Source organism: Cebus imitator, unplaced genomic scaffold, assembly GCF_001604975.1.
Source record: "Cebus imitator isolate Cc_AM_T3 unplaced genomic scaffold, Cebus_imitator-1.0 Scaffold47, whole genome shotgun sequence".
NCBI lineage: Eukaryota > Metazoa > Chordata > Mammalia > Primates > Cebidae > Cebus > Cebus imitator.
The window spans coordinates 1,140,294-1,198,043 of NW_016107362.1; the positions used below are offsets into that span (position 1 = coordinate 1,140,294).

The window sequence follows — 57,750 nt, forward strand, 5'->3', positions numbered from 1 at the left end:
TTTAATGGAGTCTCACTCTGTCATCCAGGCTGAAGCGCAGTGGCGCGATCTCCACTCATTGCAACCTCCATCTCCTGGGTTCAAGCGATTCTCCTGCCTCAGCTTCCCTAGTAGCTGGGATTACAGGTGTGTGCTACCATGCCCAGCTAATTTTTGTATTTTTAGTAGACATGGGGTTTCACCATGTTGGCCAGGCTGGTCTTGAACTCCTAACCTTAGGTAATCCACCCACCTCGGCCTCCCAAAGTGCTGGGATTACAGGTGTGAGCCACTGGCCCGGGTTTTCAGTCTATTTTTCTCTCTGTTGTTCAGACTGGGTAATTTGCACTGATTTATCTTCATATTACTAACTCTTTTCTCTGTAACCTCCATTCTGTTATTGAGCCTATCCAGTGGGTTTTTAAATTTTGAATACTGTATTTTTTGCTTCTAAAATCTCCTTTTGATTCTTTCTTGTGCCTTGTATTTCTTGCTCAGATTTTCTAGTTTTCCACTTGTTCCAGGAGTGTTCAAAATTGCTTTTAGGAAAATTTTTATGATAGTAACTTTAAAACTCTTTTCAGATAATTCCAATGTTTCTGTCCTTTGAGTGACGGTGTCTGTTGATTTCTCATGCAAGGTGAGATTTTCCTGGTTCTTGCTATGCTGAGTAATCTCTGTGTGTGCTGTTATGAGACTCTGGTTTCTTTTTAAATCTTCTATTTTAGCTGGTCATCTACCCATTTAGATTTAGAGCACACATCCTGGCCCACTTTTGTGGGTTGTGGTTTGAATGTTAACTTAATTTTTGAAACTTTGTAGTACTATTCTGGTCAGCCACACTGTGCACAGAGGCCAATTTGAAAGGTGGTGATATTCCATGCTGTAGTTAATTCTCAAAGCTGCTTCTGTGGTGATTCCAGTTAGTCCGATGCTTGGGCTACTCAGAGATGAGCCAGGGACTTCAAACGTGGGTTTTAAATATCTCTTTCTTCTGCTCCTTGATCTCTATAATTCTCTCCCCGACTCTATAATTGAAAGCCAATGCTGTGGCTTATGTGCAGTAATCCCAGCACTTTGGGAGACCAAGGCAGGCGGATTGCTTGAGCCCAGGAGTTCGAGACCAGCCTGGGCAACATAGCAAGACCTTTCATCTCTAATTAAAAACATTTTTTAAAAACAGTGTTGTACTCCAGGTAAACACCATAAGAAGTGCAGCACCCCCCTCACCATTGCCCAAAATATCAGGAAGAGAATGTTTCTGGAGGCTGGAGTCCTTTAATATAACTGTTATAGTCAGCCAAGTGCAGCAGCTCATGCCCGGAATTCCGGCACTTTGGGAGGTAATTAGCAGAAGGACTAGTGTGGAATGAATGCATTTATTAATATTATGGCTGGAACTCTTTTCCAGATACCCATTTTCTTAGGGCTTTAATTAATCCTATTATGGCTTTAAACATACTTATACTGTTCTGACAATTCTACCATATACATTTCTTATGTTTTGCTCTTTGCAGCATCTGTGCTTTTGCTTATAATGTATGTTTCTTTATGAGTTTTGTTAGCTTGGTTTGTGAACTTAAATCAAAGTAGGGCTTTCTCTGTGAAAACCGTGTCATGGGTTAAGTGTGTTCTTCTAGAAGTGTTTTGTGTTTGCTTATGTTCAGAGATTTATGTAGAAGGTCTCAGTTTCAACTCTCCATCTCATTCAAAGCCAGGATTTGTCATCTGTCCCTCTATGACTGCTAAACTCAATCCCCTGCACAGAGCAAGTACAGAAACCTAGGTATAAATCTAATTAAATATGTCCATAACCTGTACAAAAAACCTATAAAACACTGATGAAAGAAATCAAAGAAGACGTAATAAATGGAGTAATAGATCATGTTCTTACATTGAAAAATTCATTTGCTCTATAAATTCAATGTAATCCCAAGCAAATTCCCAGCAGGATTTTGTTTTGAGGGACTGATAAACTGGTTCTAAAATTTAAGTCGAAGCCCAAAGGAACTAGAACAACCAAATAATTTTTTAAAAGAATAGCTATAATTTTTAAAAAGAATAAAAATCTTAGCAAATTCAAACTAACTAGTTTGAAGTCTTGTAAAGCTACTGTAATCAAAACAGTGTGAAAAGATAGACATATAGACTAATAGAACGCAACAGAGAGCCCAGTAACTGGCCCGTATATGTATGGTTAATTTTTTTTTTTTTTTTTTTTGAGACAGTGTTTCGCTCTTGTTACCCAAGCTGGAGTGCAATGGCGCGATCTCGGCTCACCACAACCTCCGCCTCCTGGGTTGAAGCAATTCTCCTGCCTCAGCTTCTCGAGTAGCTGGGACTACAGGTGTGTGCCACCATGCCCAGCTAATTTTTTTTGTATTTTTAGTAGAGACGGGGTTTCACCATGTTGACCAGGATGGTCTTGATCTCGACCTCGTGATCCACCCATCTCGGCCTCCCAAAGTGCTGGGATTATAGGCGTGAGCCACCGTGCTGATAAACGCGTACAAGCAATTTAATGGAGAAGGAATAGTCTTTTCAATAAGTGGTGCTGGGACAACTGGAAATACATATGAACCTTAACTTGTAAGTTATGTCTATGTGCAAAGATTAAGCCCAAATAGATTGTAGTTGTACATGCAAAGCCTAAAACCATAAAGAATCTTAGGAGAAAATAGGAAAAAATGTTTGAGGCCTTGGGTTAGGCAAAGATTTCTTAGATGGAACATAAAAATTATGATTCATAAAAGAAAAAATTGATAAATTAAACTTCATCAAAATTAATCTCTTCTGTTTAAAAAGCATTGTTAAGAAAATGAAGTCCCAGCACTGAGGGAGGCTGTGGTGGGTAGATCACCTGAGGCCAGGAGTTCGAGACCAACCTGAGCAACATGGAGAAACTCCAATAATACTAAAAATACAAAAAATTAGCCGGCTGTGGTGGTGCATGCCTGTAATCCTGACTACTCGGGAGGCTGAGGCAGGAGAATCGCTTGAACTTGGGAGGCGGAGGTTGCGGTGAGCCGAGATTGCATCATTGCACTCCAGGCTGGGCAACGAGAGCGAAACTCTGTCTCAAAAAAAAAAAAAAGAAAATGAAAAGACAAACCACAGGCTGGGAGAATATATTAGCAAAACATTTTGCACATCTGGAATGTACAGAGACTTCTGAGAATGCAATAATAAGAAAACAAATAACTCAATACAAAATGTACAAAAGATTTGAAGAGATTTTTCACTAATGAAGATATAAGACTGGCAAACAGGCACATGAAAAGATGCTCATTGTAAGTTATGAAGGAAATGCAAATTAAAACCACAGTGAGATGCTGCCCCACCTATTTGGTTGGATAAAACAAAACAAAACAAAACAAAACAAAACAAAACACTTGACAATACCAAGTGTGCGTGAGGTTGTGGGGTACTTGGAACTCTCATATGTTGCCAGTGGACATGCAAAATGGCATAGCCGCTCTAAAAGAGTTGGGCAGTTTGTTAAAGGCCTAAATATTTACTTAGCATATAATCTAGCCCTTAAGTATTTACACAAGAATAAGGAACACGCAACCCAATAATTGAAAAAAAAAGGTTAATAATACCTGTACATGAATATTTATGGTGGCTTTATTCATAATTGCCTCAAACTGAAGATAATCCAGATATCCTTCCACTGGTAAATGTATAAGCAGATTGTGATATATCCTGATTCAACAATGAAAATGAACAAGTTACTGATACATGTAACCACATAGTTGAATCTCAAATACTAATGTAAAATAATACATACCACACTCAAAATGGTGACACACACACACATAAGAGTGAAAGTACAGGGAAATGAAATAGGCCTGGAGGAGGGGGTGAATACAAATGAGCCTGAAGGAATTTTTAAGAAGGGATGGAATTGTTCTGTGTCTTCATTGTGATGATATGACTGAATGTACACTAAAAAGAATGATTTTTATCTAAATGATACAATTCACCTGACATTAAAAAAACAAATTGAGGCCAGGCACAGTGGCTCACACTTGTAATCCCATCACTTTGAGAGGTCAAGGTGGGTGGATTGCTTGAGTCCAGGAGTTCAAGACCAGCCTGAGCAACATGGTGAAACCCCATCTCTACAAAAGATACGAAAATTACCTGGGCACGGTGGTACACGCCTGTAGTCCTTGCTACTCAGGAGGCTAAGGTGGGAGGGTCGCTTGATCCCAGGGAGCAGAGGTTGCAGTGAGCTGAGATGACACCACTGCCCTTCAGCTTGGGCAACAGAGTAAGATGGTATCTCAAAAAAAAGAACACACACACACACACACACACACACACACACACACGTACATATACATATGCAGATATATATACATATATGTATATATGTGTATATATACATACTTATATGTGTGTGTGTGTATATATGTATTTCTATATCTCAAACTTCTTATTTATAGAAACCAGCAAATTTCCCCTTTTCTTTACCCATCGGGGATTTCTGGCTTTGCAAGTACTGAAGAATTAGTAGTATTTTTCTAGTGAAGGGATGGATGAGTGGGGCCTGGGATGGAGGGGGGTGGTATCCCAGCAAATGGCTCAGTATGGTAAAACGTGAGCACACGTGGGTTGAATTTTGAGAGGAAGCACCAAATGGCCTGAGGGCCATCCAGGCCAGAGACCCACATAATAATTAAGACAGCAGGCTCTGGACGTATGTGGCCTGAATTTGAACCTGGTTTTTCTTCTTCTAATCTTTGTGACCTTGGGTAAATTACTTAACCTGCCTGTGCCCCAATTTCCAGCTATAAAAAGAAAATGGTAACAGTTACACACTTTACAGTGTTGAGAATTAAACTAATTAATGCCTGCAAATTGCTTAGAATAGTGCAAAGTATATAGAAAGTGCTCACTTCATGTTAGCTATTACTACCCATTTGCTCATTCAACACGCCTTCCTTGGCACACTTTCCACCATACACCCAGGCATGCTTTGTGCCTGGTCCTGGGCATTGGACACTGGACACCCAGGAGAGAATCATGTGAGAGAGATCTGAGTTCTAGGGAGGGAAGCAGACGGACAAACTGATCATGCAGGGTGATAAGGGCTGAAAATTGAGGAAAATTCAAGGATTATGTGGTTACAGAAAGTAGTAGGAAGACAGTATCTCTGCAGAGAGGGTGAGTGGAGTTCATTCCAGGAAAGCATGAAGAAGAGGTGACTTTTGAATGGGATGTTGACAAATGAGTAAGAGTTTGGTATCTCCCTGAATGCCCTGTGCACCCATCAAACTTACTGAGTATGGGAAGTGTTTGAAGGTTCTTAAAAAAAAAAAAAAGGAAAAGGAAAACAAAAATTAATTGATAAAAGATGAGGCTTCAAAGGGGGTAGGGCTGAAGTAAGAAGAACCAGCTTCAGTGCAGTGAGGACCATGGAAGGATTCTAAGCAGAAGGGTATGACATGGTCAAGTCTTAGTTTGGGAAGGATGGCTTTGGTGGCTGGTGGGGGAGAATGATTGAAGTGAGAGAGTGAAGACACTTCTGTGCTAGCCCCAGTGAGAAACACCGGGGCTCACTGGCAATGAGCACGAGAGAAAAGACCCAATGTGGCCTCAGAAGCGATTAGCTGACTGAGAAGGGGTGAGAGAGAATTTAGGGCCAGAGGTAGGAGCAGAACTCAGAATCACCTATTCCTTAAACTGAGACAGAGCACCAACTTCTCTCATTAGCTTGTTGGGTCCCCAAGAATGGAAATAAAAGAAATTCTTGGCCGGGCATGGTGGCTCACTCCTGTAATCGCAGCACTTTGGGAGGCTGAGGCGGGTCGATCACCCGAGGTTAGGAGTTCAAGACCAGCCTGGCCAGCATGGTGAAACCCCATCTCTACTAAAAGTACAAAAATTAGCCAGGCATGGTGGCTCACACCTGTAAACCCGCTTACACAGGAGACTGAGGCAGGAGAATTGCTTGAACACAGGAGGCAGAGGTTTCAGTGAGCCAAGATTGTGCCACCACACTCCAGCCTGGGTGACAGAGCGAGACTCCACCTTAAAAAAAAGAAAAAAAGGAAAAGAAATTCCTGAGTTCCTTTAAGGGGAATTCCAGGCACCTAGATAGCCCTGAGAAGTAAATGAGCAATTTAATAAGCAAGAAGGTAATAGTGGCTTAAAATAATAGTCAAGGAAGTTAGAGTTACAAGATGTTTGGTTCCCTGTATACACTAAAGATAACATCTTAACTCATGTCCCTCAGTTGCTTTTCAGAAACCCAGAACTCCAGCAAATGGAGAATGTCATCTGCTGTCATGTAGACCTCAGAGAAGGAGGAACTGAGGACTGAGTTCTGACCACAGCTTTTTGTTCTAAAGTTCTTCCTGAGGGGCCTGGAGGAAGCCATGCCCAAGGCTTCTGCTGACCCCAGGTCTTCAGATAAATCTTCCCTTCCTTAACCAATTGCAAATCAGAAAATCTTTGAATCTCCCTATGACCTGTACAGCCCCACTTCAAGATATGCCATCTTTTTAGGCCAAACCAATGTATAAACTCCATGTATACATTTATGATTTTGCATATAACTTCTGCTTTCCTGAAATTTACCTTTGCCTTTAAAAACCCTTGCTTAAAAGTCACTGGGGAGGTTGGGTTTTAAGCATGAGCTGCCCAATTCTCCTTGCTTGGCGCCCTGCAAATAAATGCCCTCCTTTCTCCTGCTGCAAAACCTTGGTGTGGATGTTTGGCCTTACTGCTCTGGGCTAGCGATTCTGGGTTGGTTCAGAAGCAAACTACCATCTAACAGTGTCTTCACAAAGGTGAGCAAGTCCCAGCTCAGCCATGACGATCTCATTCTGGTGGTGAATGTGTGAGTGAGATAGTTTCGTTGAGGGATCACATGAACATAGCTTTGGAGGTGTGTAACTGACAGGCAAGCTGTTGGACATGGCAACAGGAGGTGATTATCCCTTCTGGAGAAGATCAGCAAGACTTGAAAGTCCCCAAAAGCCACGTCTTTTAGTTCTTTAGACACCAAATCCTTAGGATGTTGGAGTTCTTGAATCATGAGAAAAGGAAGAAACGCTGAATGCATGAAGGGTATGCAGTGTGAAATAGCCATGATCCAGGAGCCTGAAGCTCCAGCTTCTGTTTTCTATTCTTAACCCCACCATTCAGGGTGCCTGTAGGGAATGCAAAACCAGGGAAATAATGAGCAGAAGCTCTCAAACCAATAAACATATCTGGACTTGGTGAGAATAAACCTCCCACTTTTCCACAAGTTTAAAAATAATTCTAATTTACAGCATGTGTCATTCTAATTTGGGAGTCACTTTCTCTATGTACTGCACTATTACTAACTACTGTGACTGTGATCAGCTCAGGCAATAGGAAATGGTAACAGGCTCCATTTACATTCTTAAAATGAATGGACACTTGAACAATTCCTTGTTGAGTTTTGTGCATACACACTGGTAACTCAGGTCTAGTAGTTTAACTTTTACATCTGTATGTACATGTATTTCTACCATCTCAATCCATTGTTTTCATAAATGAATTGGGAGGCCATTAGGCTGAGACGGCCCCCATGCCTTGGGTTCCTGTGTAAGCAAATCAAAGCCTAAATCAGAGTGAATGACTGTAGCCTGGGAAAGCAATCTTAACCAATCAGAAACTGCCAACCAACCTCTAACTGCAAACTTTCGACTTCAACCATCAAATAATTTGTTTTGCTTCTGAGAACAGCTTATTCAGTCTCCTTGAATCAGCCCAACTGTTTACAACTGGTCCTGCCAGATTCATGAATTGCTGTCTGCTCAAATAAACTCTTTTAAGATTTTAATGTGCCTGAGTTTATCTTTTAGCACCATTCTTTCCTGAACACAGCTATTTCTTCTCTTTCAGATTAGAATTGATAACTTGGCCCTCAGCAAGACTCCTAATCCTGCTTTCTTAACCTAATAGCATTTAAAATATAGTTATCCCTCGGTATCCATGGGGGACTGATTCCAGGACCCCCAGGGATACCAAAATCCTCAAATGCTAAAATCCCTCACATAAAATGGCATAGTATTTGCACAATTTATGCACATCTTCCTGTATACTTTAAATTCTGTCTGGATTGCTTATACCTAATACAATGTAAATATTATGTAAATAGCTGTTATACTGAGTTCTTTTTATTTGTATTATTATTATAGTTTATTTTTATTTTTATTTTTCCTGAATATTTTCCATTTGCTCTGGGTTGAATCTGTGAATGTGGAACCCATGGATGTGGAATCTACAGAGGGCTGACTGTGATGGGCAATAGTTATATATTGTCTTTTTTTGTTTGGAACATCTTAACTTTATTCAATCATTTCCCCAAAGAATTCAGTTTCTCATAGAATCTACATTTGTCACCATCCTGATCATTCACCTGGGCATAATCCAGCTTGTAATAATTCTTCCTAGAAGGATGGATCTTATTCTGAACTCAACAAGTGTCAAGTCATGCTTGAGAAATATAGTGGAAGAATTGGCCAGGCGCAGTGACTCATGCCTGTAATCTCAGCACTTTGGGAGGCCAAAGCAGGTGGATAATCTGAGGTCAGATGTTTGAGACCAGCCTGGCTAACATGGCGAAACCGTCTCTACCAATAACACAAAGATTAGCTGGGCATGGTGGCGTGTGCCTATAATCCCAGCTACTAAGGGGGCTGAGGCAGGAGGATCTCTTAAACCTGGGAGGTGGAGGTTGCAGTGAGCTGAGATCATGTCACTGCACTCCAGCCTGGGGAACAGAGACTCCATCTCAAAAAAAAAAAAAAAAAGATAAAGAAACAGTGGAAGGACTACAGCCAGTCATCTGGACTAACTCAAGCCGGTATTCCACTAGGTTAACAGCCACATACACTTGCTTTTGAGCTTGCAGTCAACTACATCAATATATAAGCAGTCAAGTTCCCTAGAGAAGGCTGGAGAGTGCCCCAAAGTCTAAACTTTACCTTCTCCCAACCTCCTTCCGCTCTCCAATCTGTGAAGGTAAGTCATGTGGGAAGTGCAAGCCAGACATTATCTTTTGTTTTGCTAAGATGAAGTCCAGGCTGGAGGAAACTGCTGAGATCTAACAATTTAGCCTATTTCAATTACATTGCAGGGATGCAGAGGGAAGAGGAGAGGTGATTACATTTTGCCTTAAAAGAACTCCAAATCCTTGGCTGGGCACGGTGGCTCATGCCTGTAATTGCAGCACTTTGGGAGGCCAAGGCAAGTGAACCACTTGAGGTCAGGAGTTGAAGACCAGCTTGGCCATCTCTACTAAAAATAGAAAAATTAGATGGGTGCAGTGGCACATGCCTGTAGTCCCAGCTACTCGGGAGGCTGTGGCAGGAGAATCACTTGAACCCAAGAGGCAGAGGTTGCAGTGAGATCACAACACTGCATGCCAGCCTGGGCAACACAGCAAGACTATGTAAAAACAAAAACATGCCAATTCTAAATCCCTATCAGAAATGACTTCTTCATGTGATGCTGGAGACTGCGGCATCCATGGACATGGTTACTATAGGCTTGAAAAATATTTTTATCCAGAATTATTTACTTTATTGCATTATTGTCCTGTTCCTAGTTCCCCACTCCCCAGCATTTTTTGATATTTTACTCTAAAAGTTTGAAGTATTATACATATGCATCTTTTAATACAATACACTGCAAGTTCTTTTTGGAAGTAGGCAGGGGGAGTCATAAACAACAAAAAGTATTTCACGAATGAACTAGGTGAGTTTCTAGATTTTTGCTGGATTGTCTGCTGTTTTATAATTTGAACCTGGAAGACTTCATGTTGGCTATTTTCAGAAAACCAGGGACATAGCTTGAGGGCTGAGTTCATTCCTTCAGTGCCTTTTCCAGTTAGATCTATTTTTCTGTACCTTCATCAACAGTAACTGCCCATCACAGTAAGTAAAGTTCTAAGCGAGGGTTCTTAAATTGCTCTGAGTTTTGTTGTAGTGACCACTGCATATGAAGTCATCACATGATCACATTTAATATTCTGATGGTTTTATTAACAAGTATATAATATATATTGCATACTGTTTATAGTATATGAGGACTGTACAGTACAAATTTATGTTCACAGTTTGACATGACAAAATGTCATTACTGAATTCCCATTGGACTACAGAGTAGAAACGGAGAAGGTACATTAAACATTCACATCTTTAGTAAGAAAGATTACCAAAATGTTTCAGTATCTGCAAGTATACTAATGCATGCTAAAAACCTTTACCCATTCAGTCTTATTAGCTTATAAAATATATTACACTTTATTAAAAATTTCTGCATAGTTTATACAAGTATTAAAGTACTGTAAATGTAATAATCCTGCTATATTTGCAGGTATGGTTTAAGAGATGCTAAGCAGAAAGATTATTTTGACCCTCTAACACTAAGTACATAACAGAAAAAAAGTGCTAGTATTTGTAAAACAATATCGTTGTAGCCCTCGTTTAATGCATGTAAAGATGGCTTTGTAAATGTATTTATTGTTCAGGTGAATTTGCGATCATTTAGCAATTGTTAACCTTGACCAAGAAGAGAATAAAGACAGCTCGGAGCAACTTCATGTATGACAGCAATTCCTTCAAGACAACTGTATATTTTCAAGCCAAATTATTTTAAAACCTTGGATCTTTCAGATTGTCTTTAAAACAATCTAATCAGGAATGATGAGCAGATATACAGTATCAGCAAAATAGTCTTTCAAAAATCCATATTAGTGCAATACTGATAGTGCAGATGGGTGTTTAATAGGATATACATATACATATACAGTTCCCCTGTAATTCTGTTCCAAGGCTCTTGAAACTTCTGTGTATTTAGCATCTCCTTACTTGAATGTAGCTATGCTGCTAACACATTCTCCAAACCAAGCAATTTAGAATGTTAATGCCCATTGATGTAGATTCACAAAACTCTAAAATATGATGGATTCTGATTCTTCTGACTTCTCTAGGATGACACTTGGGTAACAACTGAAGAAACTCTCTAACAAACAGAATTTACATAATACCAACTTCATGTTTACAAATCATTTTCATAAATTTAAAATACTGCGATTGAAATCACCATTGATACTAACATGACACATCATTAAAACATGTTCAAGGGCATCTAATCTTGTATTTGAGGTCTTCCACAATAACAGCTAAAAATGACTAAAAGGCTAAATTTCTCAACTATCATAGTAAAATACAAATATATATATATATAAGAAAAGTTTGGTAAGGGCCAATTGGTAATGAAAGCATATTGACCAGCATGGGAATAGAGAATGGCTGCTCTGGGTTGCTTTTGCTCCACAGTTAAAATGGATCTTTGTTAAATGAACTGTTAACACAATCTAAGTAAGCTGGACAGTAACACAGGAGTCTTTGCCAAGTCTTGCTTAAAATCTTTTGAACAAAATTTAAATATGCCACAGCAAACGCATCAATTCCATGAGATGCCCACGAGGCTATTCACTGAACTCGGGCCCAGAGCCAATCTTAGATCAGTTTTATCCTTTCTCGCCCTTTCCCCGCTTCTCTATGGACTGGAACACACATAAACTGGTTACCTCCATCAAAACAAGGTTTTCCTTGCATTCCATCTTGATTCTTGCGTGTTGTGGAAGAACTATCTCAAGAAATGAACACTCTGCCATGAATTATGACCAAGCATTTACAATACAGACAACATCTACTTTTCAAAGAGCCATTTTATCACTCAATTCATGTCATAGTTGCAAAAGAGAAAAACTTTAGCTTAAAAAAAGACCCCAATTTGCAGTGCTTTAAAAAAAAGAAAATCAAACCCAAGTGCCAAGATAACACATTTCTTTGCATTTCTCAACTACGTGTCTTTATAGCTGGTTCACAGGGCAGATGAGTGGGACCTCTGCACAGTCCCTACAACTTTTATTAACATAGTGCCATCAAAGTAAGCTCCCCACACAATTCACAGGCCTCTGGAATCACTCATTCACAGATGTTTTAAAAATGGCGAAACAATGTATTCCTCCCAGTTAAAGTTGTGTTGGATCCTGAGTTGTGGCTGGGATGAATCTTCAGGATTTCATTCTTCTCTCTTCTCCTCCATTCTTGATGAAGGGGAATTTGGTTATATGCACCCACATTTAATGACTGTTGCTCACTTTCTTCAAATTCATGACCAATGACATTTCTATGTATGAATTATTTTTATTTTAGACTATATGTTCAAAAGCCTGCTTTTGAATAACTTCCCCCAATACATGGTGCTATTTATCTTCAACATAAACACGAGCCATTATTTTCAGTTTCTTCCGACACTGAAATAGTGATAGAAAATCGCCAGCTCTAACAGTAAACTTCTGGGAATTTTTGAGCTACATATATGAATCCCTGATCTGTGGTTTTCTATATTTTTTCATAAATTCCCAAAATAAAGGTATGTGTGCTTCACAACTAGTTATATTTACAAATAGTGTCACTCAGGTCTTAATTAAATCAATATTAAAGCATTAGCAGATGCTTTATGGTATGCGTCATGAATACAAATGACAGTCAATTTGGCACCTTACAGCTCACACAGAAGAGTTTCTGTATAAAAGCTATGTGATTAATTTGATAAGGGAATACAAGTACCACTCAACATTTCCCTGTTTACATAAAAAGGCTCTAAGTAGATTGGGTAAAAGAAGAACCATCCATACTCTTACCCAAAAGATGTCTTACCATTACTGGGCAAATATTCCACGGAGTCCCTACTATCGATGTTTGATGATCTCATGTTAAGGGCATTGTAGGAATGGAGACAGTTGCATGGATAACCCCATTGGTGTATGGCTTTGCAGCAGGGTTCTGCAAAGCTGAGTATGCAGAGCCTGAAGCTCTGGGAATGCTGCGCACAGCTAACCAAATGTTGAAAACACACTGACAACCCCCAGCCCAGGAGGAATTGCCTCTTCTGCTCCCCCTGCTCAGTGGCCCTCTCCTCCGACTCCATGCTATGAAAGCACAGCACCCTTCCCTTGAACTCTACACATCATCCGCCCACATCAAAAGCCTGGGCTCATCTCCCATTGGTGGCAAAGATCTCCATATGAGCCGCAGTCACAAAAGAGGGCAAAGAACTCGATTCAGCTGAAGTCTAAGATGCAGGTTGACAAGATTTGTGAAGGATGACGGAAGAGGCGACTGCGCTAGCCTGAAATATTGCTGTACTTCTTCTAGCTAACCGGTGCAAGGGGCCACCCTTCTTTTCACTGTCAAGCATAAAATATTAGCACAGGGAAGAGGTAAGAATGTCTCTGGCAAGGACTAGCAGTCTGGATACTGTATTTCTAATACATTTACTCTGACATTCTTTTGAGGAATACATGGAGAACTGACAATTGGTTATGTTAGTTTACATGTTCCCTTGTTCTTATTACATTAAACGTATCTATAAGAAGGGTTTGCTTAGCATCCCCAGAAAAAAAAAAAAAAAAAGTGTTCACATTCTTTAGGTCTGACCCGTGGTAAGGAGAGGGAGGATTAGAGAACATCTACTACTGACCATATGGAAGTTTTGGATGATATAAATCCAGAGATTCAGACCAGCTGAATCAAATTAAAATGTACATGTAAAAAATGTGTTAGATAATGGGAGGCAGGAGAGAGAGAGCCAGGTGAGTGGGGAGTCACACTGAGGCAGGACAGGGGCATTCAGACTAGCATGTGGCGTTTCCTATGAAGGGCAAGATGGTCAGAACGGGAGAAGCTGCGGTCACAGTCCGGGCACTGGAAAGGTTTGATTCCAGTGTGTTTTCGGAAATGTCTTGTTAGTTCATCAGACCGAGCAAACTTCCATGTGCATCCTTCCCATGTACATTTGTATGGTTTTTCTCCTGCAAAAGGCAAAATAAAAGAGCTAAATTTTTTGGTAAAGGCAGTAAAGATCTTTGAGCTCATGCTTGATGAATATATTTCCAAGATATGTTCATACATTTGTTCTTCAATAACACAGTGCATTATAAACTACTGCAGGTGAAGCAAGAAAAAAAAAAGGAACTAATATCTTATGTTTCATTGGCTCACTACCGAAAAAACGGGAGGAGAATTTTAAGAGTTCTTAAAACAGAGTCACTGAAATCCATTCGGAGGGACCGCCACATAGTGAATCAACACATGGTGATCTGTATTTGCACATCTTCAAATCTTTTTTTTTTTTTTTTTTTTTTGAGACGGAGTTTCACTCATGTTACCCAGGCTGGAGTGCAATGGCCCGATCTCGGCTCACCGCAACCTCCGCCTCCTGGGTTCAGGCAATTCTCCTGCCTCAGCCTCCTGAGTAGCTGGGATTACAGGCACGCACCACCATGCCCAGCTAATTTTTTGTATTTTTAGTAGAGACGGGGTTTCACCATGTTGACCAGGATGGTCTCGATCTCTTGACCTTGTGATCCACCCGTCTCGGCCTCCCAAAGTGCTGGGATTACAGGCTTGAGCCACACATCTTCAAATCTTAAACCTGCTCGGGAGCTTAGTTATATGCAGTGTTATTCATTTAATGAGATCTCCAAATTGAAAGTTTGTGGGATTTTCTTATACTTCTCAATAGTTTTCTAAAATTATGAAGTCTCTAACAATTGAAGTATCTGTTAGGGATTAACATCTTATGATCTTGTTTAGTCAATAGCAATTATGCATAAGTATAATGCTTTAATTCAGGGGTACTAAAATATACGAATTCCTCCCCATCTGTCTTGAGCCAGGTTTTTACAACCCCCTCCTGTAGGGTACGGATAATTTACAGATGAGGAACAGAAGCTCCCTGTGAGAAAATAATAGGGAGAACCAGGATGCGGGGAGACCTTCACAAATAAAAAGGCTGTTCTGGCAATCTTACACTTTAAATTAGTAATAAGGGTCATGGGTATGACAAATTAACTCCCACTTAACACCCCTTGTTCTCTAGAAGCCTTGAGGGATTACCACTCCTTGGGCATTTCAAGGAGATATTTAGGATTTCTGTTATCTGCTTCCTGGTACAGAATATACACACAAAGAAGCATTTTTTCCTACATCGAAACTGTCACCCAAATATTCAATGTCTTTTTAATTTTAGGCTGGAATCTGGTAACATCTACCTCTCCGGCCCCACTCATGCCCCAACGATGCCCTCAGTAATCATCGACTGGCCTCTCTGTTTGGGCGTTCCTCTAGACACAAGGCTATCACCCTCAGCTCTCTCTGTGGCTGTTAGCTTTCTCTGCCTCCTCCCAGGATTCACTTTAAAACTTCACTTCTGTTTTGCCAGACACTTTCCTTCCCTTTTCTCTTCCAAACCCCAGACTCTTCCTTGTTAAATTTTCTTAGTAGAAGTGATTTGCAAGACTCAGAAGAGCAACCCACACTGTTAAGGAAAATGCACACAGATGTAAACTGCTGTCAAATTAGAATTTCACCTCAAAGAGTCTGAGGTGAGATGAGTCTTACTGTATATACATCACCACCATGAATAGTCAATCAGGCTGTTCAAACAGTTCATTTTAAATTTTTTAAGAGACAAGGCCTCTCTATGTTGCCCAGGCTGGACTTGAACTCCTGGGCTCAAACAATCCTCTTGCCTCAACCTCCCAGGTAGCCAGGACCACAGGTGCACGCTGCTGCACCTGGCTGTTAAAACATTTTTGTATTACTTCCTTAAGATGTTTGACAACCAAAATGTTCAGCACGGAGACCAATTTCATATTTTTCTCAGCTATATAATAACTTTATTATGATCTGGCTGCTCATGCTTATATTCAGTATTAGGCAAGATGGAAGAAATCCTAGAACCAACATGATAGGCAATAGCGGAAGAATTCCTCAATTTTAGATGATACATATTATCCAAATTTCTTCACTTTTCTTTCCTTCAAAGGCAGTCTTCTATCTGAATTGTGTTAAACGGTTGCATTCTTATTATTAGTTTCACTCTGTCGCCAGCCTGGAGTGCGGTGGCACAATGTCAGGTCACTGCAAGCTTCACATCCCGGGTTCAAGCAATTCTGCCTCAGTCTCCCAAGTAGCTGGGACTAAAGGCACCCACCACCACGCCCAGCTAATTTTTATATTTTTAGTTGAGACAGGTTTTCACCATGTTGGCCAGGATGGTCTCGATCTCTTGACTTCATGATCTGCCCACCTGAGTCTCCTAAAGTGCTGGGATTATAGGTGTGAGCCACTGTACCTGGCCCAGTTGCATTAATTTGTGCTGCACAAAGACTGTTCTTCACTCTCAAAAATTTACAGCATATACATGTGAAATAGCTCATATGAAGTCCACATGGTCGTCTGTTAAAGCACTTCCTCTGTTCCAGCAGCGAAGGCTCCAACTCTTTCTCCCTCCTTTGCTAGAGAGCACAGAACTGCAAGTGATTGTGAGCAGCCTTCTTACGGGGATGACTTTGAATCTATTCTAACTTATTACAAAGGGAAATCATTAGCAACTTCTCCATTCTGCACAACTCGTCTGGAGACAACACATCTGGAGACAACTATGATAACTTTCAAGATGCCTGAAAAAACTTTCATCAGAACAACCTTTGTATTCTATTCTAATACATCTTAAGAAGAAAGATAAAGTGACTCTGGTGTTTCTAATACCTGTGTGTGTTCTTCTGTGTGCTTTCAAGTGGGAGCTTTTAGTGTACACTTTGTTGCATCCATCATAATCACATCTGTGTATCCTCCGCTTCCTTTGAGTATCTGGGGATTCCACAGGTAAAGGTCTCTTCCCAGGCTGCACAATGACCGAAGGGTGATTTCTGTGAAAGCCAAGGTTAAAGGCAAAATGTTGAGAGCAGGCTCTTTCTTTTTCATCAGTCTACTAAAAGCATTAACAACACTGGGCAGAAACAAACAAAAAATCCCAACAAAATAAACAAAAAGAAATTAGCTGATCAACCCAAGAAGCACTGCTATATTCATTCAACAAACATTGAGTGGGCACCTACCATGAGCCAGGCACTGTGCTTGGCACCGGGGCACAAAGATGAATAAAAACAGGGTTCCTGCCCTCGAGGAGCTCACACTCTAGGGGGAGACAGACATGGAGATAAGTAATGACAGTCAGAAGGGTTAGGTGCTACTCTAGAGGCAGGCGCCAAGTGCTGGGAGGCTCCTTCCCTCAGTCAACATTTGCCTATTTATAGAATCTTGTGGTTCCAGGCAATGCTGAACACTGTATTTTTCCACAGGCTGCTCTGATTTTCATTATTGTTCACTGGGGAAAAATGGAAAAGATCAAACTCCTAAGTCTCAGGAAACCACATGGTAGAGTATATCTACGTTTTTATCCTTTATGTAATTGGCATTTAATTGGAGTCCCTTAGAGACTGCCAATTCACATGCAATTTTCAAATGCTGGCTCTTCCAAAGGAAAAAAAAAAAGTTGGCATTGCTGTCTTCACAAACTCAAACCTCCACTGTCACTGTGATTCCTGTATGAGGGTGAACTTCAATGCGGCGTGGTCACCCATGACGCTGGCTCACGTGGTGCCAGCTCCCTCATGGGACTGCCATTCTGCCTGCCTGATTTCTCTCACTCCTGAGTTTGCACCTTCCCTGGGTGGATTCCACACCAAACCCTGTTAAAAATCTTATAATCTAAGCTTTCTCTTTTTCCACAAGATAGTGGAGAAAAAAGGGAGCTGAAGGAACTGAGAAAAATCTGTCAAGTTTTCTCAGGCTTCCCCCGCTGATTAATGTAAGTAATTAAAATGTTCTAATCTGCTCATTCACTTTCCTAGTGACTAATTACTTGATACATCACAAGTGTATGTCATTGGCCTCTAACTGTCATGAAAGACTTCTTTCTCTTTCATGTTGAATCTAAAGCTCCTAAAATGTTCCAGATAATGCAGGAATATTTGGCATTAGTGTGTTTGGGGAGAAAAAACATGGGTAAAAAGGAAAAAATAATATGAGAGTAAACACTCTAACTCGTGAGCTTAAAAAAAAAAGGATAAAAAAATTTATCCATAAAAATCAAAAGGGAGTCTCTTGATATAAAACTAGTCTTGGTAAATATTTGAATACACATCCCTTGTCAATAACTTTTTCAAGTATGCTAAGAAGTGACTACAAAAGAATAAAAGGTGTGTTTCTTATGTGATCTTACTTCTCACACTTTATTATGAGCAAAGGGAACTGTCAATTTTGACTCTCACCTTCCTACTCTAATATCTGGAAGCGGGGTAGTGATGGATAAAATAGGCCAAGTTTACATACAAGGAAAAGTGAACATAAAATAGTGAAGAGGGGGAAAAGAACAAGGACTTCAATTATATGTGTATGTGCAAACAAACAGCAGAGCACAGCAAAGTGAGAGGTTTACAGACACAGTTTTTATAAGGCTGAATTATTCTTTAAAATCCTTCAATAAAAAGAAAATAGTTCAGTTTATTTTTAACTTTCGGCTTTAATGCCATCTAATGAAAATGTTTCTTCTCCATTAAAAGAACTTCAGGAAACAAAATGCCAGGGCAGAAATTTCATGATTAACTTGCATGTCTTTGGGATACTGGGAGACTATCTTTCTCAGATAACTTTAGAAATCTCTCCCAATTATTAGATTTTATGGGTTGGGAATCTAATCGTTTCTGTGCAGTAATTCTGACTGCCCTTTCCAGCTGTTTATTTTATATGTAAAGGTGCATCCAAAGGCTGTGAGCTCCAATTTACAAATCCCAGCCCTGTCACTGACAAGTCTCTGTGATCCTGGGCCAAGATCTCACCCTCTCTGTGTCATGGTTTCCTTTCTGTAAACTGGGGATGATGATAATGTTATCTCAGAAGATTCTATCTCAGAACAATGTCTGTTCCCAAGATAAAGCTACTAAATGGTAGCCATGAATATTGAGGTTCAAAATATTCTATTTGTAACTTTGTACCCTATGGTTATTTATTTTCATTAGTTTTTTGAGGATGTCCCCAAACCAGAACACCTCTGCTTGAGCTGTGTCCCTCAAACACTCTGAGCACAGTTAGCTGCTGCATCTCTTAAGAGACTAGTGTTGGTTCAGGCCAAGGCTAGATTAAGAGTGTTGGGATCTCGCACTTTTTGGTCTCCATTCCCATTTTCAAAGAGTAATGGTTTGGGATTATTACAACCAAGAAGTTAGAGAGCTAATACATCTATCTGTCCACTGTTTTGAGCTGACACAGCCTATCTTTAAGGTTGCTACAATTCACATACACAACTCAATAGGGAAATCTGATTCTTATGCTTTTTGTTCTAAATACAGTTTTGTATATTTGGAACAAATAAATCTTTTTGTAAATCTGTAACAAAAGGAATTTGATGTACCTTTGAGTGCCTTTTTAAAGAAACCTAAAGCTGTAACACCACAATCAAGCAAATGGATTTCAAAGCTGTACTTTGAAGCCTGCCTCTGGAAAGGGTTTCCTAAGGCAAATATTACTGGGGCTGCAGTGGTACTAAGTGCCTAGTTTCAAGTGATTCTTTCCTGGCTAGCTGGTTTCCTACGTGGGCTGCTACTGGGCACACTCCAAGACATTACTTAATCACATCTGTGGGAACATTACTTATAAAGAGTACATGTCCCAGCTGTGGCTAATCTGTTGAATTCTTCTGAGATGCAAAATGCATTCTTAGGACAGCGTTAAAATAAGCATATTACTCATTAATCACTAAAAGCCACTGGGCTTGAGATCATCAAAAGAATATTACTTAAAATAAGAAAAAAGTATTTTCTTTTGAGCAGCATTCAAAGCACAAAATATTGCCTTCAAATCTTCTGTAATGTTTTACATTGCAATTTGCAACATGCCAGACTTTGGAATAACACTTTTCCAGTCAACAGATCCCTCCCTATGGAGGCACTTGGCTTTATTTAGTTTTACAGCATCTTTTTCATCACCCATGCACGAACAACTATAAGTGCATGCCCTCTTTTTAGTTATCTTGCTAGAGACATCCCTCAACATAAAGAGGTAATTCCACCTATAAGATGTGTCCATTTTGCTTAGTCATGTTTTCCTTTCACTTGAGTGCATGGGCAGATGCCATGGGTTGGATATGATAAGATGCCAGGAAAAGCCCTGATTTGGAAGCAGGAGATCAAGCCCAGGTTCCCTCAGTTGTTAGCAGTGTGATTACAGGCAAGTTATCTAATGTCTTAGGCAATCAGTTTGCTTTTTGCTCTGACTCCCACAGGCTTGTTGTGGAGGAATGACATAATTGCTGTGAAAACACCTGGGAAGGATTTTTGAGGGAAGAGGGCACTATGTGATTGAGAGAAATAACAGCATACAATTCTATCAGAGACTCTCTCTCCCTACCTGCTCATGCAGCTGGCTGAGAGTCATTCTCTTCTTCATCTATCAGGGAGCACACGACAATCCAAACCAAAAAGGACTATCATTGGATGCAGTGGACAATTAATCCATAAGCTACTATGAAGGTACCTACCCAAGCTGAATATGGATACAAAACTAGGATATATTTAAGAATTTGCATTCCGCTGCAGAGTTAATTGTGAGAGGGACCAGGGCGGAGGAGCTGGAGAAGATAAAAGAGAAAGGTGGGTAGAACATTTATTCAAGTTGGAGGAAAATGATGCAGGAAGACGATGGAAGGGGACCTGGTGGAGTTAACAGTTGCCTTTGTACTAGGAAGCTGGCTGCTGAATCCAATGTTGAACCACCCGTAACACAAGACAATTACAACAACTACAATCAATAATGAAAATAGAAATGAGGGCAGCAAGATTAAGTGAGTAGTCCAAGATCATACATATGGTAAAGAGCGGAGGTGGGATCCTTGTTGGACCCGAACACCATCTTTTTAGCAACTATAAACCCCGCTCTTAGTGTAATCACTGGTAGAGGCCAAGGTTATCTACAGCAGGATCTTACAAATGAGGTTACTGAAACTGTGTGTGGCACTACCACCTTATACCACATTAGACCTATAAGAAACCACCATTCAGGTGGTTGGATGCTGACCAGTACTGCACAGTCTTCCTACTGGATGGCAGTTCTACAGGATACTATACACTCTGTAGGCAGACATGATTAAAAAGACCAGAGAATAGTTCTTTCAATGCTGGACTTTCCTGAGCTACACAGACGACTTTCAGTTGCCACCACTATTTCCAGGACTTGTTCTGGAGCATCTCTTTTGGGCTTGTGGTTGGCCTGCAGATGGTGATTACAGACATTCCCCATAATAGAAACAATATACTAGGTTAGAAGTGACAGCTGGGAGGACTATGTGTGTCCACATGAAAACTTTATATGACCCAGAGAACACCAAATTCCATCTACACAAGGACTGTCATCATGGAAGAACTATGCATACATAGCCTGGAAGAATGGAAAGAAAACAAAAACAATTCGTGTGGTAAGGTGCAAAATCACAGATGACTGATTCAATGAAAACTTGATGTAACTTTTGTCATAATGTTGTCAGTGTTAACAGAGAGCATACTATTTCTGGAGAGATTTTCCCATCTTGGCCAGTGATACCCGGCCAGTGGCGGCCACAGACAATAAGCCATTCCTGGTCATTCACACCACATCAGGTATGTGAAATCTTGTGCTTCCATTCCAGGTTCCAAGATGCATGCTACTATGCAAATGCCGGGTAGACCTAAATATACTTACTCTTGCAACAATGCTTGCGGGGGGGACACTGAGTTCATTAAGGGGGGTGACATTTCTTCAGGATAATAATCTGTCCTCTGTGGTTCGATCCCAGGTTCTATTTTAATTTTTTTCTGTGATATAGGCTTCTCATATGATTCAATTACAGGTACTAAAAAATAAAAATAGAAAAGTCACTCCACTTACCATTTACCAATTTCAGTTTATAAAGGCTTACTGCATAGCTCCTATCTCCTATACAGATATGAGAAATTTATTTGCCTTTGGCAGAATTATAGCAGGAACAAATCTGTGGGAGATTCTTGCTTCTCTTGATCATCATTTTGCCAGTAAGCAGCAAGTACAGGGACCTGGATTCTAAGACACCAGCCCTGAAATGATTCATTCTTACAATTCTGGATTATTTTCTTTTAATCCCATAGTCCTGTCTATGACCAGTTAGTAAACAAAGAGGCTTTTGATTGGCATTAGTTTTCACCATGACCAAAAAGTATTTATTAAATGCCTTTTGTACCTAGAACCATGTTGGCATTCAATAAAGCAACATAAAGTCAAGGTTCTTTCTATCCCCAGGTTGACTCTTATACAGTTAAAGTAATCATGTTATGGTATCAAACAGACAAGCCTGATTGTTGGGATCTCTTCCAGTATCAACACTTAAGGGAAAAAAAAGAAAAAATGAATGCCTTAGGCAGATGAGTATTTCCTTGGAAGAGTTCAACAGCCCTTGCCCTGTGCTTCCTCACCCAGCCTGTCTGGTGAAGCACCAGTATGCTAGGCAAGTGCAGCGGCATGGAGCAGAGGCGGAATTTACCTTGCATGCTACTGCTAGAATTTTCCATCTCTTCTGACAAGGAGACCATGAGAGGCTGCTGGAGGTGACTCGTGTACATAAAGGGGACGGGCTGCACCACCACTGGCTGGATGACAGGCAGGATCCCTGGGCTCCGTATTCCGTGGCGCGAGAGGGCAGCTGCCATCACCGGCGGCATGGACAGTGGCACACCAAAGGGCTGCACGCCTGGAGAAGGGGGTGAGTATTTTTTTATCGGGGGGCTAGAAGAAGGCATGCTCAACCCAGGCGAGGCTCTCCGGTGTGAGGACGGGAACTTCAGAGAGGAGGGCGAATTCCCAGCCGACGAAGGGGGTGAACTTCGCTTGTTCACTGTGAGGTCCACTGGCTCCATCTGTATTCCATGTGACAGGCCTTCTGGGGTCTGAAAGAACTTATCAGGCAAAGGTGTGGAGTAGATGACCCCGTACTTGTTGGGCTTCATGGATTCCATGTAATTAGATGGGTATGACTATAGGATACAAAAAGGAAAACAACGTGTCAACAGCCAAACAAGTGCATTTACTTGAAACATGAATTAAGACAAAAACATGTTAACAAGGCACTTAACAATCCCAAGGGCTTTACAAAGTGGTTTAGATTTCAATATATACTTGACCTTAAAAAAATGCTTAGAGAAGTGGTCTCAACAACATTAAAAATGCTACAAGAGCTGGGTGTGGTGGCTCACGCCTATAATCCCAGCACTTTGGGAGGCTGAGGTGGGCAGATCACCTGATGTTGGGAGTTCAAGACCAGCCTGACCAACATGGTGAAACCCCGTCTCTACTAAAAACACAAAAATTAGCTGGATGTAGTGGAGGGTGCCTATAACCCCAGCTACTTGGGAGGCTCAGGCAGGAGAATCACTTGAACCTGGGAGGCAGACGTTGCGGTGAGCCAAGATCATGCCATTGCATTCCAGCCTGGATGACAAACAAAACAAAACAAACAAACAAACAAAAACCCAAAAAACAAAGAACAAAGAAAATGCTATGAGAGGCGGTCTCATAAACATTAAAACTAAGATCAATGTGGTCACTACTGCACATGAAAAATCTGAAATTTAATCCCAAGAGGATTCCTGTGTCAAACATTAAGGCTGATTGATGCCTGGCAAAATTTTAAGACAGGCGCTAGCACAGGCATGGGGGCCATTATCATTAGGAGTCAGAGCTGGGGTTCACCAAGAACCAGCCAAGCCAAACCAACCTGTTGCTTTTCTGGTGGGGTTTCTTGATGAGCAGGAAATGCTCTCTAGCTTTAGTGTCTAACTTCAGCAGGACATTGATTTCTCAGGATAAGTAACGTCTTTAAACTTCAGCAGGATATTGATTGCTCATCATACTTGTATATAATAAGGAAGAATGGGGCTGCATGACAGACAGTATCTTTCTTTTGAAGGGCTTCAGCAGCTGAACAATCCATGCCTAGGATTGGCCAACAATCCCAGTCAGCATTAACTGTTCTGGTTTCAGCTCTGAAAGTCCCACATCCCATGAAACTCTACAGTCTCAGGCAAACCAGGAGGGGGTCAGTCACCATACACACCTTTGTCCTGAAGGCCACCCTCACTGGGGCAATTATGTCCTTGGCCCTAACTTGCTCAATGTTCTTATTCAGAATCTGAATGAAGCTGTAAACTTGAATGCCAAGTCTGTGGGTGACACAGAACTATAAGAAACAGCCAACGTGCTATGACTTGAATAAGGAAATGTGGTGCTCAGGGTCATTCACACAAGCTGAGGCCCCGTGTTCTCTCCTCTACACACTGCTACCCATTCATCAAATGAGGCTGGGGGACAAACAAGGGAGAGCAGAGGAGACAAGAGAGTGTTTCCTTCCCAAGATCTGATATACAGCTGACCTCATGTATCTTCAAATACCTTTGTCTCTTTAAATATCACGATAACCTAACTTTCATCTGCCAGCTTTACATACAAACCAATCATAATAATTTCACACTATGGGCACTATCTTTGACCATGGAGTTCACCTAAATTACTTCTATTCCTTAACTAACATTTTGTTGTAAATTTTCTTTGTAGAATGCAACATAATTTTTAATTTTTTAAAAAATTAAACAAGATAAACCAACTTCTTCACTCGGCATTTTAGGGAAACTGAAATTCTGCGTGTCAAGCCTGCTTACCTGCAGAAAGTTCTTTGAACTTGAATGGCTGACACTGACAGTGATAAATCAACACATGGCGCTTCTCTTCCAGCTCTAAGATCCTACGTGTTCATGATTTAGAGGCAATACTAACTCGGGATGCAACAAAGAAACCCCCCAATGGCACCTTATAATTAAACACCCTAAATGCGCTATTCATTTCTGGGCCCCCTAAGCCCCTGTAGGGGCCACTATTGTGCTTTATGATTGTGGGGCAGCAATGGTTCTGACGGGGATTCCTACTGAGATCACCCCCTTTCCTCTCTGGGCTCGGTCTGGGTGAATCCCCGGCTGGTCATACATCAGAATCATCTGTGTTTTGAAAATTCCAGATGCCCAGTCCCTGCTCCAGGCCTGCAGAGCGGCACACTATCGAGGAGGGGCCAGGCAGTGAAGCTTCCTATCACATCACTGTGTTTATTTATCTTTATCAGGTCCTCATGGTTAAGATCATGCTTTGTTATCTTCTGTTCTTTCTTTATCCAGACTGTTATAATCTGTGTAACTTCCTAGAACAGGGATTCCTGCAGCGTGCTGCACATCACTTGGGGTGTACCTAACATGCTTTTAGGTGGGGAACACGACGAGCATACCCTAAGTTAAATTGTTATGTGTTTATCTGTATGTGCCAGCAAAAACTGTTACATGTATATTTTGTAGTAGCAGCACCAAGTTTGCCTTTAAATTGATTATGTGAAAAAGCAATTCTGTAAAAGAAGGCAGGAAAAATTATTAACGAAATATTAGGAGTGCAGGCACTATGAGGATATGGCAGACTTGTTAAGGTTGTTCTGAATCCCCACCTTCCAGGAGGCTGTGAGGTTATGGGATAACCTACGCAATGAGCTTAACACACGCTGTCCTAGAAGTCCCTTCTTGTCCCTGCTTATATAAGAAATGCTCACTGTCACGGGCTCTGCCGCTCACAACCAGAGCTTCTCAAACTTTACTGTGCACATCCATTTACCTGGGGCACCTGTTAAAATGCAAATTTTGAATTACTGGGGAGTGGACCAAGGGGCCATAGACTACCTTTTGAATAGCAACAATCTAAATGACAGAGATATAAAACAAAAACACTAAAGGTCTATTTAAAGGAGGGAAAAACAATTTTCTTTTCTCTCTCTTTTTTTTTTTGAGATAGGGTCTCACTGTTTCTCAGGTTGGAGTGCAGTGGTATGATCATAGCTCTCTGCAGCCTCGACCTCCTGGGGTCACATGATTCTCCCACCTCAGCCTCTGGAGTAAGTGGGACTACAGGCATATGACACCATGCCTGGCTAATTTTTGTAGTTTTGTAGAGCCTAGGTTTTGTCCAGGCGGGTCTGGAACTCCTGGGCTCAAGTGATCTGCCCACCTGGGCCTCCCAAAGTTCTAGGATTACAGGCATAAGCCACCACGCCCAGCCAGTTTTCACACTAATGCTGCTTAAAAACAGGAAAATGAAGGATATAAAAATCACAAAACACAAAATGAATAAAAATAGTTTTGAGTTATATATCAAGGATCAAATGAAGAAAAGCTTTTCCACCTTTCTTTAAAGCCAGGCACGCACAGTACCAACACAAGAGGTCCAAAACATAGCAACATTAAGTATTAAACAGATTTAAATTTAAATATTAAGATAGGTATTATTAAAAGAGGCACAAGGTTCATTAACAACAACAAAAATACACTATAAATCATGTACATTAGAGAGTTTCAGGGAGTAAATATAGGAGGGAGAAGGATTTCCCCTAGTCCTAAAGTCTAATGTGCTTCATATAATTCTCCAAAGGGCAATGGTTCTGGTATTAGAAAAAAAAAAACCTTTAGGAAGTGGGAGGCAGCATTTCTTCTATTGACCAAAATGTAGCTTCTCCCTTATGTTCAATCCAATTCTTCCAAGACCTCCCTATGACCTAGATTTTAATGCCAATAGTTATTGGCAGCTAAATGGGAAGCAAAATGAGGACACAGTTTTATGGCTGTCATTGCTGGATTTTTCTATGCATGGGGCGAGTTTTGGAAGAGAAGGAATTTAGAACCTCCAGATTTGCAAATTTAGTAATATTCTCAGGTTTCTCAAGCCATTAAGACAGAAAAAGCCACACGTAAAGCTAAGTTTTACCAGTTTGCTGATATGTCTGTTCTCATGTGAATGCCCTCACTCCCTCTATTAGATGTGCGATTATTATAAGTCATAAGACTAACTGTGGGGAGACAGATTTGCACACAGACACCCAACTCTGGGTAGATAATTAACTGTTTCCAGCCCAAGGCCTCACAAAAGGGTGACGAAATGTGGCCCCTCAAACAGTTTATCTTATCTGGTGGGTAGAGCACACAAGCTTCCAACAATCCGGTGCGGTGTGGGGACTGACACCGGGTGTGATCAGGGTGTGTGCCCTGGGCAGGTACAACCTGGTAACAGTCTTCCCCTCTGCTCCAGACCGTTCCCATGTTCTATCAAAGCAATGCACACAAGCACGGCTGTACTGGCCCCAAATCCAAATCAGAGACAAGTGTTGATGAAGCAGAAAATGCGCCTCTGGCCATGGACGGACCTCCAGTGCCCTCTGTGCACGCTGCTTAGCCCCAGAGGCCCTGTGTCCTGGAACAGAGCAGTCCAAAGACAAGACACAGACATGGGCTTTGCCCTTCCCAACTCTGGCCCCCACTGGGGATCGCAAGGGCTTAAAACACAAGGGCTGGGTCAGGCACAGTGGCTCACACTTACAACTCCAGCACTTGGAGAGGCTGAGGTAGGAGAACTTAAGGCCAGAAGTCTGAGACCAGCCTAGACAATAGAGCGAGACCCCGTCTCTACAGAAAAGGCAGGAGGATTGCTTAAGGCCAGGAGTTTGAGACCAGTCTGGGCAACATAGTGAGACTCCATCTCTACAGAAAAAACAAAATGTAGCGGGGTATGTGTGCTTGCTTGTAGTCCCCAGCTACTTTGGAGGCTGAGGCAGGAGGATTGCTTGAGCCCAGTGATCTCACCACTGTACTCTAGCCTGGGCAACAGAGCAATACCTTGTCTCAAACCAAAACAAAACCAAACAAAACCACCAATCTGCTATAAGGAAAAGTTCTTTCTGTCTGTAACACGCACTCAGATGTTCATACGCCCAGTGTACATTTACTGACTGACTGCTGCTTCTCATTGCAGTGTGAGGTGATGAGGGCCGGGCATAGGTGCTCAATTAATACTTGATGAATGTGGAGTAAATTAACACACTCTCTTAGCAGGGTTTTTAGTACTGACAAGGTAAAGAAAAATATACCAATTATTTTGAACTTTGAGAAAATGATTTTAATTGCGACAGGGAAAGAGGTACAAGGTTTAGATAATTTCCCAAAACTCTATCACTTTATGCTGAGGTGATAATTGCATATGTTTCTTGTTTTTTTAGGAATAGTTTTGGTGAGTTTTCCACTGTAAGAGTTTCAGTGGATGAAGTGGCTGAAACGTGGATGAAATCTCTATTTCACTATTCATCAACATGAAAAAAAGTGAATGTCCATGACAGGGCAAGTCAAAGGAATCTTCATCCAAGAGAGGGTTCCAGGCACAGGAAGGCGTGGTGCATGTATAAACACACTCTGGAAAGAGCAAACAGCATGCACCCCCGTGAAAACAGAGGTAGAAAGCTCTCTTTCTATTAGGCTTGAAAGCGCCATGAACAGTTTCTGTTAGAACACCACAGAGGAAACTACTCATTTGACAAACTTTCCTATCTATAAGGAGTCTGTTAGATGACAGAATATTATTAATCCCATCTCCAAAAGTAATCTTTCTACAGGAATAGAAGAGTACTTTTTGTTTTATTTTTAGAATTTGTTTTCTTGCTAACTTCCTGAATTAAATCCTTTAATTTTCAATCTTTTGGGAAACGGTAAAAAAAAAACCAATTTATGTACATGTGCATTTTTTTACACCAGTTTCATATTTTGTAATTTTTCAAAAAAACCCCACAAAACTGGAAGTTCAGGTTGCTGCTGGTGATTTGCCAACACTGGGTGGACAGTGAGTAGCAGAGATTTAGGGCACAGACTTGGGGAGGCAAAGTCTACTCTGTTCCTCATTCTTGCAAATTTTAATAGGGTGACCCCAAGCCTCACAGCACAAGGCTTAGTGGAGAACAGTATGAGGACTTATATTTGGTTATGAGGGAAATGACACGTAGCAAAAGACCAAATGAGCAGATTGCTTCTGCTGTGCTTACTGTCCTTCTAGGGGCGGGGAAAGGGGGAGAAATAAGTTATCATAAAATATTTTTATTCATATGTAGAAATTAAAAATATTTTTTCAATGTCCTATTGTGCCTTAATGTTTACAACATTGACTTGAATAACCAAAGACTTTGATCTTCAGGTCAAAGACTGAATTTAAAAAAAAAAAAAAAAGGAATAATAAATTAGGTTCAATATACTTCACCTATGAAGGCAGAAAAGATGAAATTTGAAGATTTAAGAGTAGGAACAAAAGCTTTTTAATTTTTTAGAAGTAAAATCATTTTAACACCCCACTCTTCAAATGTTTCTGTTAACTGAGGTTGCACTGAATTAAGAAAAAAATACTTCCTGCTAAAAAAAGTTAAAGCCAAAAAAAGAAAAACAAAAAAACACCTTCGTTTTAAGGACTGACAGTAACTTTTGGTGAAACTCAATTCTCAAAATGTCAGTTGCAGCTGAAATCTAGCACATAAAGGAGAAAAAGATCATTAATTGCAAAAACACTTCTACATATTTTAACTTCGTGTATTAACATGTTACAACAATACAAGTTTAACAGTTACTTCAAATTCATTTTACTCTACATTTTTTTCGGTTAAGTGCATTTCCTTGCACTTAATTATACATATCACACCAATTTATCAATGTGGATCTTCCTTTTAGCTCTCTATTGGACTCTTGAGCCTGATTTTCATGCTTGATTAAAAGCACTGGAAGTACACTGAACAGTAAAATGCATCACTGATGGCTCTGCACCATTTGTAAAATGAATCATATTCTCCAGTGCTAAAAACCTATTCCTATTTCAAGAATATAATTAATGGGGAAATTTTATACCTTCATTTTCCTCTAATGTGATCATGCAGTAATGGCGGGGAGCAGGATTTGATGAATATAATGACAGTACCGTGTAACATTCGAAGTAATTTAGTTCTGGCCAGGCTCGGTGGCTCATGCCTGTAATCCCAGCACTTTGGGAGGCTGAGGCAGGTGGATCACCTGAGGTCAGGAGTTCAAGACCAGCCTGGACAACATGATGAAACCCTGTCTCTAATGAAAATACAAAAATTAGCTGGGCATGGTGGTGGGCACCTCAGCTACTAGGGAGGCTGAGGCAGGAGAATCACCTGAACCCTGGAGATGGAGGTTGCAGTGAGATCACACCACTGCACTTCAGCCTGGGCGGCAGATCAAGACTCCATCTCAAAAAAAAAAAAAAAGAATAATTTAGTTTTTTGATTAACAAAATCCTTACTGCTCAGTTGCTACCATATTCAGATACTCGGCTATTCAGTTATCAGGCTGGAATGTAAATGTTATTTCCTTAAAGCCCCTCTGACTTAACTCCCATTATAGATACTGGTAAACACTTCACTGGCTTAGTAATATCCATGGCAACTCAGCTCCAAGGGCCTCGAAGTGACCCCCGTGTCTTGTATAAACATTTTTGGCAGGAACCTCCAGAGCCAATGCATAAGGATGATCTAATTTTGTAAGCGTGTTATTACCAACCTTCAGATACACAACTCAGGCCAAGCTTTCCCCTTGTGAATATTTTCCAAGCCCGTGGAAGAAAAGAGCAAGACAGAGTGGGGGCGTTGCCTTGTTATTCAATATTCACTCAAGCAGATCTCTCAAGTTGAAACCACTCCCGTCTCTGAAGTCAAGACACCTTTTTCTGTCACCATGTCTCCCCTCCACGGCACTGATGTTGGACCTACAGAAACCTTGCTAGTCCCTGGTGACCTAAAAGCAGCTAATGGCCCGGCTCACAGGAGGGGCTGGCTTAGCGCTAAGGTGCTGAAAAGGACAATGAACTTGATTCCCACACAGCCAGACTCTTCCAAGTAAATGAGATTCTGTCCTCACTGCCAAGTTCTTTCTCTCGCTGGCTTCCCTCAGTCATCTCTCATATAGTCACAGCTCCATATGGCTGTTGTCATTCGTTTCAAGCAAATCATTCTATTCTTAATATATTTTTACACACAAAAGGGCTGAGGAATTTTTGTAAACTTACTTCTGTCCCGAGAGGATTTGCCTATGGCCTAAGTCCTACGCTGATCATATCTTACGGGGACGCCAGGCACAGGTCTTAGGAAGCACAGACCACATTTATTAAAGGACCCATAGCAGCTAGGACAGTATTTCCCTCACTCACACTTAGGGATGTTGAGAAAAAGTTTGCCTATGAAATGCCTGTCAAGTAATGAGTGATTTTAAGGAGTAATTCAACACACAACAATGTTATCATCACTTGGAAAAAATAAGGTGAGGTGTTCCATTTTGGAAAACTTACCACTGAGACAGGGTCCATGGCCTCTTGCTTGACAGGAACTGGGTCAAACATGAGCATTATTTTAGTTAAACCTTCTAGGGTGCTCTGGTGTATGGCCTAGAAAACAAAACAAGGTATCCATCTAAATCCCAATACAAACTAGTAAAAATAAAATATAGGCTGGGTGCGGTGGCTCACCCCTGTAATGAGTGATTTATTCATTACAGCATTACACCCCTGTAATGCTGGTGGCTCATCAGCACTTGGGGAGGTCGAGGCAGGCAGATCACCTAAGGTCAGGAGTTCAAGACCAGCCTGGCCAAAAAGGTGAAACCCCGTTTCTACTAAAAATACAAAAATTACCTGGGTGTGGTGGTACACGCCTATAATCCCAGGTACTTGGGAGGCTGAGGCAAGAAAATTGCTTGAACCCAGAAGGCAAAGGTTGCAGTGAGCCGAGATGGTGCCACTGTAACTCCAGCCTGGGTGATGTGGCAAGACTCCATCTCAAAAAAAAAAAACAACAACCATAAATACTGTAAATAAATAAAAAGTAAAATAAAATACAATACTCCTCATCCTACCTTTCCACTCCTTTTTCTCCCCTACCCCTAGAATGGCTGGAATTTGTTTCCCTTACCTATGAAAGATGCCATTTACATAATTAAAATCAGACTCCCTGGTCATAACCATTTGAGAAGCAACCAGCATTTCTAACTCAATACATAAACCCTGACATTTCTGGAACAATACATACAGCCCCTTCTGAGCGGCAAAGCTTGTTTGGATTGCTGTGCAACTCTTTATAGAGGTTCACACTGCGTATGATTGCTAAGCACCTTCCCCTTTCCCCTTATGTTGGTTACAGGAAAATTAGTGGGCATAAAAGACAAGCAAAAAGAAAATCTAGAACCAACCATCATTAAAATCTCATTTTCATTTAACCAACCCTCTTTAAAAGTGGGCTCACAGTGTACATGCTATTTAGTGCCTGTCATTTCACTGAAAAATCCATTGTGAAAACATTTCTTTTTCAGTAAGTCTGATTCTGCACCATCAAATCCCCTGTGCCACTGTGTGAACACATCAGTTTACTTAACTTACTCCTTTTTAGTGGGCACTTAGGTTGCTCCAAAATTTTCACCATTACAAACAGCAATGAGCCTTTTAAATATATCCTTCTGCACACCATTAATTTTTAAAATAAGTTTTCTGTACGGGAATTCCTGGGTGAGAAGTATGTACATTTCCCAAAGCATCTGATGCATCATCTGGCAAAGATGAACTATTATTTTCATTAATAAAATACAACCTGTTTCCCCAAACCTCTGCCAGCAACATGTGTTATCACTTGTGTTATAAAAGATAAACACCTTGCCAACTTGTTAGTCTCAAAATGGCAAATGATTTTTATTCTAAATTGATTTGGTTATTGAAGTTAATTTTTTCAGCTTTATTGACCATTTGGATTTCTTCTTTTGAGAAATGTCTACTCAGGTCTTGACACCCCTGCACAACTTCTTATTGTTTTCTAAGCACTTTTCACATATGAAGAATATTAGCTTGCTTTCACTCAGATTTCTCATTAGAAAATGAACCTACTGTAAAGGAAATGTCCTTTTCTTCTGTTGTTCTCTGCTGACATTCCTTCTATTGTCTTCTGTGTTCTGTATAGCCCACTCCTAACACTAATCTACATCAAGCCAACTGCTTCTTCTCAAGACGAAATACTCAGTCTGCTCAACGTTCAGTGTGTCTCCTCAGTTACAGAAACACTGTCCTGCTACTAGACACATTTTCAGAAATTGACTTCAGGCACTCACTAGCCAAATCTGGTTTAGGTGCTCAGTGCTTTGGTTAGAGGTAAGGCCTTTACAGATCACCCTGCTTTGGGTGGCAAAGTGAACAAGTTCTAGTGAGTTCCAGCTGAAGAAGCTGCAGGAGTCCCAGGTTCAGGATGACTTCTTGCATTTCAGTGTTAACAACCCCCATCCCCATCACCATGAGGGCAGCCCTGTAGTTTGTTGTGTTGGTGCTCCACGGGTTATACTAAGATATCTTCACACACAGCTATGGAAGTAATACTATGTAGTTCTTGTGCTTCATTGATTCCCTGAAGAAAGCCTGTTTTGAATCTCATGACAACACGTGAATTTCATCAATAATTCGACATAAGGCCCTGACTTCAAAACTGTATTTTCCTATATCACAGGGTGTATTATAATCTGCAAACGCAATTTGATGCCAAGCTGCTCAAATCAATGGTGCTACTACCCTCATATGTATTCCAGCAAGAACAAACCCCGACAGCCAGTGAAAAAGAGATGATTTCATAATGAGGGATGAAAACGCTTTTGTGTCTTGGGATCTATTATTAACCAGTTCTCAGCCTAGCAGCTATATGGATGAACGTGGGTCTAAGAACTGTTGTCCAGTGCCCCACAGTGGACTATAAACAAAAGATGTGAGATCTCCTGCTTACATCAATGAGGTCAGATCATTTAGCAGCCCTGACTCACGGCTGGCCACCCTGTGGCAGCCTCCCACCTGTGCACCCCCAGCTTTTTATACTGAATTCACTCTTCCAGGCTCATCTATTGCACTAGACAGTATGTTGATACAAATCCCCCTTTTTTTTGAGATGGAGTTTGCTCTTGTTGCCCAGGCTGGAGTGCAATGGTACTATCTCGGCTCACCACAACCTCCCCCTCTCAGGCTCAAGCGATTCTCCTGCCTCAACCTCCCGAGTAGCTGGGATTATAGGCATGCACCACCATGCCCAGCTAATTTTTTGAATTTCTAGCAGAGATGGGGTTTCTTAATCAGGCTGGTCTCAAACGCCCAACCTCAGGTGATCCACCTGCCTTGGCCTCCCAAAGTGCTGGGTTTATAGGCGTGAGCCACCACAGCCCGCCGCAAATCCTTCTAAATAAAAGCATTCACATTCTCAGTTGTATAAGTAAGGAGCTACGGTCTTAAGACTCAAGCAGAGACTGCAAACTAGCCCAGCCACGGGGTAAGCGTGATCATTTGCAAAATGCAGACCATGCCTCCCTTACCTACTTCTCAAGGATTTAGGTCTATCCGATGAGAGTAAAACACACACACACACACACACACACACACACACACACACACACACCTTTTGCCCTCATTTATATCCACATGTACATACATTTTGGCTATATATTCTGTACACACAACACTAAATGTGTTGGTTCCAACTTTTGGAGCAAAAATGTCTGGTGTTTGCCTCTTTGCTAACATACCCTCGCCTCAGAGGTCTATCCCCCATCCTTAAATAAAACTCAGACTAGATTCAGTTTCAAAGTTAACAGCTGCCTCCCTCCTGTATGAGGTCTCCTCTAAGGCCTTGTCATTTCACAACTGTACTACTGCCACAGCTTCTGCGCGAGGCTGCCGTCTCCACACTTCATGTTACCCTGCACTCTTTACTACCACTAACTGCAGCACAGTAGAATAAATTAAGATGATGGGCTCTGGAGTTCCTTTTGGTTCAAATTCTAAGTCCACTATTTAGCTCACAAAGCTTTCAATGACTTTGTCTAATGGCCACAGCAATGACTACTGATTTCTTTTAGAAATGAATTATACATTAACCTGCTATATCTTTTTATCATTAAGGCATTATTTAAATCACTATTGTTCTTTAATTTTTTTGTTTTAACTAAGTTTAAGGAAATGCAAGACTTGTCATCCCAAGAAAAACATTAAGCCTAGTAAAAAACACTGGTACTAACAAAACCTGATTTGCTTTTATTAAAAAATAATTACAAAGCTATGTTTATTTGGTCAGAACTGTACCTCTAAGTAATCCAAATGTTGATGAATGGATATTCTCATTACAGAAGTATTTCAGTTAATAAACAAAGGAATGATAGGATTAGAATACCTAATTTTGAAACTCCTAACTAAATAATGCATCCCTGGATATTAAAAAAAAGTCTGTGCAGAATTCAAATATCACAATGAATAGAATCAAACGCACTCACTATTTCACAGGTCTAAAAGCACTTTGTTCCTAATTGGGTAGCTTCTAAAATAGCTTTTAAATGACGATGCTTTTAGTGATAGTCACAGGATATAAAACAAGAAGATAAAGGACATGCAAAGAAAACGCCTGGAACCACACACCCAAAACTGTTAACAGGAACTTCTTGGGTAGTGGTGGTGGGTGGGACAGCTTTCTATACATTTGTGGTCTATTTTTAAAGTTTGTTATTTCTATTTTTTTTCTTTTTGAGATAGAGTTCTACTCTGTCACCCAGGTTGGAGTGCAGTGGCACGATCTCGGCTCACTGCAATCTCTGCCTCCTGGGTTCAAGCGATTCTCCTGCCTCAGATTCCCAAGTAGCTGGGATTACAGGCGCCTGCCATGATGCCTGGCTAATTTTTGTACTTTTAGTAGAGACGGGGTTTCACCATGTTGGCCAGGCTGGTCTTGACCTCCTGACTTCAAGTGATCTGGCTGCCTCAGCCTCACAAAATGATGTGATTTTAGGCATGAGCCACCGCACCTGGCCAAGTTTATTATTGCAATAATCAAAACTTGTAATAAAGACAAGATAGGGAAGCTAAACTAGGAAGGAATGAAATTTTAGAAAGAAAATCAAACAAATGAACAGAAATTGGGCTTTTGTTTATGTATTTGCAAAAAGATTCTATACTTTGCACCCATAGCTCTGAGTAGAGGGACCACTTCTGTCATTGGGACGGATTTGCTTACAGGTTCTGGTCTAGAATCGTAAAAGAGTGTAAAGTCTTCAACGTGCTTTCCACATAACTGAGAAGTAACTTAAGCACTGGAAGAATTCGGGTCCCTAAACTTGGTGGTCTTTGGTACCCATGGGCGGCTCAGTGTAATGGGGTTATTATCACTCTGTAAGAATGCTAAATAAACCACAAATGCCTAGAAAATCTATTATACAGCACTGACGGCAATCTTAAGTAGAACCAGTAGGTGGCGCACTAAAACAGGCATTAGAGACCAGGACACCCCAGTAAAAATCCAGTTTGCCAACGTCAGGGTCTTAAAGCCTACTGGGTTTTAACCAGGCTCAGGAATTCTATTAATCATTTTATGTGAGTATCACAGAGAGGAGGAGGCCCTAAATGTGGTTCTATTTTTTTTTTTTTCTGGTGACAATTTTCCAATCCTAAACACATATCTTCATTACATTTAACTAGCTTAGCTAGCCTTAGAAACACATTAGCTAGTCTTAGAAATACATTCTAAGGCTAAATAAACTAAGCAATATCAGGAAAACAAAACTGCATCTAAAAGGGGGGGAAAAAGGGAAAAGCTTTTTATTAAACTTTCTACGTTATCAAGGTGCTTAAAAGCAAAAATATATAGGAAGATCACCATCGCCAAAATAATTTTCCATAACTGGAGCTAATGCCATCTTCCCCAGCTGTGTTATTTTGCAGAGAAAGGCCAATAATACTGAATGATCCTCAAAAAGGAGAAACGGATTTCCCTTCACACTCTTTCCACCTATATTTCTGACTTTTCCCATGTTAAAATAAGGGTCAAATTTCTGTCAAAATGCAAGACATAGCTTAAAGGGCTTGAAGATTAAAATGCTTGGTGAATCATTGACATGAAATTTCAGAAGTAATGCAGTCCCGCTTTGGAGCCCCATCCAGTGGTGTCCTAGGCCTGTGCACTGCTGCTCTGTGGGGTGGGGGCAGTGCTGCAGGTGAGCTGCAGGGCTTAGAAACACACACGCAGTCCTTCATGGAAGACGAGGCTAGGAGGTTACTAAACCTCCTCTGAAAGCAGCTTGCCTGGAGGCTACAGCATGATTTATTACAGAAACGACCTTAGAGATGACTGCCTGCCCCTTTCTGAGGGAGGAGGGAAGAGGAAGGTGGAGAGACAATGTGTACCTATCAGAAGCAGTTTCCTCCCTGCTTCTTGGGGTTAGAGCAAGACCTGCCGCTGACATTCTCCCTTCTTATCTCCCTATTTATTCCCTTTTCCATGCCCTCATTTCTTCCCGCAGACCCTCAAAGGGTCCCTGCATTATCTTCCCCAACCCAGGACTGGCCGTGAACCTCCAACTCACCTGCCTTCCTCCAAGCAAACCTCAGTCTCCTAGCTGACCTCAGCTAGGTGTACGGAGCAATACGGCAACACACCTTCACTAGGCGGCCCTTTTTATTCTTCGGAGTGTTTGAATTTTTAAAAGGGGAAACATGTTATCTTCCCCCACCCTTACTCCCCAAAGGAACTTTAGAGAAAAAAAAAAAAAGGCTGTGTGTGCATGTGTGTGTAATTATTGGCTAGGAGGACCGGGCAGGCAAGCAACATCCTTGTAGCTAAATAAACTTCCTGTCCAGAGAAACTTTTCTCTCATTGCTTTACCCAAATTCTTCAAAATCTCCCAAAGGCTCGAGTATTCACGGGCAGTTGCGCTGGCCAGAAATACAGGGGACAGGCAACAGATGTCAGCAGGCATTTTTAAGCTGGAGGCTCCCTTAAGAAAAGCTAAGCACGATGGCACCTACCTGGAAATTCCCACCTGGAAATTCTTGGAAATTTTCATGCCACTCCGAGATTTTCACCTGCCTTACTCTTCTATCGCTGGTTTGAGAAGTAGAAAACTTCCATGGGATGTTTCTAAATCTTTGACCCTTGTGAATTAGTTATTTTGCATTAATGTGCATTGTAAATGGGAAAGAAGTTAATTATTTTGTTTCAGATGAAATATAATGATCCAGTGAGCAAACAGCCCGCCCTCTCTCCTCTCTCAGCTAACAAGCCACCCAATTTTACTTTCCTGCTCCACCCATCTGCTCCACCCTATGGAGGGCTGCCAAGGCAAGTCCAACTTGTCCAAACAGGACATGGCTTCAGATAAGATTCTGCCCACACCCTGTACTTCGGAAAGACCAAGTGAAGCAATTGATTTTGCATGTCAATAAGGACAGGTGCAAAGGTAACAACCAAGCAAAAGCCTGACGCCTTTCCAAACGGGAGGCCCAGCAAAGCAGGGCTGGGGGCGGGGACGCCCACACCCATGCTACCCTGGCAAGTTCAAGGCCATCTGGCTAGTGGCATTCCACACCCTTCTCAGAGAAATTACAGCAAACTCAAATCATTTTCCCTACTAGGGTTACACACTTGTTTATGCTCTCTGACAATTTTGTGTTTTAGTTTTAAGGGCAAGCAACCCAAGCTAAATTGAAAAATACCCATAATGTCTAATCCTGCTGTGTACATATCTCATAAGGCCTCGCCTAAGCCCTCACAATTCTCTTCTGTGAAGCGTTATATAATCAAATCCAGAAGGGCTGCGTGAGGCCACGCTGCCTCTCATCTGCCTCTGCTCAGTGCCCTCCCTATCACTGGAGACCCACCCAACTCCACCCTCAGGAGCCTCCACCCATGGGGCCCCACCCTGCAGGGAGTAGGAGGCTGGGAGGGACCAGTTGGCGCTGGGCAGCAGCCAGTTCCTGGAAATTCCGGCCTGAACAAGGATGGTTGGAACCTTAAAAATAACCAGAAGGAACCGTGGGGTGGTGATCATTCCCTCCACTCCTGAGGATTCTCCATTGAAGTTCCTCCCAGAAAGCCACTGAACCTCTGGATACAAAACTATGAGCGAAGCCTGCCCTCTCCCTGTAAAAATAAACAGAAAAGAGAGGAGCATTTTGAACCTCCGCTTTCAACGTGGCCCAAGCCCACCCTACTCTTCATTCCTGCCTCTAAGGCTGCCCCTCCCCACCTCCCACCGGCCTTATTTTCTGGTTCTTCACCATGGAAACCCAGAGGCCAACTCCAAAGCCGTCCTCACCTCCTTAGCTCTCCCCATTTCCACTCCTGCCCCGGGGGCCTGTGTAGCTAGCTGCAGCTTCTCTGCCACTGGTCTCTCGGCCTCTCCAGTCCAGCCCTAGCCCCTGATCACCGATGATTTTCACAGTCCTCTTCTCCTCCTGTCCTTTCCCAGCTCACAAACCTCCCTCCCATGTACTCCCCAGGTCTGACAGTGGGCTCAGGCACCCATGCTTGGCACCCCGTTCCCCACCAGCTGCCCCCTGATCCAACAAGTGCCCTTCATGCTGGCTGCCCTGCCCACCCCCCAGGCCTTTGTTCATTTTTGGCCCTGATGCTGGGCAACCAGCGTGGAATGCCCCCTCCCCTTCCGGCTTATCTAAATCCTCCTAATTCTTCAAAGAGCAGCTCAAGGCCCTCCCCACTTCTGGCAGCCAGCTGATTGCTCCCTGGGGGAATCCAAGGCCGCCTCTTCTTACCTAGATATCCTGGGCCTTTTTGCTTTCCCAGTGGTGCGTGCCACACGGCCAGCAGTACTGGTAAGGACAGGCAGGCAGGCCTCAGCCTTCCTGAGAGGGCCCCCTCCCCACTCCCCACAGGAGATCGGGCTTGTTCCCTGAATGAAGTTTTTATGTCAAGCTGAAGGAGCTAAGGTAAGAGCACTTAGCTCATAGCAGGAGTTCCACAATCATTTCCCTCTCCCTCTGAATGCACTTGAAATCTCTCCCTTAAACAAGTAACAGTGGTGAAGGGCCTAACTCTAAGGGAGACCTAGTAAACCAAACTTCCTAAGAACAAGTTACTGTCCCTAACCTTAGCCTGGCCCCTCAACCTATACTCCAGAGACCTTATCAGTACCATCTTCAAAGAATTTACTCAGTGAGGTCTTCTAAACAAGTCTAGTGTCGAGCTCTCAACTGTGTTTTAAAATCTAAAATAGAAAAAAGAGAGCGAGAAAGGGAGGCGAGGAGGAGGGGGGGAAACTGCCGGGGGAACGGGTGTGTACACAAACACAGGTTTTTGAAAAAGGGTCAAGGAAAGCAAGGGGCTAAGTGATGTCCCAGGTTTCCTGCCAATCACTACCACCTTCAGGATTGGTAATCACCAGGTACTGTTCTTTACATGAGCTCTGTCATTTAATGCTTATGAAGTGGTTACTACCTTCCCAGTTTACTGAAAACAAAACAAAACAAAACAAAACACTGAAACAGAGAGGTCAAGTAATCTGCCCAACATCACACAGCTGCTAACCTGCAGAGCCAGGACTTGAACCCAAGGTAGTCTGACTTCAAGACTGGTAGCCTTGGCACATCACTCTACCACCTCCCCAAACAGAGGACATTACACCACACAGTAAGTGCAGGATAGTGATTTCTGTGAACAGGTTGGTCCCTGGAGAAGACACAACGTAGGGACAGTCTATTTACGGTAGTGACCATTTCCACTTCTCCCAACTGGCCCTTGCTGCCCACCCTGTCTCAGTATGCACACTTGGATGCAAGATCAAAAGACATATTCTGAAGGCCCCAAATTAGGCAATTATTCTTCCTAGCCAGTGCACCTGCAATTGTCCATATAACTGCTGAGAAAAATTGGCAGCTTGACCCAAGTAAATATGGAAATCCTTATAATAACTGTACAAAGGTGGAAGGGTCAGGTCCTCATCCCCATTTTAGAAATGAGGAAATGGAGGAACAGAGGTGAAACGACTTGCCCAATTTCACAAAGCTGGTTGGAGCTGCAGCCAGGAACAGAAGTGTTCCTGCCTGCAGACCCGGGCACTTTCTGTTCTGCTTCAGAGCCTGTGCTGTGGGACCGACTTTTAGGTAACATCTCCTCATGCTGGGGTCACTCCCCAGTAGGGAGGGTGTGGGTGTGCACGGCCACGCTGGCCCATGGGAAGCAGGGGCCGGGGAGGTTCCAGCAGGCAATTAAGATTTCAAAATGCCTTTTCAGGTTAGATCACTGCAGGTCTACTCCATCCTATGGTACAACTCAGAGTAATGATTGCACATAATTTGAGATTAGCTCTAATAAGTAGGTACTCAATAAATACTTGTGAAATGAATAAGTGAATGGATGTCAAACTACGCTTCTCACATGCTACGACAAATTAAGGGCAAGGGCCCTGGAATGATGGCACACCAGGTGTCCCACATGGAAACGCTGTCCAGCAGCTAGTGAAGCTGGCCTGACATCTCATATTCTAAAATGCAAAGTAAACGTGGAAACTTTGGGAGCCCAGGAGAAAAACTCCCTTGTTTGGAAACTCAGTGGAACAGGAACTTGATCTTATAAATGAAAGTGGCTTTGGAGTGTGAAGCTTTGGAAGGTACCAGGGGTGTAAAGTACAGGAAAAGATAAAGGAGTGGATCTCAGTGATTACACTTAAACAACAGTAGTAGTAGAAAGAACACATAGGCCAAAGGAGAAAAAAAACCCCACGCTTGATTCACAGGTCGCTCTCCAGGGTAGAACCCGCTGACCTCAATATCCATTGGATCTCTTATGTCAAGATTTGGCCAAACTCCTCATTTGGGTTAAGACTAGCTCTGGGCCATCCCTGGCGGGATCCCCAAGCCTTCCAGAGATTGGCAACCATCTTGAGGATGTCCTGGACTAAGCAGGGCAATTCTGGGTCTTCCTGCAAAGGGCCTGCCTCAAGGAGCAACCCCTTACTGGAAACAGGATAAGAGCCAGACCCAGGAGTCACATGAAATACATGGGCTAGAGGGCCACTGAACTTGCTCTCTTCTGTCTCCAGCCCTTCCAAATAATTAGATGGAGAAATGATAATGAATTCAGCCTGCCGACACAATGGAGTGAATTTCAAAAACCTCCAGGAACCTGTTTTGCTAAAGAAAGAATTTTACTACAAACTTTGGCCAACAGATACAAAACATACAGATCATTTTCTTTTTTTTCAAATATTCCATTGGATATGGCCACATAACAGAATCAGGACAGGGCCAGTTAAGAGGACACTTTTTTTTTTTTTTTGAGACAGAGTCTTGCTCTTGTTGCCCAGGCTGGAGAGTAGTGGCACGATCTCGGCTCACTGCAACCTCTGCCTCCTGGGTTCAAGTGATTCTCCTGCCTCAGCCTCCCAAGTAGCTGGGATTACAGGCACATGCCACCGTGCCCAACTCATGCCCAGCTAATTTTTGTATTTTTAGTAGAGATGGGATTTCGCCATGTTGGCCAGGCTGGTCTAGAACTCCTGACCTCAGGTGATCCACCCACCTTGGCCTCCCAAAGTGCTGGGATTACAGGAGTGAGCCACCACGCCTGGCTGAGGAGACTTTTTTTTTTTTTGCTTTGGAGGAAATTAATCCTAGTTCTAATTCAGAAACTGTCAACAGCATTGTGCCTCTTCTATGACTACTAAATTTCAAGGAAGGAGAGCTGAGTTGGGGGGAAAAGTAGGGCTAACCCCTTCAGACAATGCTGTCCCTTATCAGGGCAGACTGCTGTCTGGTTTCCTGTCTCCAGCTCCGGCATGACTGCTTAAGATGAGAAACAGGGTCTAAGAAAGGAACAGAGTGGTCTTCAAAACGAGAATGCTAGCGACCATCATAATCCAACTCACCTCCAAGAGGAATTCTGACTAGAATATCACGTACTAGCAAACCAGACATCAATTGTTTTAAGGTTCTACAGATTTATTTTTTAAAAAAGCTAGAACCAATGATAAACGAAGCACTTCGGAGAGTCCACGTTCCAGAATAATTTAATTCTCAGTACCTTAAAAAATGAGGTTACCTATATTTATTTTTTTTAAACACAACTGGGTGTGAAAACAGAGAACAAGAAATACTACCCAAGAAAGCTGTCATTTTATAGCAAAAATGTTGATTTGAAAATATTAAGAAGGCAAGTTCTCAAGGGGAGATGGAGACACAATGGAATTAAGAATCAGGATTTATTTATATGGTCAAATAAAGCTCATTCCCATTTTTTTGTAATTATAGCAACTATAAGATAGTAAAATTTTCTTCAACTTTTCAGCTTAGCATTTAAAAGCTTGCAGAATGTTTTTCTGATAGACTATATTAGGCCCTGATCACCTCTATCAACCACTTCATCTCCCTGCAAAAGGGAGAGGAAAGAGTTTTCCGAAAGCCAAATGCAGACTCTGTTTACCAAACCTAGTTAGATTGTTAACAACTTTGGAATCAAAGCAAACAAAAAAACCCTGCCTCCATTTGACTTACTTATGAATTTTAAGCTTAAAAACCTCTTGTCCTGCAGGTCAGCTTAGTATTTTAAGATGCTTTTCCCAAAGGAGAAAGAACTTGTGAGGACTTCCAAAACTCCTGGCCTTTTTCATAGAAGGTTATCAGTAGCCAAGTAATTGATCCAAGTAACTCTCTTAATACCATATTTTATACTTTCCATTTATACATAAAGAATGTGGTGGAATGTGACATTTAAAGCCAAAGCATCGTTATCATCAATTTTGGGGATCAGAGGGCCTGATTTGCTGCTTCAGCAACACTGAATTAATTCCATGGCGACGTTGTAAATTATTCCTTTCGATTAAAAAAGAAAATCCCCAAATAAGTTTATAAAAGAACTTTCCAAAACTTTTCTTTTTCAACCAAATATTTCCTTAAATCTTAGTTTATCAAGAACCAAAAGAAAAATAATATTAAGATAGGTCTTAAATAGTTAACTCAGAAATTCATTAACCCACAACTGACAGAATATTTAAAAAATAATGAAAAATGTTATTGTAAAAAGAAAATGAGAAGAGCATTTTTCTTCTGTTTTCAAAATAGAAGATTAAAATTTTTCAAACGATCTATCACTGAATGAATTTGTTATTGCCAGTTCTCCTTTTCTTTGAGCTTAATTCTTAAGAACGGGTTGAAAATGAGATGTAGAATATTGTACAGTGAAATTTCTGTCCTTAAAACATTATCCTGATATTTAAATCTTTGTCCTTAAAAAGAAATAATCCTGGGATTTTCTCAATGTCTTATGCTTTGCTTCAATGATTTTTCCAAAGATTTCTTCTTCCAAACACAAGCAGGACTTTCAACTAAGCCCAGGCTGCCAACACTGCTTCAATTCTCCATCCACCGAAGCCGCCTGGAGCATCCTGGGTTAATGTGAACAAGGGTGGGCCACATCTTTCATATAATGCTAGGTCTTCTAAACTGTAAGGTGTTAATCCTGATCCAAAATTGACAGCTTCAGGGCAAAATGCCTATCTTAGAACAAACATCCTAACCACCTCAACACAAGAATCACAAAAACAAAACTCCTTTAGGTTTCTTTGCCAAGATAGACCGAAATTTCCCCCAAATCACAATGTGGCAATGAAAAATTTAAGAAGGTAAAACCATGTATTCACCCAGACAAATGCATTGAAGCAAAGGGTGGACGTAAAAAGGTTAACTGACTTCTCATTATGACATAACACAGGCATCTTAAGCAATATCAAGTGTGTAGAGACATGATAACTCCATGGGTGGGGATACGGAGTTTAGGGGCAGGGACCTCAGCCTGCTCTGGGCTACTGATCTACCAGAAAACAGCCTGAAACAGGAAAGAGCACACATATGCCACTTGGAATGTATGACGCAAACCCCAGCCTTGAAACAAAGAACAGGAAACAGCTCTGCTGGCTGTGCTGGAGAGAAAGCACAGAGAAACATTTAGCCGGCCCTCCCTGACCCTATATTCATGAGCAGCTGGAGTTTTTTAAGACAACAACAGGGGGGTGGAGGTGTTTGTTCTATGGGTGTGAATAATAACACCAGCTTTATACAGGGGACCTGCCCTATTTACAAATAAGAGCTGCCACATACAGTAAACATCATAAGTGAAATGTGATTTTATCATATTCAAGCAGCAGAGACCTCCCTAATGAACACTAGCCTCCCTCCCGATTTCTTTTGTCCCTTTCTGCCCCATCCCAATGGCTAGTCCCTAGCTCTGGTCAAATTCCGGGTTATGGTTCAGCCTCAGTGCATCAAGAGGAAAATGAAGACAGAGCACTGTTAGGAATTCAGATTACATTTGGGTACCCCACAGAACTAAAACTGGAGCAATGGTAAGCCTCCTTTAGTCACAGAATTCCAAGACAGACTGTGGGACATCTAGAGCAACCCAAAATTTTCTCTGTCTTTTTCAAATGCAGTTATACACATTTTTGCAGAGCTGCTCATCTGTTCAGCATATACACACATTTACAGAAATTTACCTTTTAAGAATGTGATTCTGTTTCTGACATTTAATCTAAAAATTGTTACACAATCTGTACGCCAGAGTACTAATTTCTACAAGACATTCTAAAATGTCTATTTTCCCTTTGGGTTATTTTTAAGATAGTAAAATCCATTCGCAGTTCCTTTCCCATTATTTCTCTTTACTTTGTTAGCCAGGACTGTTTAACTCAAGCTCACATTATCAGAGATTTAAGAATCTGGTGTGTGCAGATGTAAGAACAGGTAAGAAAAAAAGAAAAATAAATAAAGGAAAAAAAGAAGCATCACTGTGCCCATAGCAAGAAAATTGGGTTTTAATTTAGAAACTTTGCAGTGAATAAAACAATAGCTTTCTGCAAAGCTCTGTTGTTTTGTATCTGACAAGGTTTTGCGGTCTAAGCAGCTACTTTTCTTTGTTATTTTCATGTTGAGATTTTCATACTTGCATTCTCTTTCATGCAAGCTAAATGTTCTTTACAATGTATCATCATTGAACTTACAGATAGATAGTACATTAGGTTTTTTCCTTCTAATAAATAGTTCGCAGCAAAGCCCACTGACTGCAGAAATGAAGAAATCAGTTTCTCTAGGGAGTTTAATTTAATCAAACATCTAATTTCAGGTTTCTATTAATAGCCTAAAGTCAACTAACAAACCTCTTTTCGAACCAGAAGAAATCATTCGTGGACACTTTCTTTAAACACTATTACAAACTCCAAAAAAAAAAAAAAAAAAAAAATGGAGATATTAATGCTAGCGGACTGTTTTTCCCCCTAAAAGCAAGTCTTCCCTAGGGTAAGGCAGAGCATCCCGATGAATTTCTCTTGTACAAATGCTCCTCAAATTCATACAGGATAGGATAGCACAAAACTGCTGTGTAGAAAAACCTATAATGAACAACTGGCCTATTCCCCACTTGATTTTTGCTGGCATGTTTCACATACTTGTCAGAATACCACTTCATACTTTTCCCCATATACTAGACTCTTATGAGAAAATAATCAATATATTTAAAGTGTCTTGAGTGATATTAATGGAAACATAAATTCTGAGTAAGAAATTCAGTGGTTCAGTGTAAAATGTTTATTTTAGTGAAATACAAGAAGGTGAGCAATTTCCAATTTCCGTTTAACGTGACTTATTAAATCCCATGCACATTCTTCTAGTATTATTGTATACCGCTATAAAATTTAAACCAGAAAAGTGTTTCTCCTTGTTAGTAGTAATCTGCCCAAAAAATGAATATGACAATTCCAAGTCTTATCTGCCATCTCTAAGAAAGCCACTTGAAAATGTTAGGTAGGTCCCATGGGTCCTGGTCCAGGGATCTGTCCCTGGGTCCCCACCAGGCTCGGCTGCAGGCAGTTGCCTAAGGCGTCCTCCGCCTTCAGCCACGCTGCAATCCTTGCTCCAGGCACTGCGGCAGGTTCTCTCCATGCCCCCAGGAGGACTCTCCAAACCCGGCCGGCTCATTTCTCCTGCCCCGGAGGATCCAGACGCCCTGGCAGCTCCTGGGCTCCAGGACGGAGAATAGGATGCTGCCTCCAGTCCTAATTGCCCCAAGTTTCTTTCCAGAGGGCCCGGGAGGCTGCTCCAAGTTTGCTCTGCCGGGCAAGCGACCGAGCGTCGGGTCCCGGGAGGGGGGCGGCGGGGGGCGCGGGCGGAGGGCGGGGAGGGGAAGGACGCGGGAGTCGGGGTTGGGGGGGCACCGGGAGGGGGAGGAGCAGGAGCGCGAGGCCTCGGCGCTACCTTTCTCCAAACAACGTTGCCACACGCGGAGAGCACGGAGATTTCTGGGGCTTTGGAGGGAATCGTGAGCGGGCGGGCGGAGGCCGGGGACCACACAGGTGAGCCCCCGCCCGCGCCCTGCCCCGGACTGCGGCGGGCGCTGCCGGCCCCCGCTCCTCCGCACCCAGGGTCCACACGGTGCATCGCCTCAACCCCTCACTTTCCACCGCCAACCTGTGGCCCCCTCCCCCGTGCTCGCCCTCCGCCCCCACCCCGGCTGCGAGGGGCTGCCACACTTTCCCAAGCCCGCAGGCGCACCCCCCCCCCGCGCAGCGCTGCACCCCCCAACTCATTCCCTGCGGCCCCCTCCGGGGGAAAAAAATGAAACCAGAGCGGCCGAGGAGGCGGGCGGCAGGGGCCGGGACGCGGAGCAGAGGTGAGGGAGAGAGGACTTACTTTGCGAGGCGCGGTGCGGGGCGCCGCCGACGAGAAATAAAGGCCCGGATCCGGGCTGCCTGGAGCCCCTCGAGCGCAGTAATGTCAGGGCTCCAGTCAGGGCGGCGTTGGCGGCGGCGGCCGCAGGGGACGGGGACGGGCGCGCGTGCGGCGGGCGCTCTCGCTGCGCTCCGGCTCGGGCCCCGGCTCCGCGCGGCTCCGCTCCTGGCTCCCCTCTGGCTCCTGGCACCAACTCCGGGCAGTCACATGACGCCGGCGCCGCTCGCTCTGCGAGCCTCCCGGGGCTGGCGGGGTAAGTAGAGGCTGGGACCCGGGGTGGGAGGGTCAGGGAGGGGAGAGGGAGCCGCCGCGGCCGCCCGGGCTGGGCGGGTCCCCACCCACTTGGGTGGAGGCAGCCGCCGGAGGGGTCGGCCGAGTCACTCGCGCAAACACGCACCCCGCCCTGCGCCCTTCCCCCGCCACCCCCGCCTCCCGCGCCGCCTCCGCCCCGCCCCGCCCAGTCACCCGGGGACGGCCTGACAGACACTCATTATTCCCCGGAGCCGGGCGCCGCCCCGCCGGCCCAACCTGTCCCGCGAGGCGCGGCGGGGCCGTGGGGCTGGGCGTGCGCGGCGCGGCCTCCGCCCCCCCTCCAGCCCGCCCGGCCCCGCGTCCCCGCCCGCGTCCCCTCCCTGCGCCCTCCGCCCCGGAGCCCGCGCCCCGCCCGCTCGGCCCCGCCGCCGCGCCGCCGCCCGAGCCCGGGGGGAAGGAAGGGCGGCGCTGCCCGCTCCCGGCGTCACACGGCCGCGGCCCGCTGCGCCGCTTCCAAAACACACAGCCGAGCTCTCGGGCGAGCCGGGGCGGGGGGCGCGAGTGGCTGGGGCCATCAATCAGCCGGCTCCGGAGAGAAGGGCGGTCCCGGGCGCGGCGGGAAGGGCTGGGCCCCGCGGCCGGCGCGGCCCCTCCTCGGTCGAGCGCACTCAGCTCCCTGCAAGAGAAAAGCGGAGCCGAGGCGGCCGCGTTGCAGGAGCGGGTGGGCCGGGCGGGTTCGGGAGGGGAAGAGCGGCCGCTGGGGCGCGCCGAGCCTGCCTGGCCCCGAGTCAGCGGGGTCAGGGGACACCCTGTGGGCGCGCTGTTTCTTTGTGCCCCGGGGCGCCAGGTCCCTCTGGCCGACGGCCCACGCGGCCCCCCGCCTCACGGGACTTTTCTCTGAAGGCCCGGAGACCCCCGGGGCAAAGCTTCCTCGGGCCAGGTCTGCAGCTGGAGCGAAAAAGCGGCATTTGCGCAGCCGGGCTTGCCTAGAAACTTGGCAAACTTTGGTCGGATCCTCCCCTGCAGAGCGAGGGCCCGGCCCAGCAATTCCTCATTTCAGGTCGCTTCCTAGGGACGGAGCGCCTCAAGCTCAGTGGCTTTCTGGGCGCTGCGCGCGGGTGGCAGAGTAGGGCGTTTCGTCCAAGCCAGGCCCCTTCGTGGACTTTGTGTAGATTGGTACTGAAGTTTAATGCCTTTTGAGTTTCTTTTTAAACAGTATTAATGTAATCACGAATGCAATAAAAGGAACAAAGGACAAATTGGTTCAATTGTTTCAGTCCTGTGTAATGTTTAAAACCGCCGCTGCTTCAGTGTATGGCTTGTTATTGCTTCAAGATGTTTTAAAGGCCCTTTAAGTTCACCCTTCTCACTTTGATGCTTCATCCAGACATGGTACTGCTTAAAACGGAGTGGTATAGTATATTCTGAGCCGCTTCATGTAGCTACACAATATTGTAAAATTAGTACCTGATAACCTCAAGTAGTGAAATTGCATATTGTAAATAACGCGAGTCCAGGAAAGGCCAGGTGGAGGATACCCAGAACTGACACCGCTCCTGGGCCCTTCGTGTTGGTCCCGTGAGCTTCGTCTTTAAAGGGTGTGGTTTTTGTTTTGTTGTTTTTTTTTCATAGTGAATAAAAGACCTTCAAGAAAAAAATGTTGGATTGGTGTCAATTACTAATTGCAATTTATTGATCACTGACATCATTAAATGTCTGATCCGCTGCCTTAAGGTTTGCGTTAGCGGAACACAGTGTTAGGGATGGCTGGTGGAACTGACTCCTAGTAGGTTCGCAAAAAAGTATCGATTTTTCTCTAGGGACACAGTGATGAAAACTAGAAGCACATAAACCGTGCTTTTTTACATTGTTCATGTGGTTGTGGACGCAAAGGGGAAGAGCGAAATAGGCCTGTCGGAGAAAAGTGTGACCCAAGATAAGGGAGTGGTTTTGATATGAAAGGGGCAGGCGGCAGAGGAGAAGAAAGGCTATTTTAAAAAGTTAATTAGTAAACACAGCGTGTTCGGTGCCCTGTGGGAAGCTGCTCAAACGCAACTTGTACAAAAATGATACCATCCAGTGCTGGGTAGCTCAGCGAAGGACACCATCATTCTTCAAAATGCCCAACAGGGCGGGGCGCGGTCGCTCACGCCTGTAATCCCAGCACTTTGGGAGGCCAAGTTGGGTAGATCGCTTGAGGCCAGAAATTTGAGACCAACCTGGCGAAACCCCATCTCTATGGAAATTACAAAAATTAGCCAGGCATGGCAGCGCACGCATGTGATCGCAGCTAGGAGGGAGGCTGAGGCAGGGGAATTGCTTGAACCCAGGAGGTGGAGGTTGTAGTGAGCCGAGATCATGTCACTGAACTCCAGCCTGGGCAAGAGTGAGACTCTGTCTCAAAAAAAAAAAAAAAAAAAAAGCCCAACAGAAGTACCTGAAATTTTCCTTATGTCCTCCTTCTCGAGGCATAGCGCGTCGTTCACTGAGTCCTGGATCTCTTTGGTTACTACGCACTGTCCGGACACTACACTGGTCCAGCCTGTTGCCATGGCATCTCGTTGGTTATCCTGTTTGCAGTATGGCCAAAGCGTGGGAAAGGCAATAGAGTATGGGAGTAAGAGTGCCCTTTCCAAAATGCAAGCCTAATCATGTCAGTCTCTCAATGGCTTCCCTTGGGATGAAGTCCTAAGCTTTCCACTGCTATTGGCCTGGCCTCCGACTGTCATTACAGACACTTCTCCCTCTCTCTCTTCCTACTCTTTTCCAGCAATGCTGAACTTCTTTCTGCTCCTTGCTTCCAACTCTCTCTTCCCACCTCTGGCCCTTTGCACATGCTCATTTTTCTAGGTAAAAAAGCCTTGCCTTCTCCCTGAACTCGTGACCTCTACTCCCATTTCCCTAAATTCTATCCACCCTTTCAGCCTTGACTTAAATGACATTTTCTCCAAATATGTATTCTCTCACCACACCTTTGGATAAGTTGAGGTGCTCTGGTAACATCTGGTGGGGGCTGCTGTTTGGGTCATTGGAGTGGGTCCTCCTATTTCCCCTCGTGTAACACTTTTCATCTTTGTGATTGGGTATTGAATGATCTCTCTGTAGCACTAGACTGGAAACTCTATGAGGGCAGGCACCTTGTCTTTTCAGCAGAATTGTATTCCCAGGGCCCAGATGTCTAATGAGTATTTGTCAAAGGAAGCAATGTGGTTTATGAGTTGAGAGGAAGGAGGAGTCATTCTGAGCTGAAGAGATGAGCAGAGGCTATAGGAAGGCAAGTGGCTGTGAACTATATCTCCATCAGTCCAGGGACTTTGAAATGGTGAAGAGGAGGGAAAAGGGCGTTACCCCCACTGAGTGCTCTTTTTTTTTTTTTTTTTTGAGATGGAGTCTTGCTCTGTCGCCCAGGCTAGAGTGCAGTGGCGTGATCTCGGCTCACTGCAACCTCCACCTCCCAGGTTCAGGTGATTCTCCTGCCTCAGCTTCCCGAGTAGCTGGAATTACAGGCACCTGCCACCATGTCTGGCTAATTTTTGTATTTTTAGTAGAGACAGGGTTTCACCATCTTGGTGAGGCTAGTCTCGAACTCCTGACCTCGTGATTCACCTGCCTCAGCCTCCCAAAGTGCTGGGATTACCAGCGCGAACCACCGCACCTGGCCTCCCCACTGAGTGCTTTTCAGTAGCAGAGTGAGATAATGAAAGTGGTGCTTAGGTCTTTTTAAAATTCCTAGCACAGTGCCTGGAACATGGTCAGGTGTTCAGTAAATCCTGCATGACAGTCTCAAGTATGATCTTTGTAGTAGCTGCTTTGCCCTTTTTCCTCGCTCATGGCAGGCCAGTCTGGTTGAGGTGCAGGAGGAAGGATACCCCTGCCTCATCCCAGCAGAGGAGCCCTGGTTACTCCCAGCCAATCCCAGACTCTTTTGCCAGTGACTGGTTGGAGGGTAGGTGTGCGACCTAGTTCTAGCAAGTGGGACATCCAGGGAAGTGTGCTGGGGGTTTGTGGGAAATCTTTTTCTTCCTGATACAGGGAAATCCCCAGACCTGCTTTGGAAGTTGTTATGTGAAGATGTGATGCTTGAAGTTATGGCAGCCATCTTGTATTCTTGAAAGAAAGCCAAAGTTTCGATTTTCATGTGGATAGTTCTTTTTTTTTTTAAAACCATTTAGTTTTCAGCTCAAATGTTACCCCCTCAGTAATGACTTATTTGACCACACAATTTAAAATATACCCCCCTTCCTCTTTGCTGTGATTCTGATATTTGTCCTCTCCAAATCTCATGTTGAAATACGATCCTTATTGTTGGAGGTGGGGCCTGATGGGAGGTGTTCAGGTCATGGGAGTGTGTCCTTCACGGACAGATGAATACTCTCCCTGAGAATGGGGAATAAATGAGTACTTCCTTTGTTAGTTTCCAAGAAAGCTGATTGTTAAAAAGAGCCTGGGTCCAGCGCAGTGACTCAGAGCTGTAATCCCAGCACTTTGGCAGCGGGCAGATCACCTGAGGTCAGGAGTTCAAGACCAACCTGGCCAACATGGTGAAACCCCCAGCTAATTAGCCAGGTAATCCCAGCTACTTGGGATTACAGGAGTATTGCTTGAACCTGGGAGGTGGAGGTTGTAGTGAGCCAAGACCATGCCACTGCACTCCAGTCTGGGCAACAAGAACAGAACTCCATTTCAAAAATAATAATAATAATAAAATAAAGAGCCTCCCTCCCGGCTCTCTTGTTTCCTCTCTTGCCCTGTGATCTCTGCACATGCTGGCTCCCCTTCACCTTCCACCATGTGTGGAAGGAGCCTGAGGCCTTCCTTCACTGGATGCCCGATCTTCCAACTAGCAGAACTGTGAGCCAAATAAATGCTTTTTCTTTGTAGGTTACCCAGCCTCAGGCGTTTCCTTTACAGCAACGTGAAATGGGCTAAGATGCCCATTCATTGTCTAGTCTTTGTCCCATTTTACTTTCTTTTTTTTTTCACATAATTAACTAAAATTACTGTTTTCTATTTTTTTTTTTTTTTTTTTTTTTTTCTACATTTTTTTCTTATTAGGATATGAGCCCTGTGAAAGCAGGGACATTGTTTTATTCACTTTTTCCTCAAGCTTCTAGAACAGTGTCTGACAAATAGAAGATGTCCGTAAGAATTTGTTGATTAACGTATAACAACTAAGCTACCCCAGGACAATAACACCATGTTGAAATGGATTCAGGGGCCAGTGGACACAAGGCACTGCACTTTCTCTTTTGCGACTTATATCACAGTCCGTTCCATCTCAGGCAGTCTCTTCTTGCTACACAAATACATTTTCTTGAGATTCCTTCTTTCTTCTCCACTCTACTTTAGAGCTTTTCTTTTTTTTTTCCCCATTTATTTATTTTATTGCATTTTAGGTTTTGGGGTACATGTGAAGAACATGCAAAATTGTTGCATAGGTACACACGTGGCAGTGTGATTTGCTGCCTTCCTCCCCATCACCTACATCTGGCATTTCTCCCCTTGCTATCCCCAGCTCCCCACCCCCACCGTCCCTCCGCTATTTCCCCCCAACTGACCCCAGTGTGTAGTGCTCCCCTACCTGTGTCCATGTGTTCTCATTGTTCAACACCAGCCTATGAGTGAGAACATGCGGTGTTTGATCTTCTGCTCTTCTGTCAGTTTGCTGAGAATGATGGTTTCCAGGTTCATCCATGTGCCTACAAAGGACCCAAACTCATCGTTTTTGATGGCTGCATAATATTCCATGGTGTATATGTGCCACATTTTCCCTATCTAGTCTATCGTCGATGGGCATTTGGGTTCTGGACCCCTTCCTGACGCCTTACACTAAAATTAACTTCAGATGGATTAAAGACTTAAGCATAAGACCTAACACCATAAAAACCCAGAAGAAAATCTAGGCAAAACCATTCAGGACATAGGTGTAGGCAAGGACTTTATGACCAAAACACCAAAAGCATTGACAACAAAAGCCAAAATAGACAAATGGGACCTAATCAAACTCCACAGCTTCTGCACAGCAAAAGAAACAGTCATTAGAGTGAATCGGCAACCAACAGAATGGGAAAAAATTTTTGCAGTTTACCCATCTGACAAAGGGCTGATATCCAGAATTTACAAAGAACTAAAACAGATTTACAAGAAAAAAACTAACAAGCCCATTCAAAAGTGGGCAAAGGATATGAACAGACACTTTACAAAAGAAGACTTTAGAGCTTTTCTATTCCTTCCCAGGGAATTTCTCCTCCTCATTTGATGACAGACAAAGCTACCAAGGCAGAAAAGTGTCATGTGCTTGTGAATTTATGAGCAGCACAGATGCATTTACCTTAAAGGAAAACAAAGCTGTATGTTTTGAAGTAAAATCAGAAATGGTAGGCTAAGGATTATCCTTCTCTAAAACATTACAAAAGGTCTGTAGATTCTCTGCATCATCTCTACAAGTTTCCACTCGTATTATCTATCCATCCATCCAGTGTATTATTGCCAGGAAATACTGACGTGGAGTTAGGTGACCATGAGTCCTGGTAAAGATCAGACTGGATGTATGATCCACCCCCACCTCCAGAAGCTCTTAGCATTTCTACAGCAGGTGGACACTTGTCTTGGATTGTGTTTGGCAAGCCAGTGCAATCCAAGGACGGTGGCACGGCGGAAATGTTGGTTCTTGGAATCGAAGTCAGAGAAGTAAAACAGGAGAAGGCTGTAGAGAAGTTGGGGTCCTGTGGCTCACGCCTGTAATCCCAGCACTTTGGGAGGCCAAAGCAGGCAGATCACAGGGTTATGAATTCAAGACCAGCCTGACCAACATGGTGAAACCCCGTCTCTACTAAAAATACAAAAATTAGCTGGGCGTGGTGGCGCATGCCTGTAATCCCACCTACTCAGGAGACTGAGGCAGGAGAATTGCTTGAACCTGGGAGGTGGAGGTTGCAGTGAGCCAAGATCATCCCACTGTACTCCAGCCTGGGCAACAGAACAAGACTCCATCTCAGAAAAAAGAAAAAAAAAAAAAGAAGAAGAAGAAGGCTGGCTGTAGAGAAATAGCCAAGGGATTGGTGAACTGGACATTCCAAATAGGCTGAAGAGTGGATGTCTTGGGAATAATGGAGTGAGTGACCTGGAAGATTAGGAGGTGAGTTGTCAGAGAATGGGGACTTACCTGCAAGTTTAGTATTTAGAAGTGTAGTAGTCCTAGGGACTGGTGTGGTCCAGGGAGTGCCTGTGGAAGTGGGAGAACTAGAAGGGACTGGAGAAGGTCCCTGGAGATGAAGAGATGAGGGAAAGGAGTGACTGGGGTGTTGAACATGGTTCCATGTGGATCCTGAAATTACTCAGAACTATGGCCAGGGTAAGACTTAGGCCCTCAAATCATGTCTTCATTCCATGAAAAAAAAAAAAAAAGCCTCTGAGAAACGTGGATGATGGCCACCAGGAGAGAATGGTTAGAAAAGATCCTCCTTTTTCTATAGATAAACCTGCTTTCCTTGAATCATGACTATTCATATTAAAAATAATCACTTGGGCCAGGTGCAGTGGCTCACACCTGTAATCCCAGCTCTTTGGGAGACCGAGGCAGGCGTATCACCTGAGGTCAGGAGTTTGAGAACAGCCCGGCCAACATGGTAAAACCCTGTCTCTACTAAAAATACAAAAATTAGCCGGCGCAGTGGCGTGTGCCTTAATCCCAGCTACTTGGGAGGCTGAGGCAGGAGAATCGCTTGAACCTGGGAGGTGGAGGTTGCAGCAAGCCAAGATTACGCCACTGCACCCCAGCCTGGGAGACAGAGTGAGACTCCATCTCCTGGCTCCCAAAAAAAATCACTTGTATTTCATCATTTATTTTATTGGTTATTTTGCCAATAAAATATGTCGGTAGTTTTATTTTCTCCTTTTTATTAAAAATATATTATTTCTGCTTCATTGAGAGTTTCAGTCAGCTTTTGGAGACATGTTAGAGACCTTAGAATATTATTTATACTATGACTTCAAAGGGAAATGATTAATGATTTCCAAATCAATGTCTTACACATACAAAGAGACTGCAACTTCTTGCTGAGTTGGAGACCACCTGGATTTTTCCTGTGCTGCTAGTCAGAGTAAGGAAAGAATGGAAGACCCACAAAGTAGGAAAAACTACCTCCCTTGTTTTGGAATGAGGCTTTTTTTTTTTTTTTTAGCTATTTTGGAGTAAGGTGGACTCTTTATGTTTCTAGCCCTGTCCTCTATGTTAAGGAAGAATTGTTGGCATTTATATCTTGAATTTAATCTACTTCAGTTAGTGTTGCTTGAACGTTTACCATAGGTCTGGGTTGGGGTGATAGTGCAAGAAGTATGTATGATATAATCTCTGCATTCAAGGAATTAGAATATATGTATTATTCTGCTGAATTATTACACAATGCAGAATATAAGAATATAATGAATAAAATTTATTTAATTTTATTTTTGAGACAAAGTCTCTCTCTGTTACCCAAGCTGGAGTGCAGTGGCATGATCTCGACTCACTGCAACTTCCGCCTCCTGGGTTCCAGCATTTCTCCTGCCTCAGCCTCCCAAATAGCTGGGATTACAGGCACATGCCACCACACCCAGCTAATTTCTGTATTTTTAGTAGAGACAGGGTTTCACCATGTTGGACAGGCTGGTCTTGAACTCCTGACCTCAAGTGATGCTCCTGCCTTGGCCTCTCAAAGTGCTGGGATTATAGGTGTGGGCCACTCTGCCTGGCCAAGGATATAATGAATAAAATTTAGAAAAGGACAGTGATATGAGAGCTAAATGGATAAAAAGGTAAATTTATTTATTCAAAAAATGAGTAGTAACGTGTGGTTTGGTTTTTGTCTTCAAGGAGCTTACAGTCTCACAAAAGAAACTATATCTGGTCAGGAAATCCTCAAAATCTTCATGGAGGATGTAACATCTGTGTTAGAACTTCATGGCTGCAGAAGGGGCTACAAATCACATTTTAGGGTCTGGAAAGGGCATGGAGGCAAAGGGCCCAACAGGAACCTGGGTCACTTAGGAATGGAGTGAGACAAGGCAGGAGAAGTCAGCTGAAGTTATGTTGTGAAGAAAATTGGAATTGACATTGGGAAGCCACGGAAGGTTTTGAAGCAGGTGAGTTGCATAATAGCATGTCAAAATGACATGAAGTATTATGTTAATATAAAGCTCCAACAGGGCAGAGCAGGAGGCAGCAGCCAAAGGGTGCATACATCTATTCATGTTTATATACATATACCATCTCTCTCCCACTCTGTACACACATGCACACATACATATGCACACGTGAGCATTTTTCTGTCTTAGTGACTAAGCCAGCAAAGAGACAGTATGTACACTGTGCTCTAGGGAAGTAGTCTTGCCACCTTTTCTTTTCTTCTCATTCCAAGATCATTGCATGCCCACATTTCCAAAACCCTGAAGTTTGAAGCATTTCCCTCTGTGTAAAAGCTCAGTTGCACAGGTTTCCCTGGTTCTTGGCTGGGAAACAGCCTTTTATTCCTTGGTTTCCCAACCTGGCAAGCCATTCTGCACTCACGAATGCTTTGGAAGTTTCGCTGATCTGTCCTAGAAAAAAATGCACATGGTTGTACCACATGAACAGTGGAGAGTTCTTCATCACTCTGGTAATTAAAAAAGATTTGCTAATGGACAAAAATATGAAAAGATAATAATGCTTATATTTAAGTGATAGGAGAGGGGATTTTCTTTGCCTTTCAATATTCAGTGTTTTTTTTTTTTTTTTTTAATGAGCATGTAATCCTTTTGTAATAAGAAACAAGTGTGTTTAAAAAAAATAGCTAAGATGCTGGGCGCAGTGGCTCATGCCTGTAATCCCAGCATTTGGGGAGGCCAAGGAAGGTGTATCACTTGAGGTCAGGGGTTTGAGACCAGCCTGGCTAAGATGGTGAAACCCCCATCTCTACTAAAAATACAAAAATTAGCCAGGTGTCGTGGTGCATGCCTGTAATCCCAGCTACTTAGGGTGCTGAGGCAGGAGAATTGCTTGAACTTGGAAGTTGAGTTTACAGTGAGCCAAGATTGTGCCACTACGCTCCAGCCTGGGCAACAGAGTGACTCTGTCTCAACAACAACAACAACCAAAAAAAGCTAAGAAAGAAAGAAATGAGCA

General features: G+C 43.0%; 1 protein-coding gene across 3 annotated transcripts; it reads right to left on the reverse strand.

Moving 5' to 3' along the window:
• Positions 1 to 9,985: 9,985 nt before the first annotated feature.
• Positions 9,986 to 47,792, reverse strand: KLF3 (Kruppel like factor 3). 3 transcript variants are annotated; one of them, XM_017527291.2, is made up of 7 exons: positions 47,319 to 47,792; positions 37,667 to 38,766; positions 31,140 to 31,235; positions 22,435 to 22,924; positions 21,621 to 21,771; positions 16,596 to 16,756; positions 9,986 to 13,852 (listed from the first exon to the last, which is right to left on the reverse strand). In XM_017527291.2, exons 2-7 carry the CDS (start codon positions 37,688 to 37,690, stop codon positions 13,671 to 13,673), a joined length of 1,104 nt encoding a protein of 367 aa, XP_017382780.1. In that variant the 5' UTR covers positions 37,691 to 38,766; positions 47,319 to 47,792; the 3' UTR covers positions 9,986 to 13,670. The 3 variants fall into 3 exon arrangements, with proteins under 3 accessions (XP_017382780.1, XP_017382781.1, XP_037593942.1); XM_037738014.1 differs by having other exon boundaries at positions 13,338 to 13,852; positions 37,653 to 38,766; XM_017527292.2 differs by lacking the exon at positions 37,667 to 38,766 and having other exon boundaries at positions 12,167 to 13,852.
• Positions 47,793 to 57,750: the final 9,958 nt, after the last annotated feature.

Bases quoted from the DNA above. Each gene is read 5' to 3' on its own strand.
- KLF3 (XM_017527291.2), bottom strand. From the start codon at position 37,690: ATGAAAATTTCCAAGAATTTCCAG. The intron at 31,236-37,666 runs GTGGGAATTTCC...TTTGTTTTCTAG, and splicing joins AAATTTCCAAGAATTTCCAG to GCCATACACCAGAGCACCCT. The intron at 22,925-31,139 runs GTAAGTTTTCCA...TGTATCCTATAG, and splicing joins CCATGGACCCTGTCTCAGTG to TCATACCCATCTAATTACAT.